Source organism: Macaca nemestrina, chromosome 13 (genome assembly GCF_043159975.1).
Source record: "Macaca nemestrina isolate mMacNem1 chromosome 13, mMacNem.hap1, whole genome shotgun sequence".
Lineage (NCBI taxonomy): Eukaryota > Metazoa > Chordata > Mammalia > Primates > Cercopithecidae > Macaca > Macaca nemestrina.
In genome coordinates, this window is record NC_092137.1 from 52,214,415 (window position 1) to 52,286,503 (window position 72,089).

At 35.9% G+C, this 72,089-nt stretch overlaps 1 long non-coding RNA gene across 3 annotated transcripts; it reads right to left on the reverse strand.

The window, feature by feature from the left end:
• Nucleotides 1–7,420: 7,420 nt before the first annotated feature.
• On the reverse strand, nucleotides 7,421–38,771 carry LOC139357844 (uncharacterized). Of its 3 annotated transcripts, XR_011611721.1 has the most exons (5): nucleotides 38,404–38,771; nucleotides 34,479–34,592; nucleotides 19,139–19,298; nucleotides 11,006–11,073; nucleotides 7,421–7,741 (listed from the first exon to the last, which is right to left on the reverse strand). It is a non-coding gene; the product is annotated as an uncharacterized lncRNA (long non-coding RNA). The 3 variants fall into 3 exon arrangements; XR_011611720.1 differs by lacking the exon at nucleotides 19,139–19,298 and having other exon boundaries at nucleotides 7,423–7,741; nucleotides 38,404–38,768; XR_011611719.1 differs by lacking the exons at nucleotides 19,139–19,298; nucleotides 34,479–34,592 and having other exon boundaries at nucleotides 7,426–7,741; nucleotides 38,583–38,763.
• Nucleotides 38,772–72,089: the final 33,318 nt, after the last annotated feature.

Consider the following 72,089-nt stretch of genomic DNA (forward strand, 5'->3'; position numbering starts at 1 on the left):
AACTATAAGAAGTAGGATGTAGGAAGGAGGGAGAGAGAGAAAAAAAAAAGAGAAAGGGAAAGGCTCTTGCCTTTACCATATCAGGGAGAAATACAGTTTTTTATGCTAGGTTTGTAGTACTGAACAAGACCCTATTTATTTAACATAAGGAGGAGGGAAAAGGAAGATTGCTTTTAAAATTAATTCAAAATGAATCATAGCTCTAAAGCTCTGTAAGAAGATGCAATAGAAAATCTACATGTCTTCTGGATAGGCAAATATTTCTTAGAGTATACGCCATAAAAGATAGATGACATACTATAAAAGTTTGATTAATTAAAATGTATTAAAATTAAGAAATATGCTGATTAAAAGATATGATAAGAAAAAAACAGGCAAGTCACAGACTGGATCTACATTGACATGGAAATCATATAACTTTTCAAATTGAAGATATGAAAAAATCCTTAATATTCTATCTAATGATTATAACAATGTGCTTATGTTTATGAAGAAAGAAACTTTAGAGTTTATAGAGTCTATAGTCTATTTTGCCCATTTAATCTCGTCTTATCCTTCTATTACCAAGCCTTTCTTACAAAACATTTTAAGAACAAATAAATTGACACGATGTATTTCTGACAGACAACTTATATTCAGATTACCTAAATAATAAAAGTTTTAAACAGATGTTTTCTAATAGAAGATAGACAGATGGCCAAGAAATACACAAAGATTCTCAACTAAATAAATAGCAAGAAATTTCAAGTTAAAATCACAATGAGCTACTACTTTACATTCACTACAATAGTTAAAATTAAAAAGATGGGCAATACCAAGTATTGGAAAACATTTTATCAGTTTGTCATAAGGTTATACCTACCCGTATCATGACTCAGCAATTCTTCTGCTATCCATTTACCCAAGAAATATGAAAATCTATGTCTACACAAAGACTTGCACACCAATTCATGGTACCTTTATTTAGAATAGCCGGAAACTGCAAGTAATCTGTGCCATTTGTCAGTTTATTACCTCTCAACTACGAATACACTGTTCATTCACTGCTCTGTGAAAATAGGGCTGTGTGCTTTAAATATTTCTCTTTCGAATAATAACACAATGTTAAGATTTCTCAGTAGAAGGTGCCAGAAGAAAGCACAAGGTGAAAGGACACGTGTTGATTTCAGCAGGCCCCTCTTACCAAGCTCCTTCTACTTGCAGTTTCACTAGTGATGGGCACATGGAGAGTCTAGCTTTTCCAATGTCCAGCCCCTGCTGCATACATTTCCCCCAGTGCCCAGCCCCCAGAATTAGGGGCTTCTCCAGGCACAACTTCTTATAATGACTGATAGCCATCAGGGACCCAAATCTCCCACCATACCTCTTACCTGGGTTGGTGAACTGATATCAATAGAGTCCCTCCCCAATGAACATCTTCACCTATAGCCCATCAGTTGATTTGTGATGAGTTCCAAACGTAGCATCTTTCTTGGCATGGCTTCTACCAGCACCAGAGAGGGTATATTTTCAGCAAGTTCCATGGGTGTCTCACTGTCCTCTCTGTCATCCAGTGAACCACATCTATTTCTTCTCCAGTGAAGTCTGGATCTCAACCTTTGATGAAAGAATTCCTCTTCCTTGGGTACTCTATTACATCTCTTGGGATAGTTTGACTTTTCCACTGTCTATGGTTCTTATATTCATTTGAGGTCTCTCTACTTCTTGCTAGCCAATCACATGTTAATTCTATTCTTTGTTATATTTAATATTTTTTCATACTAAAACTTTCTCTGTTTAAATTACTGTTTTTTCCTCCTAGTTGGACCCTGACTGAAACACAACTAAATTGTCTACCAATTTAACAAGTGAATAGACAAATACATAATGGTATGTGTCTAAAAGTGACTACTACTTAACCATAAAAAAGAAGAATGAAGTAATATGCAACAACCTGAAAAATATCTCAAAAACATATTGAATGAAAGAAACCAAATGCAAAATAATTCTTACCATAAAATCCCATTTCTATAACATTTTAGAATAGGCAAAGCCAATACATAGGGAGAGAAAGCAGGTCCATGGTTGCTTGAGGCCATATATAAGGGGAGGGGGAGTTAACTGTAAAAGAGCACAAGTTTACTGTGTAGGGCGATTAAAACATTGTATTTGTTATTTATTATGTTGGTAGTTGCATGAGCATATGCATTTGTCAAAAGTCATCAAATTGAAGCAGGTGCATTTTATTTTCTCTAAATTATACCTCAATAATTTGGTTAAAAATTAAAATAAAAATTATTATCACACTAGTAAATATTCACTTACAGTGTTATATTAAGTATGATTGAAAGTCATGGCAATTGACTCTTCTACATCCATTTTGCCCCAGATAATTAGTCTAATCTCTTTGCATTTTGCCATCAATTTGTTAGAGAATGGGCATGTGATTCAGGACTGGTCAATGAATCATGAGTTGAATTATTCCAGAAGGGTTTGTGGAGAGAGTTTTCTAACTCCTGAAAAAGTGACAGTAGAAACATAATCTTTCTTTTCTTTCTATGTTCTCATGTCTGGAAATGGATTCTGTGAATGCCTATAAACATCTGATGGGATAAACAACTACAAATCTAACTCACAGACAGCTAGAAGTATGTATTGCTCATGCAAATGGGGCAACTGGCAGGGCAGCTCTGTTAATGTTGGCTAGACTTAGTTATATATCTGAGGATTGACTGGGCTATTGGTTGATCCAGACGTGCCTTGCTTAAGATGTCTGGGGTGACTCCATGTGTCTCTCATCCCCCAGCAGGCTGGCCCAATCATATTCTCAAGGCACAAAAGCAAGTCCTTTTTTTAAAAAAAACCCATAGTTTATTTTATTAAGTTCTGGGATACATGTGCGGTACATGCAGGTCTGGAACATAGGTAAATGTGTGCCATGGTGGTTTACTGCACCTATCAACCCATCACTTAGGTATTAAGCTCTGCATGCATTAGCTATGTGACATATGCTAACAGTCTGCCAAAGCAAGTTGCACATCCAAATCAATATCAAGGTGCATATGCATAGAGTCCATCTCTTGATTAAGAAGCTGAAATGTAACTTGATAAATGATGTAAAGAAAGGATGAGACAAAAATGTAAGCTTTTAGTCCAGCTAATCTGCCAATTAAACTTATGCCTATCCTTTTCTAGATCTGTACTTGTCTCATGCAAAGCTGATATACATCTATTTCAGTCTCAAAATTCTCATCAAACCTTCCATGCCCTGCTCAAATGATATCCTCACCATGAATACATCTCTGATCTTCCCAGCAGGAGTTAATCTTTCCCTGTCCTTTGTGTCTCCATGTTACTTTCTCCATATCTATAATTCAGCACTCCTTCTTGTACATTATTTTACTTATTTGGGCCTCTTTTCTCCCACCGTCTCAACCACTATACATTGCAAAATCTGACAGGTTGCCAAGATATTGAAAAATACTAGTAGACTTCTAACAAGGGAATTCTCTAAATTATTATAGAAGAGAGAGAGAGAGAGGGATGACATGTTTATGATTTCTATCCTTCCTCTCTGATTTTAGAAGTCCTTATGAAAATTTTATTTTCACTAATTTACTTTGAAAGCAGCCTCTCAAATCAAGGGTTACCAACCCATGGTGCTTGCACAAACTCTGTGCAATTTCTAATTTTGGCTTACCTTGATTTCCCAAGGTGCTACTCTGTGACAGAGTTTGCATTTTCCCTCCTCCCCTTCTATCACTTTCCCTGGTTTCCCAAGCATACTTACCATTGGGATAAACTAAAAGTCATTTTCTTGTAATTAAATGCATTCAAAATGTAGTTCACCAAGCATAAAAACTCCCCTAATCTTCTATCAACAAAAGCCCAATAAGGCAATCTGTATGAATGAGTTCTTAAGTTTAAACCCCACAGGTCAGGTGAGTGGGTTTCACAATTAGTTTTAAAATCACTGAAGTAGGAGACAAACATTTTACATACTATTAAAACATAGTAAAGTATTTGTAAAAGTGAAATCATGTAAAAATGTCTGACTTAAGGACATAAGTCATCAATAATGGCAGTAGGTACTTATGAAGCGTCTACTGTGGCTTGGCACTGAGGTAGAGATGATAGGAAAGCTAAAAATGAACACGCAACCAATTAGCCAATATGCTACGTTCAGTGATGAGATGTGGACGAACACTTTACATTATCACTAAGGTGATTATAATCATTAATTTTCATATCTGTTAGCTTTATTCTTCTACTTCTGAAAGCCACTTGTGATTCTCTGAACATACATCTTCCTTTTTTACTGAGAAGATGCCAAAAAGGATCAATAACATCCTATTCCATAAAGATGCTGCTTCTTAAATGACATGATCAGAGTGATTTAGGGTATTTAAATGAATTGGTCCCAAGCAAGACAAAATATGGATTTTACCACTTTGAAAGAATTAAAAACAAGTTACTCTGGTTCTCGAATACACTTTTTCTATTACTGTATGTATTAGTCTGTTCTTGCAGTACTACAAAGAAGTAACTGAAACTGAGTAATTTGTAAAGAAAATACGTTTAATTGGCTCACCGTTCTACAGGTTGTACAGGAAAAATGGCTGGGGAGGTTTCAGGAAACTTTTGATCATGGCAGAAGGGGAAGCAGGCATATCTTACATGGCCAGAGCAGGAGGCGGAGAGCAAAGGGGAGGTGCTACACACTTTTAAACAACCAGATCTCATGCGAATCCACTCACTATTATGAGAACAGCAAGGAGCAAATTTGCCCCCCATGATGTAATCACCTCTCACCAGGACTCTCCTCGAACATTGGGGATTACAATTCAACATGAGATTTGAGCGGGGACACAAATCCAAACCTTAGCACTGTGCATTCTGAGGTTCAATTTAGACTTTAATTTATTATTATTTTTTTAAGAGACGACTGCTGCTTTTCAAAGGATCATTTTTTATGTTGTAATTTTGATACAAAAACACAGTGAGGTAGTATGAATAGATGCTACTATACTGGGTTATCCCCAAATTAGAGATGAACAGAGGGACAATGATTTATGTGATAAGCCCAAGTTCATACTGGTACGCCCGGGAATAAAAGTAAGAGTTTCTAGCTTTAGGCTCAATGCCCTTTTCAATACAAAAGAGCTCTGGTTACTTTTATCAAAGCAGAACGCCTGAGAATCTAATTATGCACTAAAAGTCTCAGACAGATGGGTTTGTGCTCTTTTCTTATATTTTGAAATTAAATCATCTCTGGATTTTATGGCAAAATATCCTTATCAAACACTAATATTGTGTATACAGTGTACACATTTTATTTGTTTTGTGGCTACCTTAGTCTCAACATCTTTAGCGAAGATCTATTTTCACTATATTGGCATTTTCACAAATAAATTAGTAACCTGAAGAAAATGACTGGATATAGAACCAAAAAACAATTCAGACAGAATAACAAAATGCTAATTGTTTGATTATGATGATAAATTTAAGATGATGATTTTCTATGATCAAGGGCAATGCCTCTGAAAACTGGCTGTCATAGTTCAGTCTAGGGTTGCTTTTTATTAGGTGTGGCTTGGGCTAAGTTATTAAACCTTCTTTATGTCTTAGTGTACTACTTTATAAAATGATGACAAAAGTTAACACCTAACTCATAAGCTTGTAGTAGATTAGATGAACTAATGTATGTAAAGCACTTAGACATGTCATGCATATAAATAAGTACTCAATAATAGTTGGATATTTTATTATGGCCCTAGTATGAAAGCCCACAGGAATTAATTATAGTTATTTTTTAAACTACGACTGAGATGTTCTTTTTCCATATATGTTTTACAATCTGTCCTATGTCTTTTTATCAATATTCTTTTACTCTCAGAATTTATGAAGATAAAACAGGCTTACAGAAAATTATGCAGCCCTTTATTTTGTATGAAAGATTGTGAAAAAAACTTCTAGAGGAATAACCATTATTTAATGTTAAATGTTAGAACTTTGAAAATCTAATAAACTCCAAGTTACGGAGAGTAGGGGTGAGTTGTTATTCTTATGCAGTCATCTCTCCTTCCCATTCTTTAATCCCCTCTTTTAATTACATTCCTCATTTTCATTTTATTCTTTTTAATATTTTTATCTCATCACCTTCCTTCTATATCATTTTGGTATACTCTAATGTCCTAGAGAATAATAAAAAATAGGCATTATTATTTTTAAATAAATGTATATTTCTTTTTCTTACTTTTTATAATGTGTATACTACTGAGTATATGTCTCTTACAAATGATTCCTTATTTCTATTTGACTCTTGGCTATCTCAAAAGAACCTATAAAACTTTGCCGTAAATAACCTCCCAAAAAGGTAAAGTCTAATTTGCACTTAAGATGAAGGTAATCTTGATTTTACTAGTTTTTTTTCAGCTTTTCCAATTCTTACTCCCACTTTTATATTAAAGAACTGCCATGATGTTCATTTGGCATTTGTTCTTCCCTTGAGAGCCTGGGAGGTAACACTTATAAAGTAAATGATAATTTCCTGTTTCTCTGTTACTGTCGAGACGATCCTGTTCCTTGGGGGTCAGTAAAACACATGGTCAAACTGATTTTCTGAGGCCCCCAAATCTAAAGTCTTTGTGGTATTTCAGATAATCCTTTGATGCCATTGTGGTTTGTGAATGCTAAATGGTATTTTTGATCTATGCCAGTACTCATCCCTAGTCAGAATGTCATTAACTTTCTCCTTTCCTGCAAACTTTCATAGAAAGCCACATGGAGGTGATACATCAATTTGGAAATAGTTAATTAGCAGCCTGCTTCTCTTTGCAGTTCTCTTCAACAAGGTCATACACATTAACAGACATATTTTGTGGCACTACATCGCCATAAAATTTAGTTTGACAATTTTATTTCAGTATGGGTATTGGTCTTTTCCTTAGTATGTTCAATTTTTTAAAAAAACTGTGTAAAGATGTCAAACATTCAGCACATTAATAGAAGAGTAAGGCACATGCCTTAGAAATGAGAAAAATATACCAAAATGCTCTTTCACTCCTTCTACATTAAAAATACTAACTTGAGGGAAAAAGTCATGTTTTTATAAAAGATGGTTAAAAATTAAAATATATGTGATATTGTTTCAAAAATGGCTATGGCATAATTTTAAACCCATAAATAATGAGATTTTAAACATAGATGTGTGTGCTTTATTGAAAAATCAAGAAAATTCTCTCATGCACTTGTCATTAAGGAGTGTATGAAACTGACACATTCAACACAGACAATAACCAGTAGTGATAACAATGGCTTCATACAGTGACATATACAACTATCATTACTGAGAATAATGACAAAATTTATGGTGATACATAGATTCTCAAGAGTCTGAAGAATTTAATATTTTGCCACATATCAGATATCTTACTCTAGTTCTCTTTAATTAACTTACAACAATCTAACATTTCTCAAATTTGCTTAGCTTTTTATTATGTTTGTTGACACAAGAGAGTTACATGAAATTAATTCATGAACACACCTATCAGAGGAAATTATGCTCACATGATGGGAAAAAAATAAGATGAATGAGCGATGAGCGATGAGCGATGAAATGAGCGATGAAATGGGGATTATTACCAACATTCTTGGTGCTGAGACTTTATCATTTTAACAATCAGTTGCTGGTGCCAGGTGGAACAGGTTAGATACAAAACGAAAATTAGGTAATTGCCCATGTCTTCAGTATTCTCAGCATCTATTTGGAGGAAAAATATAAAAGTGAGACTACTTCTAAATTGCATGATTTGTTAGAGGCAAAATTGGATTACAGAAAAGTGGAGGTGTGACTGGAGTAAGGTAGATGAAAAGATTAATATGAGTGGTGAAACTTTCTAAGAAATAGTAATGTATTGCTAGGTTTCACCTAGATAGGGAAGTAGAATGATTCCATATTAGGAGAAAAGAATGCTAGAGGCAATAAGAAAAAGTGAGAGTAACTGTGGTACATTCTGGGTATCTTACAAGAAGTTCCAGTTTTATCCAAGGGAGATTTTGATACCTAGAAGAGAAAGCAAGAAATTTGGAATTCAAAAGGCCTCGTTTGAATTTCTTTTTCTGCTTCTTACCATCTGTGTGACTGGAGCAAGTTAATTAATATAATTTAGTCTTAATTTTTCTCATATGCAAATTAGAAGAAGTAACAAATAATTTAAAAGTATTTATAGGGATTATATAAGGTAACAAATTTAAAAGTCCATAACAATATCTGAAAATATAATAGGAAATTCATAAATATTTTCTAACGATCCAAACTTGAATTTGTAGACAAAAATGTCAAAAACTGAGCTTATGTTTTGGTTATAGATTGAGAGATTCAACATAGTAAAAACGTCAGTTGTCCTCAAATAAATATAAAGGTTTAACATAATTTTCATCACATTCCCAGCAAGTAGATATATATCATTCTAAAATTTATATAGAAAGACAAAGAGGCTAAAATAGCTCAAATAACTGTAAAAGAGAAGAAGAAAGTGAGAGAAAAAAGTGTAACTAATTTCAAGCTTTTTCATGTACTACAGTAATCAAGGCTGTGGCAGTGCAAGAGGGACAGACACATAGATCTATTGGAATAAAACAGGTATTCTGGAAATAAGCCCAAAAAATTTATCACAGAAATATGCCCAACAAATTTTTGACAAAGGTTTAAAAGCAATACAAGAGAGGAAGAACAGCATTTTCAACAAAACAGTACTGGAACAATTCACCATCAATAAGTAGAAAACTTAAACTTTTTAATTTAAAACTTATATTAAGTGTTCTGTGTTATACAAAAAATAACTTTTAAAATGGATCAATGACTATTGAGGTTTAAATGTGTCCCCCAAAGTTCCTGTGTTGGAACTTACTCCCCAGTGCAACAGTGTTTAGAGGTAGATCCCAATGGGAGGAACTTTGAGCCAAATACACCTCTATTGTTTATAAATTGCCCAATTTCAGTTATTTTTTTACAGCAACACAAAATGGACTAAGACAATGATTTAAGTGTAAGATATAAATTTATGAAAAATTTAGAAATTATATAGGAGAAAATCTTCGGAATTTGGCATAAACAAAAAGTTAGAGTTTATACTAAAAGCATAAAAGGAAACATTGATAAATCGAGCTTCATCAAAATTTCAAACTTTCACTAACCAACTACCTGGTTAAAAGATAAAAAGACAAGCGATAGATTGAGTCAAATAGTTGCAAACCACATATCCAACAAAGGACTTTTACTTAGAACACCTAAAGGAGTCTAAAAACTCAACAGTAAAACAGAACAAAACAACAACAACAAAATTCAATAAGAAAACTTCCAAAAAACTTAACACAGATATTTCCCAGAAGTGGATACACAGGTTTGTATAGGGAGCAAATTAACACATGAAAAGATATTCAACACCATTAGTCAGAAGAGAAATTAAAATTAAAACAAGAAATTACTACATATCTATTGTGAAGTTTAAACTTTTTTAAAAGTCACAATGCCAAGTTCTTGCAAATATATGGAGAAACTATAATAGATCAGTCATAAATTGCTAGTGGGAATATAGTATTGCAGCTATTCTGAAAAATAGTTTTCCAACGTGTAAAAAAACAAAAAAAACAAAAAAAAGCTAAACATGCAGCTAACATACAACCAAGCAATTATACCACTGGGCTTTAACCTAGACAAAAAGTTACGATCACACAAGAACTTATACATGGAAATTTATGGAAGTTTGATTCATAATACTACCCAAATAGAAACAACTCAGATGTCCTTCAAAGGATAAATGGTCAAAAACAAGCAAGCAAATAAAGGAAAATAACTTAGGTACAACTATACAGTGAAACACTACACAACAAAGAAAAGAAGCAACAACTATTGTTATGTATACCAATGTAGGTGAGTTTCTAAACAATAATGCTGAGTAAAAAAATTCCAAAAAGACTACATAACGTATTATTGCATTTATATAACATTCTTCAAGTTACAAATCCTAGAAATAGAGAATGGATTAAGTGATCTCCTGGAGTTAAGTTCTGGGAATTAAGGGTACGTGGTGTAGTGAAAACAAGTTGAGTATGGCTATAAAAGGTCAACAGTCAGAATGCTCCTGGTGATAGAATGTTTTGTATATTGACTGTATCAGTATTAATATCGTGATTGTGATATTTTAAGCAGAATCTTACCATATACTTTTTTATAACTGTATGTGAATCTACAATTGTATTAATTTTTTTTTTCTTTTTTTTTTGAGACGGAGTCTCGCACTGTTGCCCAGGCTGGAGTGCAGTGGCGCGATCTCGGCTCACTGCAAGCTCCGCTTCCCAGGTTCACGCCATTCTCCTGCCTGAGCCTCCCGGGAAACTGGGACTACAGGCGCCCGCCACCGCGCCCGGCTAATTTTTTGTATTTTTAGTAGAGACAGGGTTTCATCCTGTTAGCCAGGATGGTCTCCATCTCCTGACCTCGTGATCCGCCCTCCTCGGCCTTCCAAAGTGCTGGGATTACAGGCGTGAGACACCGCACCCGGCTATGTTAAAAATTTAAAAGTTCAGTTTGATTACAAATATATTACAAGAGTTATTTAATTTGTTGTTTTCTATTTCATCTAAAAGTTGGGCCATTTCGGTTTGCAGAGTAGCTCTAATCCAAAAGTTTACTCCGTTATACAGTTCCTTTTCATTTTTTTGTTGTCTCATTCCTGATCCTTATTTCCTTTTCATATTCCTTCTCTGCATAGCAAAAGCTTGATTGCTGCAATATTCACATTCAAACACTGACAACAAGGAAGTAAGAAAGATACAGTGAAAAATTTCTGCTTAAGCAAGTGTGGTAGATTTTCTTATTTAATAATGATTATTTGTTGCCTCTTATATCTTTCCATGTTTTCCTATAGGTGTTGTGTATTCTTCAGCCACTTTTACTTTAGACTTAGCCCTGTGACTTTCTTTGGTCAATGTAACGTAGCCTCAGCTTGCATTCATTCCTTACCTCGTATTCCATCCATCCTCTTGAGAACTGCATGTCCTAGATAGTGTCAGCTCCTCTAGACTTGGTTCCTGTAAGGAGAAGACAAAAGGTGGTCATCTTTAGCTCATCCATAGCTCTTTTGAGATATGATCAGAAATAAATGAATCATGAGATATCCAGACAGTTTGTTACCATGAACAAATTGTGTTGTTTCTTGGCTGAGTGATACAAGTAAAATGGATGTTGCTTGCCTCTTTCCACTGAGGGTCATACTAAGCTGCAAGAGGGGCTGAGAAATAAGTTTTGGAAAAGAATTCACATACTCAGGAATAACTAAATCTGGTGAAAAATAAGGAGTCTTCTACTAACCAATAGTCATACTGTACTTTTGCTCCACTAATCCATCTCCAAACTATATAAGATACCTTATGTTTTTGAAGTGTGTTCTAGAAGTGCTATTATTCCTTAGCCAAATTCTTTTAAATGTTCATAGTAGCAGGCAGAATTCAAAATTAGGGCAGATAAAAGAAAAATGATGAAATTATGTGAATTATTCAATAATTATATGAATAATATTAGAACAAGCTCTTACAATAAAAAAAGAAGAACTACATGTATGAGAAATGCAGAAATTCTTTTAAAGCTTATATTTATAATAGTGATTTGAGAAATAATTTATTTATGTTTTTTCTAACTGCCAACAAGTAAAACGCTCTGCCATGTATCTACTTAACAGAAAAAGCTTTTCAGTTGTTGACAAAGAATGTAAATTAGCCAAGTTAACTCAGGCTTTTAGAAAGCTAAACTAAAATCTCAGAAGTCAAATTTTATATAAACTTTAAATTGGCAGAATATGTGAAATCTTTTCCCTTTCTCTGAGAGGTGATGCTGCTTTTATTAGATGAAAACGCAAAAGGAAGTAGATGTTGCCAAGTGTTATAGGCATAAGAGTGCAAGAACATAAATGCTGAAAACAATATCACAGCTCATTTTTTTGATAGAATATAAGTAGAAAATTATTAGCAGGTTATTCTTCAATTTTAGGCAACAAAATCAAATACATATAAGGCTTTTCAATCAGTCCTGAAATAAATGTCATCTTAAAGGTTGCAACATTTAATTTTTTAAGAAAAGAAACAAGTTTTTTAAAATGTTAGTGAGAGAAGAATCAAATCGACGCAATTAAAAATGATAAAGGGGATATCACCACCGACCCCACAGAAATACAAACTACCATCAGAGAATACTATAAACACCTCTACGCAAATAAACTGGAAAATCTAGAAGAAATGGATAATTTCCTGGACACTTACACTCTTCCAAGACTAAACCAGGAAGAAGTTGAATCCCTGAATAGACCAATAGCAGGCTCTGAAATTGAGGCAATAATTAATAGCCTACCAACCAAAAAAAGTCCAGGACCAGATGGATTCACAGCTGAATTCTACCAGACGTACAAGGAGGAGTTGGTACCATTCCTTCTGAAACTATTCCAATCAATAGAAAAAGAGGGAATCCTCCCTAATTCATTTTATGAGGCCAACATCATCCTGATACCAAAGCCTGGCAGAGACACAACAAAAAAAGAGAATTTTAGACCAATATCCCTGATGAACATCGATGCAAAAATCCTCAATAAAATACTGGCAAACCGGATTCAGCAACACATCAAAAAGCTTATCCACCATGATCAAGTGGGCTTCATCCCGGGGATGCAAGGCTGGTTCAACATTCGCAAATCAATAAACATAATCCAGCATATAAACAGAACCAAAGACAAGAACCACATGATTATCTCAATAGATGCAGAAAAGGCCTTTGACAAAATTCAACAGCCCTTCATGCTAAAAACACTCAATAAATTCGGTATTGATGGAACGTATCTCAAAATAATAAGAGCTATTTATGACAAACCCACAGCCAATATCCTACTGAATGGGCAAAAACTGGAAAAATTCCCTTTGAAAACTGGCACAAGACAGGGATGCCCTCTCTCACCACTCGTATTCAACATAGTGTTGGAAGTTCTGGCTAGGGCAATTAGGCAAGAGAAAGAAATCAAGGGTATTCAGTTAGGAAAAGAAGAAGTCAAATTGTCCCTCTTTGCAGATGACATGATTGTATATTTAGAAAACCCCATTGTCTCAGCCCAAAATCTCCTTAAGCTGATAAGCAACTTCAGCAAAGTCTCAGGATACAAAATTAATGTGCAAAAATCACAAGCATTCATATACACCAGTAACAGACAAACAGAGAGCCAAATCAGGAATGAACTTCCATTCACAATTGCTTCAAAGAGAATAAAATACCTAGGAATCCAACTTACAAGGGATGTAAAGGACCTCTTCAAGGAGAACTACAAACCACTGCTCAGTGAAATAAAAGAGGACAAAAACAAATGGAAGAACATACCATGCTCATGGATAGGAAAAATCAATATCGTGAAAATGGCCATACTGCCCAAGGTAATTTATAGATTCAATGCCATCCCCATCAAGCTACCAATGAGTTTCTTCACAGAATTGGAAAAAACTGCTTTAAAGTTCATATGGAACCAAAAAAGAGCCCGCATCTCCAAGACAATCCTAAGTCAAAAGAACAAAGCTGGAGGCATCACGCTACCTGACTTCAAACTATACTACAAGGCTACAGTAACCAAAACAGCATGGTACTGGTACCAAAACAGAGATATAGACCAATGGAACAGAACAGAGTCCTCAGAAATAATACCACACATCTGCAGCCATCTGATCTTTGACAAACCTGAGAGAAACAAGAAATGGGGAAAGGATTCCCTATTTAATAAATGGTGCTGGGAAAATTGGCTAGCCATAAGTAGAAAGCTGAAACTGGATCCTTTCCTTACTCCTTATACGAAAATTAATTCAAGATGGATTAGAGACTTAAATGTTAGACCTAATACCATAAAAATCCTAGAGGAAAACCTAGGTATTACCATTCAGGACATAGGCATGGGCAAAGACTTCATGTCTAAAACACCAAAAGCAACGGCAGCAAAAGCCAAAATTGACAAATGTGATCTAATTAAACTAAAGAGCTTCTGCACAGCAAAAGAAACTACCATCAGAGTGAACAGGCAACCTACAGAATGGGAGAAAATTTTTGCAATCTACTCATCTGACAAAGGGCTAATATCCAGAACCTACAAAGAACTCAAACAAATTTACAAGAAAAAAACAAACAACCCCATCAAAAAGTGAGCAAAGGATATGAACAGACATTTCTCAAAAGAAGACATTCATACAGCCAACAGACACATGAAAAAATGCTCATCATCACTGGCCATCAGAGAAATGCAAATCAAAACCACAATGAGATACCATCTCACACCAGTTAGAATGGCGATCATTAAAAAGTCAGGAAACAACAGGTGCTGGAGAGGATGTGGAGAAATAGGAACGCTTTTACACTGTTGGTGGGATTGTAAACTAGTTCAACCATTATGGAAAACAGTATGGCGATTCCTCAAGGATCTAGAACTAGAAATACCATATGACCCAGCCATCCCATTACTGGGTATATACCCAAAGGATTATGCTGCTATAAAGACACATGCACACGTATGTTTATTGCAGCACTATTCACAATAGCAAAGACTTGGAATCAACCCAAATGTCCATCAGTGACAGATTGGATTAAGAAAATGTGGCACATATACACCATGGAATACTATGCAGCCATAAAAAAAGGATGAGTTTGTGTCCTTTGTAGGGACATGGATGCAGCTGGAAACCATAATTCTTAGCAAACTATCACAAGAACAGAAAACCAAACACCGCCTGTTCTCACTCATAGGTGGGAACTGAACAATGAGATCACTTGGACTCAGGAAGGGGAACATCACACACCGGGGCCTATCATGGGGAGGGGGGAGGGAGGAGGGATTGCATTGGGAGTTATACCTGATGTAAATGACGAGTTGATGGGTGCAGCACACCAACATGGCACAAGTATACAAATGTAACAAACCTGCACGTTATGCACATGTACCCTACAACTTAAAGTATAATAATAATAAATAAATTTTTAAAAAAGAGAGAAAAAAAATAAAAATAAATAAAAAAATAAAAAAATAAAATGTTAGTGAAAGAGGTAATCTTAAAGGTGGATAAACAGTAGGTAAACAAAAATACTTTTGCTTTCTGTCTGCAGCTACCACTCCACACTGAAAACAGTCTTAAAAAAGAGGTATAATGAGAAACATTCTTAAATAATATGAAAAATACACACACGCACGGCTACACACACATACATACACATAACATATACACACACAAGTAAAATACTCTGCTATCATCTACTTATCAGAGATACAGTTTATACTAGTTTAAGATAAATACATTTGTATGTTCTTTCATTAATTTAGATTTTAAACTAAGTTGGTGCTACACCCATCCTAAAAGAGTGAGAAACAAATATTGTTATATTGAATTAAAACAATATAATTGCACTGAGAAATAAAAAATATAAATACAACAGGACGGTTTACTTACATAATTGGCAGAATATAGTAAATTTAAACACAGAAGTGTACTAATAGAAAAGCTTAGGAAATCTTTTCCTTTTAAAGACAAATTTTAGAGATTATTATATTATTTACACACCAATTTTAAGCATAAAGACAAAAATAGAAGATCAACCTTTAAAATGTCATAACAGCAACTCCAAAGAAGAGATCAACAATAGATTCAGTGAAATACTCCCTCAAATGTGTTACAGTTGTTAAAACTAATTGAAGATTAAAATTTAGCTCCAGCGTTCAGTGAAATGCAGAACATTTTAACTTAAGATAGTAGAATATTATATAACTAGTCTTGGATCTAACTCTGTCATTTCTGGGTAAACGATAAAAGTGTTGAACAAATGCCAGTGAAACATCATGTTTATGAAAAGTTTTTAAAGAGCAGTAAATCCATATTTACAATGTTATAGTCATTATAGAGTGCTGATATGTAATAAATTTTATATTTGAAAATCTTACTGGAAATGTTAAATAAGAATAGTTTTGTACTGCACTGCTTGGCAGAAATCCCATTCAAGATAGCATATGTTAGGACTCTGTCATGACTCAGCATTCATATGTTTCTTCTTAAATCATATAAAAATTAAGATGAGAGATGTGAGATGAATCATCCCATTTGCTGTTTATTCCTCATTTTTATGTGAAAAATAATCAAATACTTGTTGAGGTAACATGCACAGCTTTACACTAAAATTTTATATAGAATATAGAAATGACTGAAATTTATTCCTAGTATTTAGTTACTTGATGTATAATAGAAGGCATAAAGATAAACCACACATATGAAATAAAATTTATAAAAAAAAAAAAAGTTTCTCCCTGATGAAGTCAAGGACTCTACCTTTTTAATCTTTGTTTTCTTGGTATACAGTATAAGACATTTATTCAATATATGTTTGCTAAATAAACTAATGAAAATGATACTTGGATGTAAACTTTTGATTTCTCAATTATTGGTTGGGGGAGTATCTACACATAGTAGCTGAAATATTTCTGCAAATAATCTTTACCACTTCTCCAATTTTTTTTATTCAATTGTTTCTATCATTGTGAACTTACATTTTTTTCTTATATACATTGGGTTATAATCTATGACTGTCCTGTTAATTTTGTTGTTCACATTTTTCCAGACTAGCATTGTGAGTTCTTCCAAATTGATTCTTATATCCTTTTAACATACCCCTATCTTATCTTTTTATTTTTTAAAGCACATCTTTATTTGCTTCAAGCCCATCTTATGTTTTCCTTTTTCCAGCAGTGGAATCAGCCATTTATCCAAGAACCCCTTGGTTCTTTGTAGTAAATCAAAAATAAGACAAAACAAAAAATTTAAAAATGCTACACATAGGCAAAAATATGACCTGATACTTCTCAAAAGAATATTCACTAGTAAAAGAAATGCAAATCAATATCACTACACACATATAAGAAAAGCTAAAACAAAAAATGACAGACCACATACCAAGTTTTGGTTAGGATGTGGAGCAACTCTAACTTCAGACACATTGCTAGAGTAAACGAAAAATTAAACAGCCACTGTGGAAAACGGTATGGCGCTATCACATGAGGTTTTATACGCACTTATCGTACTCCTCAGAAATTTCATTTTTGAGTACTAACTCATGAAAAATAAACACAAAGGCATACACAAAGACTTGTACACTGAATGTTCATAGCAGCATGATTTATACTAGCTAAAACCACCCAATATACACCATCTGGTGAATAAACAAATTTGAGATACTCATACAATGCTATGGTTACCAGCAATAGAAAATAACAAAATATTGGGCCGGGCGCAGTGGCTCACGCCTGTAATCCCAGGACTTTGGGAGGCCAAGGCAGCTGGTTCACCTGAGGTCAGGAGTTCAAGACCAGCCTGACCAACATGGAGAAACCTCTTTTCTACTAAAACATACAAAAATTAGCCGGGCATGGTGGCGGGCGCCTGTAATTCCAGCTGCTTGGGAGGCTGAGGCAGGAGAATCACTTGAACCTGGGAGGCAGAGGTTGCAGTGAGCCAAGATCACGCCATTGCACTCCAGCCTGGGTGACAGAGCAAGTCTCCATCTCAAAAAAGAAGAAAAGGGAAGAGAAGAGAAGAGAAGATTAATACATGCAACAGCATGGAAGATACTCAAAAATATTATGCCAAGTGAAGGAAGTCAAACACAAGTGACACATGCTACATGGTTCCATTACTTGACTTTCAAGACAAACTACAGTGACAGAAACAGATTTGTGATTGTCTGAAGTTGAGTAGTAGAGAAGGGATTGATTGCAATGAGGCATAAGGCAACTTCTTAGGGTGATGAAACTATTTGATATTTTTATTATATTGGTGGCCAGATGATTTTATATAATTACAGATGATTTTATATAACTAAAAAAATTTACCTGATTCTAGAATGTTTTCTACATTATCTACATTTTAAATGTAGATGATGTTTATTGCATATAAATATGTCAATAAAAATAAAAGAAGTTAGCTGTAGCCTCTCAATAATAAAATTATGTTAATATCTTAAGAAAATGTACTCTGGATATCACTTTACTTATATTCCTAAAAATTTAATCTTTCAAATATCTTTTGGAAAGAGGAAGAGAGAACTTTTTTAAGCTGTCCCATTCTATTTATCTGCTATTCTTTATAGTCAGACTTCTCAAAAGACATGTATTCATACACTTTTCACTCCACTTTTTTCTCTTATTTACATTTTAATCTACTGCCATTTGGCTCCACTTCAATGAAATTCCACTTATCAGTGTTACCAAAACCCAAATGTTTAGGGACAATTCCAATGGGCTCAAACTCTCATCAGTATTCAACCATCAATTGCCCCTTATATTTTCAAACATTCTCTTTGTTTCCATGACACTGATTTCTCCCCACCTGATGGCTGGTCTTTACAATTGTCTTCCAAAGATCTATATTCACTGTCTAAGTGCTGAAGTGCTTAAGGACTCATTACAAGGCCCTCTTCTCATTATATATTTCACCTTTATTCATTTCAAATTAGAATCTCTGACATAGACCCCTCCTAGCTTTAAATCCAAATATCAAGTTATCTCCTTAATATTCTTGACATGGATATAACATTCTCAAAATTAACAGTTACACAACTTAATTCTTTATTCTCTTCCCACCCTTTTCCTCACCACCCCTCTTTTCTATCACCATATTAATTTATCCCATGCACTTCCATCTAACCAAAAGCAACACCATATACTTTAGTAATCAAGCCCCATACTTACTTTCGCCATTTCCTAGTGCCTCATAATCAGACTATCAATAAATTTATTTTTATATCATTATAAAATATATCCCATATCCCTTTGGTTTTCACCCTTTCACTGCTACAGGCAAAGTACAAACAAGGTATTGAAACAATAGATTCATAATCAGTTTTTCTGCTTCTACTCTTGCTCTGCTTCATTTCATTCTCCAGAAAGTGGCCAAATTAATATTTAAAACACATAAATGAAATTAATGTCATATACTATCCTACTTTAGCACTTACAATAAAGTTAAAACCTCTTCCAGACCTATGATGCACAGCATGAGCTGGCTTTTGCCTTTCTCTCCAATCTCATCTCATCTCACAGCCTACCTTGTTCGGCACACTTCAGTCACACTTCCTTTTTCTCAGTTCATGTGCTATTCCCAGGTTTTCCCTTCTTCCAGTGTGTTGCTTTGTTTGAAATATATACCCTGCTACTGTTTGCAGAGATTTCTCTGTCTCAGCCTTCCATTTTCAGCTTACATTCCATCTTTAGAGAAAAAAACTCAGAATTTGTCCTTTCTTTCACACCATTCTGCTTATTTCCTTCAGACCACATCATGCAATATATAAAACTTTATTTGTGTCTTTACTTATATATTGTCAACCAGTCTTGCTAGACTGTAGGCTGCGTGAGAGCATGTATATGTATATATGTATATGTATCTTGTTTCCCACCATGTAGTAATCATCTAACATTGGGCATGGTCATGTTAGCTACTCAGTAAAGACTTGTTTATTGGAAAGTTTTGTGTAAATGTAAAGAAAATAAAATGTTTCTAGACAGTACTATATATTTTTTCATTGTAACCGTTATGAGTATTTGAACCATTTTTTCCAAATATAATAGTGATATTGTATATTATGACTCACATTCATTTTTCTAAAATAACATGTAATTTTCTGTTTTACCTTTTATAAACTCAGTGAATGATTTTCGTATGATATTCAGTGGATTATTTAAAGTTTCCAAAATCCCATGAGAATGGAGATGGGAAAAATGTAAGAAAGAGTAGAGGGAGTGTACAAGAAAGAAAAGAAAGGCAAAATGAAGAAGGAAGTAGAGAAGAAGGCAAAAGGAAAGACAAATAAAAGATGCTACTTAATTATAGAGGGTTAAAATGTGAACATTTTTAAAATTAGAAAAATAAAACATGGTTATCTAATATACATGTTCTCTAATGCCAGTTGGATTTGCTCAACATTTTCCCAAAATAACCAAAGAAAAGTTTAAAAGTAGTATAAACTTTAAAAATAATAGCTCTATTTTTGGAAAGGGCAAAGGCAAGAGCTGTTAATGTTGCCACAGTATTGAGATTCTTTGGACATGTACCAATTTTTTTAGAGTACTTGACAAGAAAAGCTAATTCCATGCATATAGTTCTCCAAATTTCATGTGAAAGACCTGAAAATATGATCCCTTGTAAAAGTGTACATTTTTAGACCAATGGACCTGTGATCAAAACCATCATTATACAAGCTATAATCACATTTCGTTTGCAGCAGATGCAAATTATCCTTAAAGGTTCTTGGCAATGCATTTATTTGGAATAGGGACAAACTCAGACTTTCAAACACAGGGTTTTCTCTTGTGCATTCCCCTCAGTTCCCCATCATTTATCTTCTATTTTTGCTTATAAATAGATCAGGAAAGACTTCCAAATCTTACTCTTTTTTAAATATGGGTAAGACTCCTTGTCTACAATTGTCTGGAGATAACCATGATCCCCCCCCTTCCCTGCCCAAGAACAGTAGCTTTTGTTTTTTTAGAAGAAAAAATCATTTTTGAAATCTTTTTTTTAGGATAATAATCTGAAATAATGTTACAGGCCTCTTCACAAATGTTGGTCAGACTATATCATTATAAAATGATTATTCATCTCTTTAGCATAATGAAGTATAATAGTATACTTAGAGCATATTATTATAAAATGATTATACATCTGTTTACTAAATGTAGACCCCATATATAATAGTACTGTGTTGAAACACTACCATATTTTCCTCACTAATAATTTGAAAATTCATGAAAGATATTATTAAAGTAGCAACTAGTACTCAATGGGTGTTAACAGAGAAAGACCTGTTTTCCCTAGTTTCTGCTGAATTAGTAAGATATTTAATCTATCTCCAAAAAACAGAAAAAAAAATATATAAAATTTTGACTTGATGAAACCCCAAATATGTCTGTTTTGGCACTATCAATGTCCAATGAGACTTCTTAGCACTTAGGAGTCCCAGGAGACACTATTTGAGGCTATTTTGCCTGTCTTCAGATTTTAGTCTAGCACTCTCCTCCACTACAGGAAATCCTGAAGAAAAGGGAAGGTGTCTCCAATGATGATTAATATCACTTACATGAATTCCTGAAGCTACCTGCTGCTGAAAGAGTGGCCAGGAATAACCTCTCTAGTGTAAAAGCAATAGTGTATATATGAATATATTCCAATTTTTAAGTTAGTGTTCATTTGGAAGTAATGTTCCCCAAAAAGGATCAGTTAGTCATTCACTGTCCACTGTTGGTTTTAATAACAAATGCAGCATGATGAGAATAAATTACTACTATTTTGAAGCACTGTCACATTTTCCTCAGTAATAATCTGAGAATTCACTGAAAATGCTATTAAATAAGCTACAACTATTGCTTAAGTGACAATAATACTTCATTTATCCAATATTACTGAAAAATACTGTATTCCACTAAAGATTTGTCAAGTAACTGAGGCTTAGCCTTCTAATCAGCCAATGTCATGGATAATAGACATCTTTTTGAAGTGAAAAGAGGAGTTGTCTGATATCTTGAGCCACAGAAGCAACCAATTGTGTTTATTTGATGAAGGAACAGGTTTATCTTACCTATTATTACAGCAGCAGTTGTGCTTGGATGCTGCAGAGTGAGACATGGAGGCCCTGTGGAGTTGTGCAATCTTTCCTGCTTCTGCACTATGTCACTCTAGATGTTTCTGGCTATTGGCTTTCAATGACTGCTTTTGTACAAAAATTTAATTTTTCATCTATGTTCATGTCTTGTAGTTTTATGTTTGTTTCTATACATTTGTGTCAAGTTTCACCAAGGTTTGGTAAGGGAAACAAAAAACCACATGAGAAAAAATATGATGAGATACTGATAATACCTTTATATAACCTAAAGGATGTTGTATTAGTCTGTTTTCATACTGCTATAAAGAAATACCTGAGACGGGGTAATTTATAAGGAAAGGAGGTTTAATTGACTCAAGGTTTCACATGGCTGGGATGCCTCAGGAAACATACAATCATAGTGGAAGAGGAAGCAGTCAGCTTTTTCACAAGGTGACAGGAGAAGGAAGAGCGAAGGAGGAACTTCCAAACATTTATAAAACCATGAGATCTCCTGAGAACTCATTCACTATAATGAGAACAGTATGGGGAAAACCACACCCATGATCCAATCACCTCCCTCCCTCAACACATGGGGATTACTGGTCCTTCCCTTGACACATGGGAATTATAATTTGGATGAGATTTGGGTGGGGACACAGAGCCAAACTACATCAGATATATCATGACAAGAAGAGTAAAATTCCAATACTTTCTGGCTTTCTAGTTGTGAGAAAGTCTCTTATTTTGCAACATGACTGAGTTTGGGCGGGAAGATCTGGTATCCTTGCAGCTAAAAATGTGTGTATGTATGATAATAGAGGTACAAAAAAGACGGAGTATTATGACAGAAAGCTTTTTAGCATAGTTCAAAGCAGTAATAGGGAGCCAGGTGAGAGGGAGGATCAGACAGGCAATCATCAACAACATACTCTGAATTTAAGAATGACTACCACACAGTAAGAGAACTGGAATTTGGAGGAAAACTTCAGCTCTGTGAGTTCTGTCTCTCCCTAATAAACCTACCCTACTCCTCAGCAAACACACAAATGAATTAGAACATTAATAAATGTAGTGCCTTAGATTAGAACTCTGGAAGCCATGGATTATAGAATAAGAATTTTTTTCAGTAGTTCACGTGAATTCAGAATCCATTTCTAAGATAGATTCTTATTTAGGGGACTACATTTAAATATATTGTAGATTTTTTTTCTTTTTTTTCTTGAGATGGAGTCTCACTCTGTCGCTCAGGCTGGAGTGCAGTGGCACGATCTCAGCTCACTGCAAACTCCACCTCCCGGATTCAAGCAATTCTCTGCCTCAGCCTCCTGAGTAGCTGGGATTTCAGGTGCCCGCCACCAAGCCTGGCTAATTTTTTTGTGATTTTAGCAGAGAGGGGGTTTCACCGTCTTGGCCAGACTGGTCTTGAATTCCTGACCTCATTATCCACCCGCCTCAGCCTCCCAAAGTGCTGCGATTACAGGTGACAGCCACCGCGCCTGGCCTAGTGTAGATTTTTGAAGTCACAGAAGATCCTATTGTGTTTTAGTCCAAGACTGGATAAGGGAGGTGAGAATCCACTGCATTTTTTTGTGAATAGTGTTTTCTTGATCAGAAGTGTCAGAGAGTTTATTTTGGAAAACATGATTTTTGAAGGAGATGAGACTAAAGAGAAACATGGGTGATAAAATATAAAATATCAACTTTAATTTGCTTTTTAATTTTTTTAATGTTTTAAATACTGAATTACAAATAATTTATTAGAAATGTGTTCCTATTTTCGTATCCCAGCTAGTCTTAGCCAGTCAGTTTTTACCCTTGTAGTAACAGAGATATAAAGAATCAAAACTACCCTACTATGTGTATAAATGTGTTTTATAGATTATTGGTACTAGAAATAACTGATATGCTTCTTAAAAATGCTGTTATTTCTGCCTGTCTCCCATAGATTTGTATTCAGTAGCTGAGTTGTAACCCAAAAATGTATGTGTTTCATAAACAACCCAGTGTGATTTTTGCGATTGAAATTAGAGAGTCACTTAACTATATTTTGTAAGAGGTGACATTTAACCAAACCAGATGAAGAATTTATTCGTACCTTCTCAGAGAAGAGGTTTGATATATAATCATATGATGCAGATAGGTAAAGAGAAAGTATTTTAATTTCCTTAGGAAATTTTCGATGGGATATTTTAGCACCATTTAAATGGAAAATGGATGCTGTTAATTTCAAATGGGTCTCATCTAGTCATTTAAGGCGATCCAGCTGAATCTCCAATTATAAAATGTTTGATAGCAGTTAATTAAACTGAGTGTGTAAAAGAAATACAATGGTATATATTTGGAATTTATAAATCATGATTGTCATTATTTGATACTCAAATTTTTCCAAATAGGTTCTAATTAATAAGGTTATAAAATATGAGAAAACTCCCTCCAGTATGTTCCCTTTAGAGATTTCAAGGCAAAAAATTTTACACATAATATATAAAATTTATATCAATTTTAATGTAACTTAATTTCTATGTATATTTCAGTTTTACATGTCAGCATACATCCAAATGTCTTATTCTCCTTCTGTAGTATAAACTCAGGTTTTTAAAAAATATACATTTAATGCATTTAATATGTTATCCTTGTGGTGTTACTGAAGATAATTTAAAAAAACAATAGGGGAAATTATCCCTGAGTAATTGCTGTATATTTTCTTGTCTGCCATAAATAGAGACAAATGGGGTGGGAGATTCAAAACCTCAAAAAAACCAAAATTAGAATAGATGTATAGCAAGATATTTTGTGTAACTATTTTGTATATTTCATATAATTGATTATTACATTCACACTCACATGAAATAAAACATTCCTTACCGATGAATTCATGAATTTCTGTAGGAGCATGTAAAATAATCAGGAAAGAAAGAATAAACTCTACATTTAAAGACTTGCACATTTCTTGTGGTTTTATGTTTATTTCTGTACATTTGTGGCAAGTTTCACCAAGGTTTGATAAGGGAAACAAAAAAATACATTAAGCATTTCAACAGAAGATACTTTGTATAAGGTATCTAATATCTTTTTTGTAAAATATGGCTCAAACTTTTATTGATGGGGCTTTGTAAGGCTGTTGCTGGTACCTGGCTGGGAGTAGTGGGGGTGAGGGATAGGTTGTTGATGAGACTTTTTATAGGAATTCTTAAAAAGGCTAACATCTACAACCAACTGTCTCCGCTAGATGAAGTGTAGTTGGCTGAAACAAACTTCTGCTAGTGAGAGAAACTCTCCCTGCTGATACTGTGCTGAAGAGAAAGTACAGTTACTTCTTCCTGCCTGCCTTCCAGTCCTCTATACCCTCTGTTGGCAAAAACTAACTGGAAGCCAGATAGCAAAGGTTTCTGGGGAATGTAATTTGCAGAGTTCAGTCACAGCACCATAGATCACAAAAGAGTGAGTCTGAAACTAAATGAAAATAAGTAGTAGCTAATGGATGTTGTCTCCATGAATGTTCAAAAGGACACTATTGTATATTTGTGATTATCCTTATGTAAGTGTTCTGAGATTAAAAAAATAAATAAAAGGCCAGTTAGGACAGATGGACATGTAGAAGATTTTATACATCCTGCAAAAGGAGAAGAATAAATTCTTACTGTAACACTGGCCACATTTTTCCTTACGGTTACCTGACTGCACCCCTACCCCACATTAAAAAGTGAGTTTTCTATGTGATCTTAATATTCCTGGTGCAGAGCATGTTTGGGATACGTTAAGTGTCAGGAAATGTTGAATGAAATGAGGACACGGATTAACTCAGAATGTCATCTCAGATTTGAAGATAATAATAGCATATCTTTTCATAACACTAAAGGAATGAAATTTTCTGCTGTTCCTTCCTAGTTTCTACTTTTAACTAAAATGAAAAGAACACTCTTCCAATTAAATATTAAACAAATTCAAAAATATTGCAAGTAACATTTAGCCAAAATGAGAGGACTAAGGATAAAAATGTAGAAACTTTTTGTGCTCATTACTTTTGATTATATAACACTGAAAACAAATTGCTTATTTCAAATTTAGTAGCAGAATTCTTTATATCTGCATGTCCATCTATATGCAAAGCTTGGTGTTTATTGTGTGCAGGTTAATCAGCTCTTTGTTCCTTTTCTCCCAAGCAGTCACAGTCCCATTTTTTTCTTTTCCATTACATTTGACTCCTAAGTCACTCTGCAAAGAAAACGTTATGCCTCCTCCCACATTTTTCACATTGAAACAATCTTCATGACCACCATATTTTTCTTTATTTTTTTTTCTTACTGTGACTTGATTCTATGGTAAGCATGAACTCATCCAGTTTGAGTTTGAAACCAGTGACTTGTCTTGAACTTTAGAGCTCTATGCTCTATCTAGGTACCGTAGAATCTCAATTGGGAATTCTGTTTGCATCTTTTTGACTAAAATTGACAAGCATAAAGGAAACAATATTAAATAAGTTGATAAATCTATCCTGCCTCTGTTGTCCTAGTGATTTGTCTTTCTGATGTTATGATCAAACATTAGTAAGGCATATAAAGAACATAGATAAATGGGTTTTAAATATATTTTGTGTAAGATTGATCCTTACCTTTGCTCATATAGAATATTTGAGGTAGCACTGAAACTTTCAGTTACTATGGCTGCAAAGTTACTCTAGAACTTAGTAGCATACAACAAATTAAGTTCACAGATTCTGTGGGTCAAGTGTTTAGGTATCCACATCAGGGAAACATGTCCCTGGTTTACAATATCTGTAACCTCAGTTGGTATACACAAACCACTGGGGCTGGAAGAGCTAAAGTCTGAGGACATCTTTCTCTTTCTTTATATAGGCTTTCCAAGTGATCGCTCCAGTATGTCAACAACTAGAAGCCATATGTTTTATATAACCTAATTTCATATGCCCTGCATACAAGCATAGATGCTACCTCTTAATAGACAAGTATCAACATCATGTTTTAGTAAGTCCTATGGTTTCAGTATCCCCTCCAAAACTCATGTTGAGGCTTAATTGTCCATGAGGCATTATTGAGAGGTGTAACCTTTAAAAGATGTTTAAATCGTGTGGGCTTTACCCTTATGAATAGATCAATCCACTCATGGATTAATGATTAACAGGTCTGTGAATTAACAGGTTATCATGAGAGAGGAACTGGTGGCTTTATAAGAAAAGAAAGAGAGACCTGAGTTAGCATGTTAACACTCTCAGCCCCCTTGCCATGTGATGACATGTGCCGCCTTAGATGCTGCAGAGAATTTTTACCAAAAAAGGCTCTAACTAGAGGTGCTCCACTTTGGAATTCCCAGCCTCCTTAACTGTAAGAAATACATTCCTTTTCTTTACAAATTACTCAGTTTAAGGTGTTCTGTTATAAGCAATAGAAAACAGACTAAGACAGAAGGCATGAAGGATGAAATATAGATTGGAGTGGCCATTGTTGGAAAATACAATCTGCCACGGAAACTCATAATATTATCTGCTTACATGAGCCAGATACTATGCTAGTTCTCAAGAGGTTTATCACACTAAAAAAATTATGTATAGTAGTTGTTAATAGCACCTTTTATGATATGGAAAAGCTATGATTTAGAAATGTTAGGAATTTTTACAGTGATCAGTTCATTTGTAATGCATTTATTAAGCTATGTATTTGGCTTATTGACAGTATTTTAAAAGCCTCTCTATCTGTCCCATGCTGTACAAAGTATATAACAGAAACACAGTCTACAAGAAACTTAAAATGCAGTGAAAAATAAATTCCCAACGAGTATTCTTATGAAATGTATGTACTTTTCATTAAAGATGTAGACAAGGTATTCTGAATTTACTGGCTAAATATTGAAGGTTGAACTGAACTTAGCCAGTTAAAGTAAAAGAAAGAAGAATATAAGGAAGGAAGGATAAAAGGTAAGATTAAAAGGTAAGGTAGCTCATTCTAAACAGATAGGACTAAATCAGAAAGACTTGGTGGGAGGAAGTAGGAAGCATGTCAAGTTTCAGTAAACCTAAAGTAATTTGTACGGCAAGAATGGACAGAAGGGAGCAAGGGAGGAAGACAGTGTTAAGATCTTCAACACGCACATGAGGGAGACAGGCTTCATCCTGTAGGCTGTGGGGCAGGGAACACAGGATTTTGACAGAAGTGTGGTGAGATCAGACAGATCCCTGTAATTTCTATGTGGGTAATGAGTTTAAAAGAGAAGGAAATGGGCAGGAGATAGGGAAGAGGCTGGTAGAGTTTGTGAGACCAATGTTTGTGCATTTGGGGTATGCACGTGCACGCCTGTATGTGTGTGCATAGGCATTTGTGTGAGAGATGGGAGATATAAGTGACAGTTATGTAGAATATAGAGGAAACATTGCTGATTCATGGAGAGAGAGGTAATTTTAGAAATACTTGTCTACCTACTCTCTGATAAGGACTGTGTTGTTCGAGCCAGGGCACAGCAGTGATCTCACCAGGAGCACTGAGAGAAGCTTGGCATGAGTCCATCAAATCCTGTTCTACAAGGTGAAAAGGACAGATATCAGTAGATTGAGAGACTAGAAAATGAGAAGACAATGTAATGAGTACTGACACTTCTTTTGTATAAAAGGCAATGCCTTATGTCTGTGGGTCCGTGAAGAATGTGCCTCATTGGCACATTCTGAGAGGCTATAAATCTGCCACCAACACCCACCCTCCCTGAGTGAGAAGTGTCTTGAGTGTTAACTCTCTGGCATTTCTAGTGTGCCCTACAAGAGGGCAGATCACACTTCAATTGCAGATTTGCCTGTATGCAATATCTCCGGAACGTGCTGGCATTCCTGACAACTTCAGCAGGTGACCCTGTGGAAGGCTGCAAGGCTGGAGGCACAGAAGCAACCATGTCTGAGTTAGATGGAGAAAGCTAGGGCAACCACTACTCAGGTTTTCAATAGGATTTTTTTTTTTTTTTTAAATAACTTCTTTGTGTGGGCTTGTCTTTTAGGAGAAATAAAAGAAAAAAAAGTTGTCTAAAGTGACAACTTCAGACAACTTCAGAAAAGTGCCTGAACTGTTTCTGGGTAGACAGGGTCTCAGATATGAGTAGGCTTAGATTTAGGATGCTGGGGCTAGGGAAAGAAGTGATTGAGCCGGCCCAGAAAACTGGAGCAAAAATCAAGTGGAATTAAAATATAGGGTCTAGGGTCAAAGGCTTTATAAATTAAGCTTTAATACAAAGGTACAGAAGAAAAGAAAGGGGAAAATCTGATATAAGAGTGTAAGCAGAGAAAACACATGAAAGCAAACCACTTCTGCAGAGAAGAGGGAATGGAGACAGTGACCAGGGAGGCCCTACAAAGTCATGGACACAATCAGGAAGGCATTTACCGTTTTCTTTTAAAGACCCTGTACTAAGAAGCAAAAATTGTTCTTAGTGGTAGACTGTAGGGTGCTGAATATTTAAGAAGAAAACAACTCTCATTCGAATAATGCATTTAGAGAAAGGTAAGGAAAATTTTCACCGAAGGACATGGTGAGGGTGAGTACATTTTCCAGGAAGTGTTGAAAGAAGATCTGTAAGAAAACAAAATAAAACTTATTTTTTCTCCTTAGTTTTGAGCAGGAATAATCAGGTATACCAGTAAATCGAGACAAAGACCAGAAATAGAACAAGAATATGTGTGATTATGTCATTTCCACTGAAAATGGTATAAAATCAAGATAGAGAACTGAAATAGAATAAAGATACGTGTGATTATGTCATTTCCACAGGAAACAGTGTAATGTTCTCCATCCTCCTGCTCTCCACTGCAGCCCCAAGCCCTCCACAATATGACATTTCCTAAATATTGGCCACTGCATTGAAGACTCAGGTCAAGTTTTCTTTCACACAGACTGGCAACATTGTACTGCTCTGTTGAGTAGACAAATTTTAGATAGTTCTCTGCTTGATTACTTTATCCGACAAATGTTTACTTCCATTTGAGTTGATTTCTGAAAGGGAGGTTGGGATCCAGCTTTTTATGCCACCTTTCACAAAATAGAGGGCAGTCTTTTTATAGAGCTTGTAACCCTTGACCGTGAAGGCAGGAAGCTCTCAAGTAGGCTTAGGAAGTATTGAGCATAAAGGTGAGAGATGGGCAGGAACAAAGAAATCAGCTCTCATAAGACCAGATGGCATGGGGTGAAGGGCTAAGTGGAGAGACAGGATTAGAGTTTTAGATGGTAAATATTATGCTTCTCCATTTTTTTCTGCAAAAATTTTTAATTTTTTCCCATTTGGTTTTGGATATCCTCTTCTATGTGGTTGGGGCAACATAGATGATCACTGTTAATGTCCTCAATTTTCTACAAAGTTGTAAGAAAGCAGTCTATTTAAAGTGAATGGAGACAGATTGGAGGTGCAGTGCTAAGATTTTAGAAATTATTGAGAATATTGGGAAAAATATCAATGAGCAGAATAATTTAAAGAATTGTCAAGAAAAGCTAAAAGATCTCCTGAATTTGGAGACATTTAGTTCATAGCAGTTCCAATTTATCTATTTCTTTTTTATTTGTTTACTTGTTTTTGTTTCTTTGTGGTTTTCACTTTTGGTATTAGTTCAATGAGTTGATATTGGTACAGAGAGAAAAAAAGTGGTTTTGAAGAAATGAATTTACAAAGTTAGAAGGAACCCAAGGAAAAAGTTACTTTTTTGGTATCTGATATGGTTTGGCTCTGTTACCCCACCCAAATCTCAGCTTGTAGCTCCCATAATTCTCACATGTTGTGGGAGGGACCTAGTGGGAGATTAAATTATGGAGGTGGGTCTTTCTTGTGCTGTTCTTATAATAGTGAATGGGTCTCATAAGATCTTATGGTTTTAAAAAATGAGAGGTGTCCTGCACAAGCTCTCTCTTTGCCTGCCACCATCCATGTAATATGTGACTTGCTCCTCCTTGCCTTCCACAATGATTGTGAGGCTTCCCCAGCCACGTGGAATTGTGAGTCCCATTAAACCTCTTTCTTTTGTAAATTGCCTAGTCTCGGGTATATCTTTATCAGCTCAACATAGAGCTCAATCCGTGGCTTCAGAGGGTGTAAGCCTCAAACCTTGGCAGCTTTTACGTAATGTTGAATCTGTGCATGAACAGAAGTGAGGAATCGAGGTTTGAAAACCCCCATCTAGATTTCAGAAGATGAATGAAAGTGCCTGGATGCCCAGGCAGAGGTTTGCTGTAGGGGCAGGGTCCTCATGGAGAACCTCTGCTACAGCAATGCAGAAGAGAAATGTGGGATTGGAGTCCCCCTACAGAGTTCCTACTGGGGCACTGCCTCGTGGAGCCGTGAGAAGAGGGCCACTACCCTCCAGACCCCAGAATGGTAGACCAATTGACAACTTGCGCCATGCACCTGGAAAAGCTGCAGACACTCAACCCTAGCTCATGAGCTGCCCAAGACTATGGGAACCAACCTCTTGCATCAGCATGACCTGGGTGGGAGACATGGAATCAAAAAAGATCATTTTGGAACTTTAAGATTTGACAGCCTGCTGGTTTTCAGACTTGCATGTGGCCTGTAGCCCCTTTGTTTTGGCCAATTTCTCCCATGTGGAATGGGCGTATTTATCCAATGCCTGTATCCCCATTGTATCTATGAAGTACTGATTTGCTTTTGATTCTATAGGCTTATAGGTGGAAGGGACTTACCTTGTCTTGGATGATACCTTGGAGTGTAGACTTTTGAGTTAATGACTTTGGGGGGCAGTTGGGAAGGCATGATTGGTTTTGAAATGTGAAGATATGAGATTTGGGAGGGGCCAGGGTTGGAATGATATGGTTTGGTTCTGTGTCCCCACCCAAATCTCATCTCATAGCTCCCATGATTCCCACATTTGTGAGACAGACCCGGTGGGAGATGATTGAATCATGGAGGTGGGTCTTTGCCCTGCTGTTCTCATGATATGAATGGGCCTAGTGAGAACTGATAGTTTTAAAACATGGGAGTTGCCCTGCACAAGCACTGTCTTTGTCTGCCACACTCTGCATGAGATGTGACTTGCCTTCTGCGATGCCTTCTCCTTGCCTTCTGCCATGATTGTGAGGTGTCCTCAGCCACATGGAACTCTGAGTCCAATTAAACCTATTTCTTTTTAAATTGCCCAGTCTTGGGTATGTCTTTATCAGCAGTGTAAAACAGACTAATACAGTACCCTTACACATAAGAGATTTTAGGGAAGCTTTTGCTGCTGCTGTTGCTGCCACAACCTCCATCAGCATCATCACTATTGCTATTAATATATTATCTTAGTTGTTTTGTATTGCTTCTTATCAGTAAGAATTATATTAAACATACCCTACTATTTTACAATTACATGACTAAAAACTACAATTGAATTTGTCTCTTTTTTCTGTCATTATCTGGTTCCATAAGTCTAACTTACTGGATAAAGGCACATTGCTAGAAAGCCCCAAAGCCAGGATTAGAATTCCATAGCTTTTTTTTTTTTTTCTTCACTATACCAGAGTATCTAATCACTTATTTTTCAAGAGTCCTAAATCCTTACAAGTCTCTCAGAGACTTGCAGAACTATTTCTAACACAGAAAAAAAATTATAAATCAGGACTTTCCAATGTGTGTATGAGTTGCAATGAGAAACCTGTGTGACAGTTCCTCATTGTTACTCTTATTATTGATGAGTCTTGTTATTATAAATGTTATATATATGAAAATGCAAGTGTATTTTGTTCACACAGGAGATTAATACAAAGACATTTTCTCACTTATTAATGTGTTTTGAAGTTTTTTATATATTAGCATATATAGATTTGCTCCATTTATTTTAAGAACTGCATAGAAACCTACCATATGGTAATACAATGACTAATTTGTTGATTATTCTTTCCGTCTTGAAACACTCTACTCCAGACTTTCACGACACTTCTAATTCTTCGGAACCTACTGTCATGTCTGCAATTCTACTTAATATTGAATTAGCCTTGGATAATTATTCCCTGTCTTCCTCTATATATACCCTCTTCCTGAATAATACCCAATAAACCAATGGCTTTAGATATCACATCTTATCCAAATGACTTCCAAAACAGAAAGTACTTGAAATCTCAAAATTTTCACAGTGCAAACAGGCCTCTGCTGAAAACTCCCAATAACAGCCTTCTGTCTCATGACAGTATATGATAGCATTATGTACCTTGTTACTCAAATACAAACAGAAGGCTCCAACATTTTGTCATTGCCTCACCTCCCTTGGCCCCATATCCAATTAATCCGCAAGTGCCATTAGGTTTTCCTCAAAATGTATTCTAAATCTATCCACTCCTATTGATCGTCTCTATAATTAAAGCCACTGTCACCTCTCACCTATACCATAGTTGTAGACATAATTTCCTTCCTTTCACTCTATTCACAATCTAATTTATATACCGCACATAAATAGTTTAAAATGTAAAACAGAGTAAACATTCTCCCAGTTTTACAATTCCAGTGTCTTTCCATTGTGCCTAGAATAAAATTCTGACTCCTGGCCATGACCTAAGTGGCCCATTCTGAGTCAACCTTTACCTTTTCAGTCCAATCTCATAAAACTTTCTCCCTGTACCATAACTGGCCTGGCCAACCACAGTTGCCTTCTTCCTCTAAACAAAGGAAGGCTAAAAACTGCATTTCCTGGATTTCCTTCCAGCTGTGTTTCTGGATAAATATCAGGAATGTTAATCAGATATACTTGTGCAAACATTTGGAAGGTAGAAGAGTGACAGTAGGCATCTTCCTGCCAGCTTGGCCTCTTCCTTCTGTCAAGCAAATTTGAGAATGCAAAGCATTCTCACAGCCATGTTCAAGTGTCCATTCTCTAGTTTCCTGGATGTTGAGAGGCAGGTGTTGGGGAGGCAGTGGCTAAATTTCTTTTTCCAGTGTCTGTTTACCAGCCTTCTGAATGCGGAGCATTGGCACCTATGTAACTTACCCTGACTCGCTGTAAAATAGCTTTGGCAGCATGTGCTGAAACTCAGCAAATCCAGTGGTAATCTCAAAACTCATAGCTCCCCTTGTAGGCCGAGTCACTGGTAGCCATTTCTGGAAATCCAGATTAGAGCCTACTCCTCTAAAATTTTTAAAACCCTTAATTTTCCTTAAAATCTCAGTTCTGTTTGAAAGACCTGGCATGTTTGTTTTATACCAGGGCAGAAAACTTACTGAAACCAATATTAACTATTCTTTATTACTGTGTCTTTCAACTGGCTCTGATCTTGAACACCTTACCCTCAAACATTGCAGAGACTCCTTCATGGTATCCTTTAGCTTTCAGCTGAATTATCATCTTCTCAGAAGAGTTTTCCATGAATACCCAATCAAAACTATTCACTCATTATATAGTTGTCATATTGCCTTATTTATTGCATTAACAAAATTTACCATTATAAAATATGTTATTTCTCACAATACTAAAGGATGGGAAATCCAAAATCAGGACAGTGACAGTAATTGGTGAGGGCCTGCTACCTCATAGAGAGTGCTGTCTAGCTGTGTTCTCATATAGTGGAGGGGGCAAAGGAGCTCTCTGGAGCTTCCATTATAAAGGCACTAATCTCATTCATGAGGGCTGTGCCCTCATGACCTGCCCAAGGGCCCCACCTCCTCATACCATCACCTCGAGGGTTAGGATTTCAACGTATGAATTTTGGGACACAAACATTCAGACCTTACCAGCATCTTTACCAAGAGCATCTTTGCATAATAGGGACTGCAAGGTAGCAGTCTAGAAGTAAGATTTGAGGAGTAAAAGAGCACACATACTTTAAATTTTAGTATTTATTACCTAATTTCTTTCAACTATGTTACATTAGTTTCCATTGCAATGAATAATATGTGAGTGTCCATTTAACCAGCATGAGCCACAAAATAAATGTCAAAATTTTAAATCGTTGAGAACCTGAAAGATAAAAGGGGTTTTCATTATAATATATTTTCTTATCTTTTAAATTCTAAGTTAGGTTAAACATTTATGCTGATTAACATTTTGTAGTTATCTTTATAACTAGATGTGGATCACTTATTTTCTATATTTTTGTGTGAACTCTGTTCATTAAGACAATTAGTGTTTGTCACATATTTTGCAATTTTTTAAATCTTTTGATTTTGCTTTAGATAACATTTTTCCTTGTGGGTGCTCTTATATTTTTTAGGCATTAAATTTATTACTTCTCTTTTTGTGGGTTTTGGTTCAATTATTATTCTCACAACAGTATTTTTTGATAGATTTTCTGTGTTTATTTTTTATTGTGGGAATCTCAGCCATGTGACAAATTTGTATAAAGATACAGCTGTGTGCTTTTGAGGGTAAAATTTTTGCTTGATTATGTAAAGGCAGTCATTCTAGCATAAAGTTCAGATCAACTTTAAATGAGTTCCTATTTTCTCTGACTTTATTTCTCCCTTTGTTGTCCTTCCACTTTTATTATGTGCAAATGACTCTTTGTTTATATTATTTAAAGCTTAGCTGTGAGAAATAATCAAAATAACGGTAGCATAAACAATATGAAAATCTATAGGCAATCAAGAGCTAGTTTGTACTCTATTCTGTTCTATGAACTCATTGGGCACTCAGGCTCTTTTCAGTTCTTTTTTTTCTTTTAAAAATATCATTAGGGTGATCTTTGGATCACTCATGTGGACTAAGTTGTAGACAGATATCTATGTTATGGGAATAAGAATGGAGAAAAGCATGGTTAAGAAGGGCCTGGGGCTGAATATTAGCACCCTCTGTAAAGGAACACTTGGAAAGCTTCTGCAGGACATTTCTGCTTTAGATGGCATTAGACAGAATTTAGTAACATGTCCACATCGAGTAATTCTAGAAATTGTCTAATCTCATTGACCATTTTACTTGCAATAAATGAAAAAAATAAAAATAGTTAATTTTGTCTGACAAATTAATTGTCTTTCTTTAAAAATTTTTTTTTCTACCAAGCTATTCTAGGTTTTCTGATTTCCCCTCAAAGGCCCAGGAGATATTTACTGACAATAATGTATTTTTTAAAATTTATTTAAGCATATTTATCAAATTTAAGGGTAGTCAACACAAATGAAAGGGCCAGAATTAACTAGTATAATGAGAAACTCATTTTTAATTTGAGTATATGTATCAACCACCCGCTTTTTTTCCCAAGACAGCTCCAGAATATAACTAGTAAGACACATAATAATTAAAACAAATTAATAAACTGTTTGGAAAAAAGGATATCCTGTACTAGACTATGATCCAATTTAATGTTGTAACAAATTGAAATTATAGCTTTCATATGACTTGCTTAATTTTGTTGATAACATTTTGATATGGCTATAATTTATGGGCACTATCACATTTATTTCAAAAAGTAAGATAAAATATATACAGCTTGTTTTGTTCCCTAAAATTTACACATAAACTTTAAAACAATTTTGAAGCAGAACTACTAAACACGCTTTTCTATGTTGTTGGGAAATCAAATAAATTCTCTCAGCTTCAGTTGCTTCACTTACATCATGGGAACATTTCACTTTAAATCCTTGAATATTTGCTTTATAACTAGATTATCTTTTACATTCCTTCCAGTAATAAACCTTTTGTTCATGTGATTTATGAGTTACATTTAGGTATAATTTTCTGTAAGCACTTTTGCTAATGTTAATATAAAATGACTACGCAATTTATTGTAACTCAATTTTCAATTTTCCCAACTGAATGAGGCAAATCATTGAATGCTTACAAATATTTTCATTTTGCATTCTGTAACTGTGCTAAATATTCACCTGTAGTATCCTAATTAGAAGATATTATTTCAGGAACTAATGCTACAGGTTTAAAAATAATGACTGCTATTCTTGTGTCTCACTTATTCATTTTATAAAATATTCAAAGGCGTTTGATCACATAGAATTATATTCTGCCAAACTTGTGCTTCTCAGAAACTCACTTGGAGACTAATAAATATTATTTCTAAGATAGGTGTAGTTTGAGTTTTATCATTTGCTAACAATTTACTCAGCATTAAAATGGGGATCTACCTCAGGGCTACCGCACTGAAAGAAGGGGAAATCTATCTGTACAATCTTGATTGTCCTGGTCTGTGTTAAACAACTCTTGAGTGTGGAATGATAAGATTGTTACTTGCTCACGGAATTTACTAGAGAACAAACAGGTTATTCTCAGGGATCTACTAACATAATTCCTTTTTTAGAGTTTGGGCCTCTAATAATGAGGATATCTGGGGAAAACTACAGGAAGGTCCTGATGTCTGGATGTCACTTCCTTATTATTTTATTATCCTTTTGAGATTTTAGATCATTTCTCACTGTCTTTTCACACATAAGCTAATTTAGTGTGCTTTAGATATAAATAACTGTCAGTTACATGATAGCAATGAATAAACTATCTTAGAGACCCAGATTTCCATACCTCAGTGTCAAAGAATACACAATTCAAGATTATATACATTTATGTTTCCAAAATGCTTTGTAAAGTTTAAATGTAAGCATTAGGTAATAAAAAACTAATTAAAATATTATTGCATGACAGTGTCATATAAATCATTGAAATGTGATTTCTGATTTCATGCAACTTTGACATAAAATATTTCAAAAATAACCTTGTTCAGAATGCTGAACTCAAAAATAGTGAAAACATAAAATAATCTCTAAGAGGGTTATTTTTCTTCTTTCTTTGCCTTCTCCCCAGTATTCAGTTTATTAGCAAGTCATTCTGACCAGAAAATATAGATTTTCTGACTTCCTAAGTTTGTCAGACTCATTTTATTTGTGAAGCCTTCACAAGTGTAAAGTCAAATTTTTTAAATGTGTAAATGTTTGCTAAAACCAGAAACACCAGGATATGGTGAAGTAGAGTAATATATAACTTGCTGGAAATAAGAAGTGAGGCATAATACCAGGCAAGAACCAGGAAATACTTCCATGAATGCATAAGGAAATGCAGTACAAATAAGCTATGTTTTACTCAAAGGTAGCAGAGCACTGAAAGGTAATCAAGTGAACAACACAATACTTAAGCGAGATATGTATGGTATTCTCTAAACTGATTTTTCAAACACTTGTTTATATTGTAATTCCTGTCTGTTTGACACACAAAATTCCATTAGTCAAATGTGCATCTCAAGCACTTAAAGGTTGAGTACTGGTATTCTATAAACGTGAAATCTAATTGGAGAAACAGTAAATATTTTACCAACAATACAAGGCATTGGTTTTAAGTTGCAAAGTGAAAGACACCAATTGAAGCTGGAAATGTAGAAAAAGGCAGATCAATGTGGGTTGCTCTTATTTTGTTTGTTCTTCAAAATACTGTAGTGCAGTGATAATTGAATACATTTTTAAGGAATTAATTAATATAAAAACATTTTTATTGGTAACAGAATAAAAGACATTTCTGTGTTCTGTGTAGAATAATGTGGCAAAGGCTTGGTTTTAAGCCTCAGAGTCATACTGAATGGCAGTGAATATACATATGATTTAATAAAAACAAAAGTGAAAGCACAGAACCAGAAGCCATATTGAGAGACAGGACTAGCTGGATTTCCTAGGCCGACTAAGAATTCCTAAGCCTAGCTGGGGAAGGTGACCGCACCTACCTATAAACCCGGAGCTTGTAACTCAGATCGCACCCAACCAATCAGGTAGTAAAGAGGCCTCACTAAAATATAAATTAGGCTAAAAGCAGGAGGTAATGAAATAGTTAAATCATATATCACCTGAGAGCACAATGGGAGGGACAATGATCAGGATATAAACCCAGGCACTGGAGCAGGGAGCAGCAACCCCCTTTGGGTCCTCTCCCATTGTATGAGAGCTCTGTTTTCACTCTATTAAATTTTACAACTGCACCCTTCTGGTCCATGTTTGTTACGGTTGGAGTTGAGCTTTCACTCACTGTCCACCGTCCACCACTGCTGTTTGCCGCCATCACAGACCCGCTGCTGACTTCTACCCCTCCAGATCCAGCAGGGTGTCCACTGCGCTCCTGATCCAGATGAGGTGCCCATTGCTGCTCCTGACTGGGCTAAAGGCTTGCCATTGTTCCTGCACATCCAAGTGCCCAGGTTTGTCATAATAGAGCTGATCACTAGTCACTAGGTTCCATGGTTCTCTTCTGTGACCTACGACTTCTAATAGAGCTATAACACTCGCTGCATGGCCCTAGGTTCCATTCCTTGGAATCCGTGAGGCCAAGAACCCCAAGTCAGAGAACAAAAGGCTGGTTGCCATCTTGGCAGCAGCCGCCACCATCTTGGGAGCTCTGAGAACAAAGACCTGCCAGGAACAATATGGAGATAATAAAAAGACATAAATAGACATATATAGCGTGTGTGCGTGTATGTATTATCAGCCCTTACACATATGAAGAAATGCTCAAATTCAATCACAAATCCTGGAATTTTAAAAACTAAGACACTAAGAAACTTTTTCTCCATCAGATTGCTGAAAATCAGCAATTATTTGAAAAATATATTGATTTACATTTGCTCTACGACTTAGTATTTTTAGAATGCTTCAATTTTGTCAATTGATAAGTACAAAATACTAACTTCTTTTGGTGTTTATTAGCATTTTTCTGATTGCTTTTAAGATTGAATTTTTTTAAAATTTTTATTAGCCATACATATTTCCTCTTTAGTCTAATGACTGTTTATGACTTTTGGTCATTTTTATTCTTTTCCTTATGTGTTTATAAGCATTTACTAGGACACTAAAACTTTTGAGAGTTATATCCATTGAAAGTATCCCCTTCCACTTTCTAGCTCTATTTCTTCACTCTAGCTGAAGTTTTCACAGTCAATTCTTACCTTTAAAATATTCAGATTTATCAGTCTTTTAAGGTTAGTGCTTTTTGTGTGTGGTTTATGAAAACTTCCCAATGTCTAAATTAAAAACATATATATTTTCTTGTGTTTTAATATTTTTATTTTGACATTTAAGTAGAGTGGTTGGGTAAAATACCGGACATGAGTTATATTTGATTTCAGATAAATGACAAAGAACTTTTTAGTGTTACTATGACCCGACTATCACCTGGAAAACACCCATACAAAAAATTTATCTGAAATTCAAGTTTAACTACTATAGTCTATTTTTGCTTACTAAGACTGTCAGCTCTACATTTAAATCTTTACTTCTTCTCTCCCTCTGTGTCTTTCTCTCTCTCTCTCTCTCTGTTTCTGTGTGTGTGTGTAATATAAGGTAGAGTCTGATTTTCATTTTTTCACTTTTGTGTGCTATTTTTCCTGCTTTATTTGTCCTCAGTCCCTTTTTCTCTAGTTGTCTGACATGCTAAATTTGAAGTCAATACTAGTTCCTGTATTAGTCTACTTTTGCATTGTAATAATGAAATAGCTGAGGTTGAGCAGTTTACTTAAAAAATGTTTAGATGGCTCACTGTTCTGTAAGCTGTACAGGAAGCATGGTGCTGCCATTTGCATTTGGTGAGAGTCTCAGGGAGCTTACAATCATGCCAGAAGGCAAAAGAGGAGCCAGCACATCACATGGCGAGAGACAAGCAAGAGAAGAGAAGGGGCGGTTCAGACTTTTGTAAACAGCCAGAACTTGCATAATCTAACTGAGCAAGAAAACTTATTCATCACCAGGGGGATGGCACTATGCTATTCATGAGAAATCCACCCCCCATGATTCAGTACCTCCCACTAGACCTCATCTCCACATTGCAGATGACATTTCAACATGAGATTTGCAGGGGACAAATATCCAAACTATATCAGTTACATATATTTTAATTTAACAATACAGAGGTAGATTGTCTAGGCTGGTGGGGATGTTACCATCTTCAACTCTTGTCTTCACATTTTGTCCAAATGACTGGCCCAGCTCTTTGTGAAGTCTATACTTAGAGTGGCAGGAATGAAGAAAACAAGGGAAAGTATATCCACATTCATTTTAAGACCATGCATTAGAAGGGAAACACATCATTTATATGCATATACTGCTACCCAGCATGTAATCACATGGCCACATCTGGACAGAAAAGAGGTCATGGAACATTAGCTGCACAGTCAATCCTTATTCCACTCTATCATATAGAAGTAGGGGAAAATGGCTTTTGGAGAAGTGTAATAATCTCAATCGCAGTCTTCTTTTTACAGTATCTTTTGTGACAACAGGGAATACCTGTAAGCCCATATTTCACTTAAAAATCTATTATCTCAGATTCAGGAAACCCACCCTCATATCAGCATGGCGTTTATACCTTTTAACCTCTAGGTAAGTAATCATTTCAGAAACATTTCACATCTTAAAGTTAACTGAGGTAAGAAGCAGCATCCATACTCAGGCCCTTAAAACTATACAAGCATGATTTTCCCTAGAACTTCGTCTCTTACATTTTTTTAAGTGTACAATGTTTCCAGATCAGACACACTCCAATGACAGCTGATAATTAGATTTCTAAATACTTTAATTTTATCTCAGGCTGAGCTCTATCTTAATAATGTAAATTATTTGTAAAGCTGGTATACCTAATCTCGTTAAATAAAAAGTATCTTTATTATTGAAGCAACTACAAACTTAGATGTTTATAAAAGGTCTCTTACAGGGTTTCAAACAAAATACAACATGGGTTTCAAACAAGATGTATTTTGTTTGAAACCTACTTAACTGTATTCATTCTACTGTCAAAATTACTCCTTAGAATCAGGGATTTTTCCCTCTGTGATTGAATTTATCAACTGATAAGGGCTCAAAGAACATAATGAAATGACTTCCTCTGAACACTTAAATCTGAGGCTTACATGCTCAAATGAACATATTTTAAGTGTCATCATTTTCACTTTTTAATATTTACTACAAATATGATACTATACTAGACATCATGATAAATATGGAAATGACTCTTACGTCATACCAAATATCCAAGTAACTAATGTGAAATCAAAAGGTTTTAGATGGCCAACTATTATAAGAGAGGTAGTAATTGCAATGTGGGGAGAGTGAGAAAGAGATTATTTGTGGCTTTGAAGGTATCTTGGGGAAAATGCAATTTGATGAGGGTGTTGAATGATTGATGCATAGGATGTGATATGGAAAATGTTCATGACCTTCTAAATCAGAATTTCATAAAATCTCTTCCGTGCCCTAGTAATTCAAAAAGCAGATAATGCCTAGACAAGCTATCAAAATGAGGTAAAGACATCCTCACCTACCAACCATCACATCATGGGATTAATTTTATTTTGGTATTGGAAATGTTATTTTACACAGATTCTTGTTATTTATACAAAGTTGAATTAAATCACTATCAAAAATGTTTAAGAAAATTGAATACATATTGAAGGTTAACTTATTTGGATAATCTTGCATCATAACTGACAATGTAATAGTATTAAATGTATCCATTTTTAGAGGATTATTTTATTTTGAAAATATTTTTGTTTCACCTTTATATTTGAAAGACATTTCACTAGATTTAGAATTCTAGAATAACAGTTTTTTTTTTTTTTTTTTTTTTTTTAGACCTTTAAAGATGTCATTCCTTTGTCCTGTGGCCTCTATTACTTCTGACAGGTATTTGTCCATTTATTTATTTATTTAGTTAGTTAGTTAGTTACATGAGTAAGTTCTTTAGTGGTGATTTGTGAGACTTCGGCGCACCCATCACCTGAGTAGTATACACTACACTCTATTTTTAGTTGTTTATCCCTTGCCCCCCTCCCACTCTCCCCCCCAGTCCCAAAAGTCCGTTGTGTCATTCTTATGCCTTTCCGTCCTCATAGCTTAGCTCTCACATGTCAGTGAGAACATACGATGTTTGCTTTTCCATTCCTGAGTTACTTCACTTAGAATAATAGTACCCAGTCTCATCCATGTTGCTGCAAATGTCATTAATTCATTTCTTTTTATGGTTGCATAGTATTCCATCATACAACTATACCACAGTTTTTTTATCCACTCATTGATTGGTGGGCATTTGGGTTGGTTCCATGATTTTGCAATTACCAATTGTGCTGCTATGAGTGTGCAAGGATCTTTTTCATATAATGACTTATTTTCCTCTGGGTAGATACCTAGAAGTGGGATTGCTGGATCAAACGGTAATTCTACTTTTAGTTCTTTAAGGAATTTCCACACTGCTTTCCATAGAGGTTGTACTAGTTTATATTCCCACCAGCAGTGTAGAAGTGTGCCCTGATTACCACATCCACGCCAACATCTGCTGTTTCTTGACTTTTTGGTTATTGCCATTCTTATAGGAGTAAGGTGGTATCTCATTGTAGTTTTGATTTGCATTTCCCTAATCATTAGCGATGTGGAGCATTTTTGCATGGTTTTTAGACATTTGTATATCTTCTTTTGAGAATCATTTATTCATGTCCTTAGCAAACTTTTTGATAGGATTGTCTGTTTTTTTCTTACTGATTTGTTTGAGTTTGTTGCAGATTCTGGATATTAGTCCTTTGTCAAATGTATTTGTTGGGAAGATTTTCTCCCACTCTGTGGGTTGTCTGTTTACTCTGCTGACTGTTCCCTTTGCCAAGAAAAGCTCTTTAGTTTAATGAAGTCCCAACTACATATTTTTGCTTTTGTTTTGTTTGGTTTGCTTTTTCTGAGATGGTACGATCTCAGCTCACTGTAACCTCCACCTCCCGTGTTCAAGCAATTCTCCTGCCTCAGCCTCCCAAGTAGCTGGGATTACAGGCATGTGCCAGCATGCCCAGCTAATTTTTGTATTTTTAGTAGAGATGGGATTTCACCATGTTGGCTAGGCTGGTCTAGAACTCCTGACCTCAAGTGATCTGCCTGCCTCGACCTCCCAAAGTGCTGGGATTACAGGGTGAGCCACTGTGTCTGGCCTTTCTTTTTATTGCATTTTCTTTTGGGTTCTTGATCAGTAAATAAATCCTTGCCTAAGTCAAGGTCTAGAAAGGTTTTTCCAATGTTATCTTCTGGAATGTTTATAGTTTCAGGTCTTAGGTTTAAGTCTGTGATTCATCTTGAGTTGATTTTTGTATAATGTGAGAGATGAGGATCCAGTTTCATTCTCTTCCATATGGCTAGCCAATTATCCCAGGACCATTTGTTGAAAAGGGTGTCCTTTTCCCATTCTGTATTTTTGTTTGGTTTGTCAAAGATCAGTTGGCTGTAAGTATTTGGCTTTATTTCTGGGTTCTCTATTCTGTTCCATTGGTTTATGTGCCTGTTTTTATACCAGTACCATGCTGTTTTGGTGACTATGGCATTATAGTATAGTTTGAACTCAGGTAGTGTGATGCCTCCAGATTTGTTCTTTTTTCTTAGTCTTGCTTTGACTATGAGGGCTCTTTTTTGGTTTCATATAAATTGTAGAATTGTTTTTTCTAATTCTGTGAAGAATGATGATGGTATTTTGATGGGGATTGCATTGAATTTGTAGATTGCTTTTGGCAGTATGGTTATTTTCACAATATTGATTCTACCCATCCATGAGCATGGGTTGTGTTTCCATTTGTTTGTGTCATCTATGATTTCTTTCAGCAGTGTTTTGTAGTTTTCCTCGTAGAGGTCTCTCAACTCTTTGGTTAGGTATATTCCTAAGTACTTAATTTTTTTTTTTGCAGCTATTGTAAAAATGGTTGACCTGTTTATTTGTTTCTCCACTTGGTCACTGTTAGTGTATAGAAAAGATACTGATTGGTGTACATTAACCTTGTATCCAGAAACTTTGATGAATTCTTTTATCAGTTCTAGGAGCTTTCTGGAGGAGTCTTTAGGGTTTTCAAGGTAAACAATCATAGTGTCAGCAAACAGGGACAGTTTGACTTCTTCTTTACCGATTTGGATGTCCTTTATTTCTTTCTCTTGTCTGACTGCTCTGGCTAGGACTTCAGTACTATGTTGAAGAGGAATGGTGAGAATGGGCATTCTTGTCTTGTTCCAGCTCTCAGAGGGAATGCATTCAACTTTTCCCCAATCAGTATTATGTTGGCTGTGGGTTTGTTATAGATGGCTTTTATTACATTGAAGTATGTCCCTTGTATGCCGATTTTGCTGAGAGTTTTAATCATAAAGTGATGCTGGATTTTGTTGAATGCTTTTTCTGAATCTATTGAGATGATCATGTGATTTTTGTTTTTAATTCTGTGTATGTGGTCTATCATATTTATTGACTTGCCTATGTTAAACCATCCATGGATCCCTAGTATGAAACCTACTTGATCATGGTGGATTGTTTTTTGATATGTTGTTGGATTAAAAGTTAGCTACTATTTTGTTAAGGATTTTAGCATCTATGTTCATCAAGAATATGAGTCTGCAGTTTTCTTTTCTGGTTATGTCCTTTCCTGATTTCAGTATTAGGGTGATGCTGGATTCATAGAATGAACTAGGTAGGGTTCCTTCCTTCTTTATCCTGTGGAATAATTTCAAAAGTAGTGGTACCAGTTCTTCATTGAAAGCCTCATAGAATTCTGCTGTGAATCCATCTGGTCCTGGGCTTTTTATTTTTGGTAATTTTTTAACTACCATTTCAGTCTTGGTGCTTGTTACTGGTCTCTTCAGGGTATCTAATTCTTTCTGATTTCAGCTAGGAGGGTTCTATTTTTCCAGGAATTTATCCATCTCTTCTAGGTTTTCTAATTTATGTGCATAAAGATGTTCATAGGAGCCTTGAATGATCTTTTGTATTTCAGTGATGTCAGTTGTAATAGCTCCTGTTTCTTTTCTTAATGAGGTTATTTGGATTTTCTCTCTTATTTTTTTGGTTAGTCTTGCTAATGTCTATCAATTTTATTTATCTTTTCAAAGAACTAGCTTTTTGTTTCATTTATTCTTTGTGTTGATTTTGTTTTCAATGTCATTTAGTTCTGCTCTGATCTTGGTTATTTCCTTTCTTCTGCTGGGTTTGGGTTTGGTTTGTTCTTGTTTCTCCAGTTCCTTGAGGTGTGGCCTTCACACGTCAGTTTGTGCTCTTTCAGTCTTTTTGATGTAGGCATTTAGGGCTATGAACTTTCCTCTTACCACTGCCTTTGCTGTATCCCAGAGGTTTTGATAGGTTGTGTCATCATTATTGTTCAGTGTAAAAAGTTTTTAGTTTCCATCTTGACTTCGTTTTTGACCTAATGCAAATTCAGGAGCAGTTTAATTTCCATGTATTTTCATGGTTTTGAAAGTTCCTTTTGGACTTGATTTCCAGTTTTATCCCGCTATGGTCTGAGAGACTGTTTGATACAATTTCAATTTTCTTAAATTTATTGAGACTCATTTTATGGCCTATCATATGGTCTATCTTGAAGAAAGTTCCATGCACTGTTGAATAGAATGTGTATTTTGTGGTTGTTGGGTGAACTCTTCTGTTAAGCCCATTTGTTCCATTGTTTAAATCCATTGTTTATTTGTTGACTTTCTGTCTTGATCACCTGTCCAGTGCTGTCAGTGGAATAATTTCTTCACTCTTACTGTGTTGCTGTCTATCCCATTTATTAGGTTTATTAGTAATTGTTTTATAAATTGGGGAGCTCCAGAGTTAGGTGCATATATATTTAGGTTTGTGATAGTTTTCTGTTGGACAAGGCCTTTTACCATTATATAATGTTCCTCTTTGTCTCTTTTAAGTGCTATTTGTTTTGTCTGATATAAGAATAGCTACACTTGATCACTTTTGGTGTTCATTTGCATGAAGTACCTTTTTCCACCCCTTTACTTTAAGTTTATGTGAGTCCTTATGTGTGAGGTTAGTCTCCCGAAGGCAGAAGAAAGCTGGTTGGTGAGTTCTTATGTATTCTGCAGTTCTGTATCTTTAAATGGAGCATTTAGGTCATTTACATTCAATGTTAGTATTGAGATGTGAGGTACTATTGCATTCATTGTGCTATTTGTTGCCCGTGTACCTTGGTTTTTGGGGGTTTTGTTTTTGCTTTTGAATTTGTATTTTTGTTTTATAAGTCCTGTGTGATTTATGCTTTCAAGAGGTTCTGTTTTGTTGTGTTTCCAGAATTCATTTCAAGATTTAGAGCTCCTTTTAGCAGTTCTTGTAATGGTGGCTTGGTAGTGGCTAATTCTCTCAGCATTTGTTTGTACCGAAGAGACTGTATCTTTTCTTAATATATGATGTTTAGTTTCACCGGATGCAAAATTCTTGGCTGATAATTGTTTTGTTTGAGGAGGCTGAAGTTAGGACCCCAATCCCTTCTAGCTTGTAAGGTTTCTACTGAGAAATCTGCTGTTAAATCTGATAGGTTTTCATTTATAGGTTACCTGGTGCTTTTGTCTCGTAGCTCTTAAGATTCTTTCCTTCATCTTAACTTTAGATAACCTGACGACAATGTGCCTAGGCAATGACCTTTTTGTGATTAATTTCCAGGTGTTCTTTGTGCTTCTTGTATTAGGATGTTCTAGGTCTCTAGCAAGGCCTGGGACGTTTTCCTCAATTATTCCCCCAAACAGGTTTTTCAAACTTTTAGGTTTCTTTCCTTCCTCAGAAACACTGATTATTCTTAGGTTTGGTTATTTAACATAATCCCCGACTTCTTGGAGTCTTTGTTCATATTTTCTTACTCTTTTCTCTTTGTCTTCGTTGGATTGAGTTAATTTGAAGAACTTGTCTTTGAGCTCTGAATTTCTTTTTTCTATTTGTTCAATTCTATTGCTGAGATTTTCCAGAGCATTTTGCATTTCTGTAAGTGTGTCCAATGTTTCCTGAATTTTTTAATTTTTTTAAGCCACGTATTTCCTTGAATATTTATTCCTTCACTTCTTGTATCATTTTTTGAATTTCCTTGCATTGGACTTCACTTTTCTCTGGTGCCTCCATGATTAGCTTAATAAGTAACCTCCTGAATGCTTTTTCAGTTAAATCAGGGATTTCTTCTTGGTTTGAATCCATTTCTAGTGAACTAGTGTGGTTTTTGAGGGATGTTAAAGAGCCTCATTTTATCATATTACCAGAGTTAGTTTTCTGGTTCCTTCTCATCTGCATAGGTTCTGTCAGAGGGAAGGTCTAGGGTGAATGCTGTTGTTCAGATTCTTTTGTCCCATGGGGTGTTTCCTTGTTGTAGTATTCTTCCCCTTTTCCTATGGATGTAGCTTCCTGTGAGCCAAACTGCAGTAATTGTTGTCTCTCTTCTGGGTCTAGCCACCCAGCAAGTCTACCTGGCTCGCGGCTGGTACTGGGGGTTGTCTGCACAGAGTCCTGTGATGTGAACCATCTATAGGTCTCTCAGCTGTGGATACCAGCACCTGTTCCAAAGGAGGTGGCAGGGGCGTGAATGGACTCTTTGAGGATTCTTCGTGTTGGTGATTTAATGATCTATTTTTATGCTGGTTAGCCTCCTGCCAGGAGGTGGCACTTTCCAGAAAGCATCAGCTGTGGCAGTATGGAGGGGAACCAGTGGTGGGCTGGGCCCTAGAACTCCCAAGATTATATGACCTTTGTTTTCTGCTACCAGGGTGGGTAGGGAAGAACTATCAGGTGGGGGCAGGGATAGGTATGACTGAGCTCAGACTCTGCTTGGGCAGGTCCTCCTGGAGCTGCTGTGGGAGATGGGGGTGGGGTTCCCAGGTCAATGAACTTGTGTAGCTAGGAGGATTATGGCTGTCTCTGCTGAGTTATTCAGGCTTCAGGTAGGCGGGTGGGGGAAGATGGCAGTCACAGACTTCACCCAGTTCCCATGCAAACCTAAGGACCAGTCTCGTTCCCACTGCATCCCTCACTAACAGCCCTGAGTCTGTTTCCAGGCTGTGGGCAAGCGGGGCTTGAGAATTTGCCTCAGGCTACCTGCCTCCCAGCTGTGAAAGAAAAGGGCTGGGTTCTTCCCGTGCCTGTGGAGTCTGCTCACCAAATTTGCGCCCTCCCCTGAGTTCTGGCCAGGAGGTTTCTCGCCCCGTTCAAATTGTTACAGAGTTCAGCTGGAGATTTCCTTCTCCCTGTAGTGTTCCCCACCCCCCAGCTCCTCTGGCCACTCTTCTCGATGGATCGCTGTGGTGCCAGGCAGGAATGACCTGCCTGGGGATGCTGCGAGCTCCCAGGGCCTTACCCACTGCTTCCTCTACCCAGATATTTCACTCGACTCCCTAAATTCCTTCAGCTCCAGGTAAGGTCAGAAACTTCTCCCTCAAACAGATCTTCAGTTTCTCCAGTGGGCTTATGTATGTGTTTGCGTATGTGTTTGAGAGAGGAGGATCTCCCTGTCCCTCTTCTGCAGTTGGGGAACTCACAGTATTTGGCGGGGTGATCTCCCGGGTCCTGCAGGAGCAGTCTGCTTCCTTCAGAAGGTTTGTGGGTCCTCTCAGGATTGCTGTTTGTTCTTACAGTTGATCTAGAGCTAAAATTCACATGCAAGCCTCTGCAAGCTGCTCTATTCATCCAAGTCGGAGCTGCAATCTAGTCCTCCCTCCTGTCCACCATGATAATCTAGAGGAGAAATTTATCCAGGATCCAAATAAAAAGGAGCTGGATTCTCATTTGTAAATTTATAAATCATTTATAAATTCCCATGGCAGATTTTCTTCTAAGAAATGCTCAGGATTAGGCTTATTTCACCGATCTTTCAAAATTAGGGAATTTTTTCAGGCCATCTTATTCTCGTAACCATGTAACAGAGGCAAAGGCTAAAGACGGATTCTATGACAAAACGCAGTAAAATAAGAGCCTTTAAATTCAGAAAGAAAGCTTCAGTCAAAAAATTAAAACATAAAGCAACACAAAAAACTACAATTAATAAGACCACCAATTTGATCATAATCTTCTATAAAAAGTTGTATCCATATCCGCCTCTCGTGTACATATTGCATTTACATTTCTGTCAGCACCCTACCTTCAGTAAAACATTATCTATCATCAACTGCATTGTCAGTGGATTTTTTTGTCTGACTTTTTTGTTAGGTTCAGAGGGTACATGTGCAGGTTTGTTACATGAGAAAATTGAAAGTCACTGAGGTTGGGGGCATAGATGATCCTGTCACACAGGTAGTGAGCACAGTATCGGATGGGTAGTTTTCCAACCCATGCCCACCTCCCACCCTCCAGATCATTCTGTCAAAAAGACACATTCATTTGTATGCTCGTTGCAGCACTATTTGCAATACCTGAGACATGTAATCAACCTAGATGCCTATCAACAGTGGAATGGATAAAGAAAATGTGATACATATACTCCAGGGAATACTATGCAGCCCTGAAAAGAAGTGAAGTCATGTCCTTTGCAGCAACATGGATGCAGCTGAAGACCATTATCCAAAGTGAATTAACATAGGATCAGTGAATTTTAATGACGAGCAAAAACTACATTGATTTCGTTATGTGACTTTCAGTAGGAATAGCACTCCTCTTCAGTGAGGGTTGCTATGTTCTGCCCATTCCTTTTTATGCTAGACTTGGAGAAGCTAAGAATTTGTTTTACAAGGCTATAATTTTCATCTAAAACTGTGTCACCTGTCCCAAGCCTTAGAGGTGAGGGCCAGCAGGGGGAGAAAGAAAAAAGTAACTTCCCTAGTAGTTAGAGCCAGAATACAAATGGAAATGGAAGAATTAACTTTAGGAAAAACGAAGTCAAAATGAAAAGAGGTAAAATTGAATGCAGGTGCCAATATAATGTTCAGGTGAAGGTAAGCAGAAAGTTTTAGCAAATCTCACCTGACAGTCCCTATTTTCTCTGTGAAGTAGAAGCAAGGATATGTCTCAGCATGAAGGTAGAGAAGATGGAGGAAACAGAGCAGGACCTGCTTTTAAGAGTCATTGTGGGAACTAAGAGGGAAAATGAATAGCATAATTTGTATAACTGTATGATCTAGGATTGAGTGATTTGTCCAAGCAAAAGTATCATTGTGAGAGAAAAACATGAGAGACAGAATGTATTTTGGAGTCATACTGCTCTGGTCTCAGATATCTGCTTTTCTTTCTTTATAGCTAGGTTTTCTTTGGCAAGTTACTTAACATGTAAACTCCATGTTCTCTGTTGGTACTAGTGGAATAAGAGTGCCTAGGTTATAGGGTTATGTGAGGATTAAGTAAAGGAATGCAAAGTGCTTGTCATATTGTAGATGTTGAATAACAAAAGCCACTGTATTAGGAAAATAAATGGTCAATAATAAAAGTGTAAATTTGTGAGTATTCAATGGATTTAGAAGAAAAATACAAAATGAAAGTGAAAATACCAGATGAAAATGAATTAAAATAATCATTTGACATTAAGATAATTGGGTTTATAGGCAAGATAAGACTAGTAGTAGTTTGTTGCCATGATGTAACAGCTGATTTTATTCTATCAGTTAATTTCAAGTAAAGTCATAAGTTTAGCTTTAAAAAGTATACTTTCATTTTTAAAGAGCTTTTTGTTTGTAAAATATGAATGTAGAAGTAAAAATATCTTATTATTTAAATTTTATATAAAGTAAGTAATTAAAAATTCAATTTCCTCACTCCCCACTCTTTTTGCTGAGCTCATTTAATTCTTCATTGCAAAGGAAAACCAATTTTCTTTTCTCTATCTTTTATCAACAAGTATATCTAAAAAATTTGCTGTTTTTTGAATCATTCTCCTCTATACTGAGGGCTGGCGAATGACCACCTATAGGCTAAATGTAGTTTTTATAAATAAAGCTTTATTAGAACACCATGACCCTCATTCATTTACATATTGCCTATGGCTGCCTTCATAATAGGAAAAGGTTGAGTAGTTTTGACTAAACACAGGGCTGTGAAGCCTAAAAAATTTACTGTCTGGCCTTTTACAGAAAATCTTTGCTTACCCAGGTTTACTTTGGCCTAATCTGTTGCTTACTTTTCTTTACTTAATTTGGTGTTATGGTTGTCTCTCTAGGTCAATATATAGGTGTGTTTTATTTATTTAAATTATTTCAGATTATACTCTGAAATTATTCATGTTAATTTGTTTAATCACCATTGGAAGTTTAAATCGTTTTTAGTTTTGAAGATATACTAAAGTCACATTTACTAAGTACATATTAACAATTGCTAGAATGTGGTATATATATTTTAGAATGTTATAAAAAGTAACAGCTTTCTCTAACATATTTAGAGATACTATGTTCCATGAAGATTCCAGTTCATTATAAAATAAAAAGTAATGAAACCATGAGGAAAATTCAAATGAGTAAAAATAGTATTATGAAAATGACTATTAAACTAAAATAAAATTAAATAATGACTCTCAAATTTGAAGGGTATTGTATCATAGAGCATATCAAAATTAGTGATTACTAGTTATTTTCTCAATAGAAGCCCTGCTCCCCTTTTATTCTTATGGATAGAACTCCAATTTAGCCATGTTCCATTTAAACATACTTGGTATCCCAGTCTTCAGTGCAGTTAAGGGCGGCCTTGTAATGCTGCTTTCCAAGTAATTATGGAAAGAAATGCAGACAGGACACCTACAGTTCCAACAACCATCTGATAACCTTGATTTGAGAAGCACAGTTTTAAAGGCTTATATTTTGACATATGATGAAGTGGGAAGCCAGAAAATCATGTGTCCTAATCAGGCCCTTCAGCCATAGTATTAGCCTTAAATTTACTTGTCCCTGACATTTTGTGGTATGGGGCAATTTAGCCCCTACCTTTTAAAAGCACAGTAGGAGAACTTTCTGTTATTTGAAACAGATGCAGTCCTAACAAGCAACCAGCAATCCGTAATGTGCTACAGTAAGTTTCATTTAGTCCAGAATTAACTTTCTACGTAAGCATGTTATTTTCCCCCCAATTACTGTAAGAACATTGAACCCAGGAAGTTTTTATAAAGTCGGTGTGTAATACATATATCCACAGCTTTAAATCCTATTTATACTTCACCACTCCCAAAATTTCTGTTTCTCAACCAAAATTATCTTCTCAGATCAAGCTTTACATAACCAACAGATTTTTGTCATTTGGATGTCTGACACAAATTTCAAATTTAACACATGCAAAAACTCAGTGCTTAATCTTACCTGCCAAATCTCTCTCCTCCTTCAGTCTTCGAAGTCCCTATCCACTCTGTTACTTAGGCAGAAACTTAGGTCACTTCCTGTTCACACCCATCATTACCAAAATTCAATATGTCACCAGAGTCTCCGAAGTCGGCTTCCAAAATCTTTCTCATCCCTCCATTTCAGCATCATAGAATATGCCATCAACCCCCACCACTGCGTCTGCAATTCTCTCCCTAAATGACACACTCTGCTTTTCCTTTCTGCTCCCTTCATTATATTCTCTATACTGCCATGATCTTTTAAAAATATAAATCTATTGTTACCCTACTTTACTTTCAAAGGTTTTCTATTTTACTAAGAAAAATGGGATCTAAAAATGCCCTGCATGATCAGCTCCTGACAACCTCTCCAACCTTATCTTGTATCATTTTCATACTTGTTCTTTATGTTCACAGCATCCTGTGTTCCTTCAGTTCCTAAAACACTCTCCGTCCTTTTCTACTCATCAGACTCTATACATGCTGACCCCCTTCATTAAATGTCTCTCTAGATAATTTTTACTTTTTCTTTAGGTCCCTTTAGTTTTATAGAAAGATGTACTAAATTAACATTAATTAAGTACATATTAACAATTTCCAGAGTATGATATATATCTTTTAGAATGTTACAAGAAAGCAAACAGCTTTCTGTAACACATTCACAGATATTATGTTCCATGAATATTCGAGTTCATTATAAAATAAAAAGTAATGAAACCATAAGGAAAATTCAAATGCATAAAAATAATACTATGAAAATGACTATGACAAGAACTAAAATAAAGTTAATGGGCCGGGCGCGGTGGCTAACGCCTGTAATCCCAGCACTTTGGGAGGCCGAGACGGGCGGATCACAAGGTCAGGAGATCGAGACCATCCTGGCTAAACGGTGAAACCCCGTCTCTACTAAAAAATACGAAAAACTAGCCGGGCGAGGTGGCGGGAGCCTGTAGTCCCAGCTACTCGGGAGGCTGAGGCAGGAGAATGGCATAAACCCCGGAGGTGGAGCTTGCAGTGAGCTGAGATCCGGCCACTGCACTCCAGCCTGGGTGACAGAGCGAGACTCCGTCTCCAAAAAAAAAAAAAAAATTAAAAAAAAAATAAAATAAAATAAAATAAAGTTAATGACCCTCAAATTTGAAGGGTATTACACCATAGAGTATACGAAAGTTAATAATTACTAGTTATCTTCTAAACAGAAGCCTCCCACCTGTTGTATCCTTATTAATAGAACTCCCATTAAGTTATGTTCCGGTTAAACATACTCAGTATCCTAGGTGTCCATGCTGCTAGGGATGGCATTGTAACACTGCCCTAGACAACTATTACTTTTTCTTTAGTCCTGGTTTTAACATTATTTACTTCCTCAGATGGTCCCTTACTGTATTGGTCCATTCTCACATTGATATAAAGAACTGCCCAAGACTGGGTAATTTGTAAATGAAAGAGGTTGAATTGACTCACAGTTCCGCATGGCTGGGGAAGCCTCAGGAAACTTACACTCATGGTGGAAGGGGAAGCAGGCAAAATCTTACATGGTGGCAGGTGAGAGAGAGTGTGTGTGAAGGAGGAACTGTCAAACACATAAAACCAGCAAATCTTGTGAGGACTCACTATGATGAGAACAGCATGGGGGAAACTGCCCATATGATCCATTCACCTCCCACACATGAATATTATGGGGATTACAATTCAAGGTAAGATTTGAGCGGGGACACAGAGTGAAACCAAATCACTCACTTATACTCAATCTAAATTAATAGCTTCTTCCCATCTTTCCCTACTTACACAGTTAGTACCTTTGATAGCTCGTAGCACAATTACCTTTTCCTAAGCAACACTTTATTAAAATGGCTGGGGCCATCTCCATTTGCTTCTTTAGTTCTTAAAATACATAGTAATTGCTCAGTAAAAATATATAAATGATAGACAAATGAATGGCAGAGTGAGTTTCCTAAAATGTCTTGTGAATGGCTATATTAAAGAACTTCAGAACAAAGAAGTCACAATGAATGATATGAAGATATTATTCATTTATCTGGAATATTTTAATATTATAAAATCAGAATCCTTAAAATTTCGTGGAAATATGATATTCAGTGTTTGATTCTGGCTGCCTCTCTTTTTCTTTCTTACAGACAGTTATAAAATAGTTATCACTTAAGAGGTAAATTTATAGTTCAGGAAACCTCCCCTGATTACTGTGTACAGTGCAGCCTATGATTTGCCGTCAAGCTCCTGGATAATGGTAACCATGTGAAATGGGGTTAAGGACATGGTTGAATAATTGGAGACACTGACCTAAAATTTGCTCGCAAAATATGTTAAACATTTCAACAGACTTATATTAAATAAAATTAAAATCATGCAGTCAGCATGAAAATCATCCCATGTTCTCTGAATTCATGAATTTAGCAGTATTAATTCATCCATTCACACAAAAAGTATAAAAGGAGACTAAAGGAACACAGTTTAGGATTGTAGGTTATTTCAAATGTCAATTTTGACAGAGAATGAATGTATGATACATTTGTCCTACTTTCCGAGTGAAGCAACAGTTTCTTTTGTTTAGTTTTCCCAGACACACATAGAAAATATCTTTTTCAAGTTACGGTTTATCTTACGTGTATTGAATGTTATTGATGAATATGAACCTTAATGTGATCTAGGTAAAATGCTGGCTAAATTGATTCATTTATCCACTTCAGCATTTGGTGCTGTGTTATAAATCTTCATTGTTTCACATTTTGTTGGTTTTTACCTTAATGAAAAAAATAGGTTCAATTTTTTTCTTCATAGTAAATATTTTCCTCATTCATATGCTTTATTTCTTTGGAATAATAATTTCTAAGAATTATGTTTTTGTTAGGCATTACTAAAATGTATTCATATGCAATCTGATTTAGTCTGCCAAAAGGCCAAGTTTGAATTACTTCACTAAATAATCCAACAGATATTTCCCTTTATAGATAGAGAATATTGACTGTAATGACATTTTTGTAAAGAACATTCACAATAAAATGAACAACTCAAGAAATGTAAGCAAGCTATGTAGATGTAAGAGGCTAAAAAACATAAGCTACAGTATTTTTTTGAGACAGAGTCTCACACTGTCATTACTGTATTTCTAAACTGATTATTATACCTTTTATGCATGAATTCACTTAGATTAATGTCTTTATATTTTTAAAAGTAGTTTTCATTTGGGATGGCTACTGTGAAAGATTTTATCCATTTTTCTTTTAGATTTACAAAAATCAATACAGGATTAATATAAGGAACTTAAAATATAGAAGCATACAGCATGAAACTTAGGGCCCCTCATCATTTCACTCTCCTCAACCAGGCACAATTTAAGTAATTCAAATTATCCTATTAGAGATTGTGTTAAATGTTTGATTTTTTTATTTCTAGATAAATCAGAATAATTATGATAGAAAAAAACTGCAAAAACGTAACTGCCATGAGCAAATGTACATTAATTTATCAAAGCATGTGACATCTATGGTTCTGGCTTTCTGCTAAAAGTTGAAATCAATGATAGCAGATTTTCCTCCATGAGTCACTCTCTCCTAAATTTCTCTGTAAACTCTTCAGCATACTAACAGAAAGTTGTGTGGTCCTTCAGTAGTCTTTATCTCAGTCATATATGTGGGTGTAAGTATATATTTGTGTACAGTGACAAACATGTATGTATACAGAGAAAAAATGTACATGTGAGTCTCTTTCTAATATGTGTGTGTTGTGTATTTGTGTATATATGTAAACACATACTCACATATATATATGTTGCCATTAATGTACCTAAATCCAATTCAACTCTCCCCAAATTTTCATTCAGAAAAACACTTTTTCTTCAGAATAAATGAGCACACTTTTATAAAAATAGAAAGTCCTAGGCTTTCCTTTCTAGTTCCCTTATTTCATGATAAATAATACCTCAGTTTCTTACTTATTAATCTCTTCATTGTTTTGACATAAAATAGATTGTAAATGTTCTCGCTAATTTGTATTTTAAAACAAGTAATAGATTATCAAATATTCTCTATGGGAAAAAGAAATTTTTTAAGTGAGGCAGTATTCTACAGGATATAATTTTGAGTATCTTTTATAAAGTCTATTAAAGTAAACAAAATAAGCAAACATTTTTAGTTGGAATCTGTGTAATCATTGTTGATGACAATCAGCAGTTTCTTCCTTCCTTCTTTCCTTCATGCCTCCTTTCCTTTTCTCCCTTCCCTTCCCTTCCTTTTCCCTTCCCCTTTTCCCTCCCTCCCTCCCCTCCCCTCCCCTCTCTTCCCTCTTTCCTCCTTTCCTTCCTTCCTTCCTTCTCTCCCTCCCCACTCCCTCTCTTTCCTGCCTCTTCCCTTCCCCCCTTCTTTTCTTCTTTTTTTAAATTTTAAATTAAATTACTAAGTCCTACCCTTAGAGAAATCAGGTGATATCCATAATGCCAACTCTTGCAAATTTTACATAGTTGAAAGGCAATGTTTCAAAGAGTTTTATTAAACTTAAGCTATAATTGCCATGCCATTATATGGGGTTCCTTGCTATGGCATACAAACAGGCCAATAAAGAAGTTGTGACCCTAGCAGGATAATTGACACTGTTAGTCTTAACAGCTATAACTGCTGCTCTACAATGAACACACACAGGAGTATGTTTTGTTCTAAAGAGAGTCATTGAGAGATATTTTCATGTTTGTAGGAACTGTGGCCTCAAAGTAGACAGGAACATTTGGCTTAGACCTCAGTGATGAAGGTATGATTATCCTCAGAGGACTATAAACCTAATACATCAGTAATTGCAGCTTTTGTTTGGTTTATGCTCAATAAAACCACTTTGAGATATAAAAAATTTCTTTTTTAACCATGTTATTGAGGAACAATATACATAAATAGGCTGTACTTATTTCATATATACTACTTGATAAGTTTTGAGATAAGTACACACCAATGAGATCATCACCATAATCTGTGTCATAAATATATTCATCACCTCTGGAAGTTTCTTTCTTCCTAATTTTTTTTATTTTTATTTTTATTTTTTTCACGATGGAGTTTCCTCTTGTCGCCCATGCTGGAGTGCAATGGCGCCACCTCGGCTCGCTGCAACCTTCACCTCCCGGGTTCAACAGATTCTCCTGCCTCAGTCTCACAAATACTTGGAATTACAGTCACCCACCACCACGCCTGGCTAATTTTTGTATTTTCAGTAGAGACGGGGTCTCACAATGTTAGCCAGGATTGTCTCGAACTCCTGACCTCAGGTGACCCACCCACCTTGGCCTCTCAAAATGCTGGGATTACAGGTGTGACCCACTGTGCCTGACCTCTTTCTTTCTTTTTTGTTTATACTATCACTTTTTAATGATAAAAAACACTTAACATAAGATTTACCCTCTTAGCAATTTTTTAAGTATAATATTGTTAACTGAAACACTGTGTTGTAAAGTAGATCTCCAGAACATATTTATGTTGGATAATTGAAACTTTCTATTGTTTGATTAATACCTTCCATTCCCCCCTCTCCATAAGTACATTTTCATTAGTATTCTTATAAGATGCTCATTTTCTCTGTTGTATTGTATTCCATTTTATGGCCATAAAAAATAGCAATTTTTCTAGGGAAAGCAAGATAAATGTTTCTAAGATGTTCAGTTACACACAATGCTACCATGAAAATTCTTGTATGTGCTTCTTGTAGCTTATAAGCAAGACATTCTCTGAAGTTTTCAGAGTCATAAGATGTATATATTTTCATTTATATGATAACACTATATTTTTTTCCAAAGTGATTATTTCAATCATTTCTACCAGCAGTGAACAGTTTCCAATACACTCCATCTTGACAAACATCTGAGCTAATTCACTAATTTAATTTTCTTTTATATTTTTGACAAATTAATTTATTTTCTATTTTATCTCTTTGTGGTTGCAATTTGCATTTTCTTGATTACTAACGAGGGTTGATCTTATCTTTTTAGTGCATATTTGTGTTTATGATTCCTGAATTATCTGTTTATGTTTCATTTTTGCCTACTTTTGTCTTTTTTTATTTGCATAATTTCAATTTATCCAATATAAATTTGCTGGTTTATAGTTTCAAACATTTTTACCCGGTTTGTAACTTTTCTTTATACTGTTTTTTGTTGTCACGTCTTTTAATGAACAAAAAAAAAATGTATAATTTTACCTTCCTGCATTTGGCATTTATTTTGTAATTTATAGTTTGTTTTTTCTCTTAAGAACTTTTCTACATGGTAGTCATACAAATATTATCCCCTATACTCTTTTAAAAGTCTTAAAATTCTGTTTTACATTTGGATCTTTATTCATCCTGAAATTAATCTTTGATTAAGGTGTGAGTTAGAAATGCTCAAGCATTATTTTTTCTATTTGTATAATAAATTATGTTATTCCTCCTTTGGGTAATTTTTTTCTTGTTTTTTTTTATTTTTTGTTTTTTACTATTAATGCTTTGTGATATTTCCTTCCAGTTTTTTACCCATCTCTTTAAAAAAAAAAATACATGTTTACATAGATAACAGAATACTATGTCATAGATAGTATTACAGATTATTTTTGCATAATCATATAACAAGCATTTCTTTATAGTTTTACAAAGTCTTAAAAATTCAGTTTTAATTGCTTTAAAAAAGCACATCATAAAGATATTTCAAAATTGTATTACCTTTCATTTTCTTGCTATTAGATATTGAAACTATCTCACATTTGCTTTTTTTATTACACATATTTAAGGTGTACAATATGATGTTTATATATATGTAGTAAAGTGATTACTAAAGTCAAATAAATTATATTCATCTCTTTACATTTTTTTTTACTTCTTTTTGGTAGTGAGAGCACCTGAAATCTATTTTCTTAGAAAAATTTTAGTTTATAATACAGCATTATTAACTCTCAACATCATACTATACAGAAGCCTTGTACAATGTTAGTGAAAAAGTAGATTAGTACAGCAACTATGAAAAACATTATAGAGATCCTATACAAAGTTTAAAATAGAAATACCATGTGTCTAGCAATTTCTTTTCTGGTATATGCCTAAAGGAGTTGAAATCAGTACCTCAAAGAGATGTCTGTGCTATGTTCTTTGTAACATTTTTCACAATATCCAAGATATGGAAACAACCTAAGGGTACCTTAAAAGATGGTGAATAGTCTCTCCACCTTGAAGAGTGACAAGAAGCTCCATTTTGAATTATCAGAGCAAAGATCCTTTTCCCTTTGCTCTTTAGCTCTGCCATATTTCATAATAATTTTTTTTATATTTCAAGAAAAGAGATACACATATTTAGTATAAGATAGCAGTTGAGCCAGGAGAACGGACTGTTCACTCAAAAAAGTGTTATAATTTAAATATAATATTGGAGTAATAAATTTCTTTAATTTTGTTGAATATGGAATATGGAATATGGAAAGCTTCCCCAGAAAGAAAGAGTCTGGATCATTTGCTAACCCATCAGTGTCGTAAGTTAGAAAAAGAGTATGTGGAGGTAGATAGGCTATTATTGAAATGTGGCCTTTCTGAACTTCAATTGGGAACTAGAAGAAAATAACAAAAGATTACTGTGTTCATCGAAAAAAAAAGTTATAGTTAGTGTGGCATATAATGCATATAACGTGGCATATAATGCATATAATGCAACAGATAAGCTTTGGTAGACATCTATTGTTTTAACTTCCATCTAAGACCCTCAAACAATTTTAAATGCTGATTCCAGATCTTGTAGTAAATACTCAATTACTTTTCAATACCTATTAAATTAAAAACAGGTAGACATTCAGATTCCCTCACAATATTGAAAGGAACATGTTTTTCAATTTCTTAGATATTTGCTTGTGCCAGGCCTTTCTTAAACCTAAAATATATCTTCCAAATTTTGCCTGAAAAAAAAATCCCACCTAATCCTTAGCAGTAGCATTCCTGAACTCCATTACTGTGGGATATAGCATCACCTTCTAGATATCTATATCTCAATGTCACTTTAACTGTTTTCTCCCTGATTGTCTGTTAGCTTTGTCACCAAATAGACTAAGCTAATTGAGAGCAGGAAATACTTTTTAATTGATACTTTATTGTATTAGTCAGGGTTCTCTTAGAGGAACAGAACTAATAGGTGATATATATATATAGATGTATATCAAACATGGTCCCACAATAGAGTGTCTGCAAGCTGAGGAGCAAGGAGAGCCAGTCTGAGTCCCAAAACTGAAGAACCTGGTGTCTGATGTTCAAGGTTAGGGAGCATTTTGCATGGGAGAAAGATGTAGGCTGGGAGGCTAGGCCCATCTCTCCTTCACATGTTTTTCTGTCTGCTTTATATTTGCCAGAAGCTGATTAGATTGTGCCCACCAGATTAGGGGGGGATCTGCCTTCCCCAGCCCACTGACTCAAAGGTTCATCTCTTTTGGCAACACCCACACAGACACAGCCAGGATTAATACTTTGTATCCCTCAGTCCAATCAAATTGACACTCAGTATTAACTATCACATCTATACTTATATGTATTTATAAACAGTCTATAGATAAATATTTATCTATCAATAGGAAGAGTGTGTGAGAAAGAAGAAGAGTGAGAATGAGAAGTGAAAGAGCAACTCTGTACCAGCGTTCAGCTAAGTGCTACGCACACACACATGCACACACATACACACACACAATATTTAAAGGTAAATCTTTGCTGTTCAGTTAGTGTCATTAGGCTGTACTACCCTGTTCATTAAAATTCATAAAATCTTAGAAACATCAGAGCAATAAAAGGGCATCAGGAATCATCATGTCTAGGGGATTCAGGAATAGCAGTTGTGGAATTTAAACATGTACATTTACGGCCCCAGTCACAGAAGTTCTAATTCAATAGTTTAGTGGTGAAGGCCTAACACTTGCATTTTGTTTAATTCTAAAAGCTGACGCTGATGCACACTCTTACTTGAGAAATTCTGATCTCTTTGACCATCCCCTTCCCACCCTTCTTATAAATTAAACTACTATCATGAGCAGTAAATCATACCAGGTCACTGGAAATTTTGAGGATGGAAGTAGAAGTCAGATGTCTTGTGACATCTTGAAATGATCTTTCTTTCTTTTCCGCTGATATTAGCTTCCTAGTACAGGAAACTAACAGCAATCTGATATTTCTTGATTTCTTCCTATTTTGCTACTACCTTTGTAATTTTCCACAGGCAATGTCATTTTTTTAACTGCAGCCTTGAAGTTTTGAGGCTGTCAAAATCACCAGGCAAGAACAGTGGCTCTGTGGCAAAAGTTGATTCTGGAGATGATGCTTCTGATTACACCTGAGGGAAAATCCGTGTTTTTTTCCATTGAGATATGGGGTTGTGCTAGCATTTTCTTCTGTCTCAACTCAGATAAAAATATGAAGACAAGCAAGATAAACTCACTGTTTCACAGACAGAATATTCATATGTATGTCTTCTAAATAGGTACTCTACCCATGGGAAAAAGGAAACACTAAATTCCATAGTATAGCTGGAATGACTCCAATCTCATTAGATGTTGTCACCTTTGATTAATTTTCCCCATTTTCTAAAATTATTAAATATGTAAATTATTCCATAAACTCATCTTTAGCAGAATCAGGGTAAGATCTGCTTAATAATGGTTATAATGCATTTCAGATATAGACTCTGTAATTAAATATATATATATATATATATTTGTGAATTGTTTCTTTTATTTTGAAACAGCAAATCACAAGAAATAGCTAATTCTACCCATATCTTATTAAACTCCCTGAAAGTGAATATTGTGATTGTAATTATTGAAGAATTTGATATCTACAAACCTGATCCTGGCACCTATGAAGGTATCTTGAAAGGAGAGATAGGACACAGATTAATGCACAGAGCCAAGATAATTACCTCAAAATTTCCAAGGGGAACAGATTCTTCCTATAAAGTTAATAATCCTAGAAGGAGAGCTCAATCCGTAAAGGAAAAGTTAAAAGAAGATATTTGTAAGCTTTCATGTTTAAAGTTAAAATTCATCATGGATTCCTTTTAATAATCTCATCCAAAAATAGAAGGAAGTATTAATTCCATTATTACTAAATTATTATTGAACTTGGGGCAATCAATGATTTAAATCAAGCTGGGCTAATTGAGAGTGAATTATCATCATCCTCTGTGAGAATATTGCTCATAAATTACTTCTGAAGTCCAAAGAATTATTATGCGTTTATTCTTATAAATTATGGCTTCATGGTAAACTGGATGAGATTTTAATATTTTAGCATTCATTAGATTGTAAAGGCTTAGAGCCAGCATAGTGATCAGCAAGCTTGTTTTGTCCTCTAATGAGAATAATTCTGTTACAGTTAATTGCTATAATTATCACAAATGTATATAAATTCAGATTAACCTATAGAATTAAAGTTAATATTTAAACTGCATATTTTATCTTAGAATTAAAGGGTACAGGTTTGGTTTCTGTACTTAAACACTTAATATAAAGAACTTTAACATGTGCAATGTGGATAATCATTTTATTTTAGACTTAGCATGCAAAGTACATAATTAAAAGCTAACTTACATAAGCTTATGGAAGCTTATCTGAACTGTTACTTAGTCTGTGTCATTATGTGCTCATTTGTTTTCACTCTTGTAACCAGTAAATAATTCTGCTGAATGACTGCAGCAGCTGGAGGAAAGGGTAGCTTCTCTAGAGGCACAAACACTTCATGAGAACGAAGTGAAACCTCATGTAGATGAAGCGCACATCTAAGCAAACATAGAATATAGAATTGTCTCTCATCTGTTCTACAAGTCACTCATTTATTTATTTAACAAGTATTTATTACTAACCTACTCTTTGGTTGGTATTTCAAAACCAACAGATGAAGGAAACTAACGTTTACTTTCTGTCCTCACAGACATCCTAGTCTAGGAAGAAGTACTCATAATCAGTCACTTGTTATAACTGTCTGTTAGAAATTATAGATAGTGCTATGGTTTGAATGTGTCCCCCAAAGTTCATGTGTTAGAAACTTAATTACCAGTGCAATTATATTCAGAGTAAAACCTTTAAAAGGTAATTAGATCATGAGGGCTGTGCCCTCATGAATAGATTAAAGTTATTATCACAAGAGTGGGTTAGTTATCACAGGAGTGGGTTCATGATAAAAGGATAAGTTCTCCCCCTTCCTCTCTCATGCCTGTGCACACTCTCTTGCCCCTTTACCTTCCATTATGGGATGACACAGTCAAAAAGGTCCTTCTTGACCTTGGACTTCCCAGTCTTCAGCACCGGGAGCCAAATAAATTTCTGTAAATATAAATTATCCAGTATGTGATATTCTGCTATAACAACACAGAACAGATATGGAAGTAAATACTAAGTTGAGATCCCAATAGTGAATAGGCATTATCTTTATGAAGAGAACAGAGGAGAATTTGTATGCTATGTAGAGTGACAGACATTAGACTGGAGAGACTTTGCCACTTTTAAAGTTCTTTTTGGTGGACAATGTATTAGGGCACAGAAAGAATGAAGAAGGATAACCTAGGCTGAAAAGCCAGCAATGGCTGGAAGGGGTAGAGCTCTGTGAACCAAGTTAACGATTAGGTCACGTGAGAAATGAAAGCAGCTTAGGGCTGTGGTGTAGACATTCAAACTAAGGAGCATGTAAAAAGATGTGAAATCAAAGGGTACCAGAATGTGCACTCCAAAATATGCCACTTTATATTCTGTAAGGGATAAACATTTATTTTTCCTTCTACCCTTCTAAGATATGCCATCTAAGGATGATTTTGAGCTAAAGGCAATTGAGAATCGGAAGATACACAAAAAGCTCTTTAGCTCCCCCTAACCAACTAAAAGTAAAGTTTAAATTTCTCCTTCAGTAAAGGAAATTGACATTTCTAAAGGAAATTTTTATTTGTACAGCTGTCTCCCCTACACTAATGGGGCCACTCCAGAAGGCAGGCTTATCTCCTGAGAGACTCTTACTAGCATAACAAGAGAACTCTTATTTACTATCAGTCTCTTCCCCTCAGCTTCCCACAATTTACCTCCCTGACCTAGAAGTTCAAAATCCATTTTCTTCTGGTTAGCCTAAAACGTATATAAGCCTCAATCACCTGGCCACTTCTTTAAGCAACAGTTTTTTTTCTGAAGTCCCGTGCTTATATTTATAATAAAGTTGTTTTCTTTCTTGTTAATCTGTCTTTCATCAGTTTGAGTTATGGGCCCCAGTCACTGAATCTAGATGGGTAGAAGAAAAAAAGACTTTTTCACCCCTAGAGAATATAATTAGTAAATACAGTAGTAGAGTTTAGTCGTCTTTTACTCAATGCTCAGAAAAGTCCAGTTTGGCAAATGTAAGAGCTGGTGGAGTTTGTTCAAATTCACTCAAAATGTCCTAGAATAAAATTAAAATCCAGGTATTTGAGTAACAGTGCCTGAGAGTGTCTGTTCATGTGTGTGCACTCGAAGTTACATATCATGATAAATAAAAAGCACATATTGAATTTAGCACCTTGAAAGTTACCTTTGGGAATGTCATTGCTTTGTTTGTTTTGGTTCTGTGTGTTGAAGTATGTATGTACCCGAGTCAGACATTTTTGGTTTGAATCCTGGCTTTGACATCTAGCAACTATGTGACCTAAGGACTGTAACTGAACTCTTTGTTTCTTCACCTATAAAAACTGCATAACCTTATTTCCTAGGTTATCAGGAAGTTAGGAGCATTAAATGAGTTAGTAATTGTAAATCACTGTCTGGCCTACACTATATGTTCAGTATATGTTATTGTGCCAGTGATGATAATGGTGATGACTATGATGGTGGTGGAGATGAAGGCTGATAAGCTAGCTTTTATAGGTTTTAAGGGTAAAAGAAAGATAAACAAATACAAATTAAAAGTATAGGTAACTCTTTTTTTTTTTTTTTTTTTTTTTTTGAGAGCGAATCTCGCTCCGTTGCCCAGGCTGGAGTGCAGTGGCTGGATCTCAGCTCACTGCAAGCTCCGCCTCCGGGGTTTACGCCATTCTCCCGCCTCAGCCTCCCGAGTAGCTGAGACTATAGATGCCCGCCACCACGCCTGGCTAGTTTTTTGTATTTTTTTTTTTTTTTTTTTTTAGTAGAGACGGGGTTTCACCATGTTAGTCAGGATGGTCTCGATCTCCTGACTTCGTGATCCGCCTAACTCCGCCTCTCAAAGTGCTGGGATTACAGGCTTGAGCCACCGCGCCCGGCTGGTAACTCTTTTTATAACTAAATTTTTGAAGTGGTGCATGAGATCGGGCTCTAGTTGGTAAAAATAATCTGACCTTCCCCAAAGAAAGATATCTGCTGTTTGCCCTCAGTTTCTTGGAGTTAATTCTTTTTTGCCTAGAGGACTTGGGGTAGCCAGACAGAAACAATGTGATTTAGGGTGAGGATTGGCCATGCCTGACAATCAATATATGTAACAACGGCATTGGTTCAGTCCAGAAAGGCAGGGATAACTCAAAGCAGGGAGGGGGCATCCAGGTCACAGGTAGGTGAGAACAAATGGTTATAGGTGTCCGACATGCTTCCTTATATCTTCCTCCTGTTGGAATTCAGGCAAACTGACCAGCATTAAGACTAGAATAGAGAACTTAAAACTAATAGACTCTTTAAGTCTGATAAGAGACACTCCCTTCTATGGATTCTGTCTTCACGATGGGATCCTTGGCCACCACAATTCTTCATCTTAACTCATTTATGCCAAAAGTTGCAAATGTTTTCTGTGAAAATCAGAACTTGGCAATGACCTTGAACAGCAGGATACAAATAACTCCCACAAGCTAAGCGTTCCAATAATCGAACACTAGGCATAAATGAGTTAAACCAGATATTCCCTTCTATTGATTCTAGATCTTTAGACAATAACTTAACTCTTTAAACCAGTTGCCAATTAGCAAATTCCTGAATCAACCTATGACCTGGAAACCCCTTCACTTCAAGTTATTCCACCTTTCTGGACTAAAACAATGTACATCTCACATGTATCAAATGATGTCTTTGTCTCCCTAAAATGTATATAACCAAGCTGTAGCCCCACCACCTTGACCACACGGTTCTCAGAATCTCTTGGGGCTATGTCGCCGGCCATTGGTTACTCAAATTTGCGTCAGAATAAATCTCTTCAAATATGTTACAGAGTTTGACTATTTTCATTGACACAAATCATCATCTTTTCTCAAGAATAAGCTCACTAAATTTTGAAAGAATTATGAGAACTATTGAAAATTTAAGTACTTTAAAAATTGTTGTTTTAATATACTTGGCTTTGATATACTCCTTTAAATTACAAAGACATTATGAAAAAAATTACAAAGAAATTTGTGTATTTAGAAATATTACCAAACACTCTGCTCTTACATCCTGATTACGTGCTTAAATTACTTTTATTTTAAAGGTAACCACCATTCTCCAGATTTCTAAACTCAGCCTTAAGTCTAAGTGGTTTCCTCTCAAAATTATTCATTTTCAATGGCTTCCTTATTTCTGAATTTTTTATTTTGTACATGTCTCGGTTGACTGAATTTATCATTGATTTTCTTCAATAATATCTGTGAAAGGAAAACCTCCAGTCCCCAAAATTACTAAGCTAAGGAAAAAAGTCAAGCTGGGAACTGATCAGAGCAAAGCTGTCTCCCATTCTATTCCAACTTCTCCCTCTGCTCATTGAGATAGATGCATATCTGATTGCCTCTTTTGGAAACGTTAATCAGAAACTCAAAAGAATGCAACCATTTGTTCTCACCTACCTGTGACCTGGATGCCCCCTCCCTGCTTCGAATTGTCCCCGCCTTTCTGGACTGAACCAATGTAGTTGTTACATATATTGATTGATGTCTCATGTCTCCCTAAATGTATACAACCAAGCTCTGTTCTGACCACCTTGGGCACGTGTAAGGACTTCCAGAGGCTGATTCACGTCCTCAACCTTGGCGAAATAAACTTTCTAAATTATCTGAGACCTGTTTCAGATGTTTGGGGTTCACACATCTAATAAATGCAACCGTCCAATAAAATGTCTTCCGATTTACTTCATTCACAATTTGCTGATATAATATCTAAGATGACAATTTATTTTCTCATAGTTTTGGTAATAACATTTTCATCTAGGCTTAAAAGTTGTGCTTAATATGATGCCAGTCTTATCCTCTAAAGTAAAAATTATTTGATAAACATATTTTTAACAGATAATTTATTCATTTCAAATAGAAAAATGTTAGGTAGTTTTCAGACTTTAAAGGGATGAAGTTGAATGTAATACTCATTGATCTCTAGCTAGCAAATTTCAGAATTTCAACTATCAGAAGTAAAGAATAAACTACTAGGAGGTATTTGAAATTTATTTTCAATAAGAATTAGAAACAGTAGCAGCAAAAAGTACAGGAGTAGTCTGTTTTCACTCAGCTGTGTCAGCATTGGGTTTATACTTGACAATTTCTGAAATAGGTTGTGTGTCAGCCAGAGTGATGTCAATCAGTTAAAGGTCTCAAAGCTGAGAGACAACTTGCATGGGAAAAGATCAACAGAAAAATCTGAAACATCAAATACCTTTACTCTAGTTTCCTTTCAAACAGCATTATAACTTCAATTGTCCCCACAACTTCATAGTCATTACCACTCAGAAAATAAATTTTAAATGTATGACAGTTATGGTTAACAAAACTAAATCAAAATCAAATCAAAACAAAAACATGAAGGTACTTCCTAGCATTACTTAATAATCTATAGTCAGAATTGTCATGCGCGTCTGTGTGAAGAGACCACCAAAGAGGCTTTGTGTGAGCTATAAACCTTTTTAATTACCTGGGTGCAGGCGGGCTGAGTCCGAAAAGAGAGTCAGTGAAGGGAGATAGGGGTGGGGCCGTTTTATAGAATTTGGGTAGGTAAAGGAAAATTACAATCAAAGGGGGTTGTTCTCTGGAGGGCAGGGGTGGGGGAGTCACAAGGTGCTCAGTAGGGGAGCTTTTGAGCCAGGATGAGTCAGGAAAAGGAATTTCACAAGGTAATATCATCAGTTAAGGCAGCAACAGGCCATTTTCACTTCTTTTGTCGTGGAATGTCATCAGTTAAGGCAGGAACTGACCATCTGGATGTGTACATGCAGGTCACAGGGGATATGATGGCTTAGCTTTGGCTCAGAGGCCTGACATTCCTGTCTTCTTATATTAATAAGAAAAATAAAACAAAATAGCATTGAAGTGTTGGGGTGGTGAAATTTTTTGGGGGGTGGTATGCAGAGATAATGGGCAATGTTTCTCAGGGCTGCTTCAAGCGGGATTAGGGGTGGCATGGGAACCTAGAGTGGGAGAGATTAATCTGAAGGAAGATTTTGTGGTAAGAGGCAATATTGTGGGGTCGTTAGAAGGAGCATTTGTCGTATAGAATGATTGGTGATGGCCTGGATGCGGTTTTGTATGAATTGAAAAACTAACCAGAAGACACAAGGCCCGAATAACAGAAAGAGAAAAAAACAGGTATTAAAGGACTAAGAATTGGGAGTACCTAGGACATCCAATTAGAGAGAGCCTAAGGGGGTTCAGCATAATTACTTGCTTGTGAGTTTTTATGCTTTATCCAAGTTTTTGCGGTGTAGTTCAAGTTGGGCTGGTGTCTAGAATGAGACTGGGACCTAATAAAAAGGAGTGTCCACATAGGAGCTCAAATGGGCTGTAACCTGTAGCATTCCGAGGACAGGCCTGAATTCTGAGAAGGGGAAAGTGGTAAAAGTACTGTCTAGTCCTTTTTAAGTTGGTGACTGAGCTTGGTGAGGTGTGTTTTCAAAAGACCATTAGTCTGTTCTACCTTTCCTGAAGACTGAGGACGGTAAAGGATATAAAGGTTTCACTGAATACCAAGAGCCTGAAAAACTGCTTGGGTGATTTGACTAAAAAGGCCGCTCTGCTATTAGACTGTATAGAGATGGGAAGGCCAAACTGAGGAATTATGTCTGACAGGAGGGAAGAAATGACTGTGGTGGCCTTCTCAGACCCTGTGGGAAAGGCCTCTATCCAGTGAAAGTGTCTACCTAGACCAAGAGGTATTTTAGTTTCCTGACTGGAGGCATGTGAGTCAAGTCAATTTGCCAGTCCTGGGTGGGGGTAAAACCTTGAGCTTGATGTGTAGGGAAGGGAGGGTGCTTGAGAAGTTCTTGAGGAGTAGTAGAATAGCAGATGGAACACTGAGAAGTGATTTCCATGAGGATAGATATCTACAATGGAAAGGAAATGAGAGGTTCTAAGAGACGGACTAGCAGCTTGTAACCTACATGCAAGAGGTTATGAAACAACGACAAAATAGAATGGGCCTGTGAGGCTGGAAGGAGATATTTTCCTTGATCTAAGCACCATTTGCCTTGTGTAGGAAGAGATTGATAGGTGGAAGTTTCAGCGGGGTAGTAGGTGGGAGTGACCAATGTGAAGGAGAAAAACTGACCGTGAGGGACAGAAGTTGGAACTCTAGCTGCCTCTTTAGCTAACTTATCAGCATAAGCATTGTCCTGAGCAATGGGATCTGATGCCATTTGATGGCCCTTGCAGTGAATGACTCTAGCTTCCTTTGGAAGTAAAGCGGCTTTGAGAAGCATTTTTATTAAAGAGGCATTAATGATGGAGGACCTTTGCATAGTGAGGGAAATCTCGTTCAGCCTACATAACAGCATGGTGGTGCAGAATATGGAAGGCATATTTAGAGTCAGTATAAATATTGACACGTAGTCCTTTTGCAAGAGTGAGGGCCTGAGTTAAGGCAACTAGTTCAGCTTGCTGAGAGGTAGTGGAGGGTGGCAGAGCGGTAGCCTCAGTGATAGATGTGGAAGATACTATAACATAGCCTGCCTTTGCTGGTGAGTGGCGATTAGGCCTGGTGGAACTGCCATCAATAAACTAAATGTGATCAGGGTGAGGAACAGGGAAGAAGGAAATATGGGAAAATGGAGTGAATGTCAGGTGGATCAGAGAGATGCAGTCATGAGGGCCAGGTGTGGTATCTTGAATAATGTGGGGGGCTGGATTGAAGTCCGGTCCAGGAACAATGGTAATTGTGGGAGACTCAACAAAGAGTGAGCATAGCTGAAGGAGCCAGGGAGCAGAGAGTATATGTGTCAGGTGGGAGGAATAAAATAGATTTTGGAAGTTATGAGAACTGTAGAGAGTGAGTTGAGCATAGTTTGTGATTTTGAGGGCCTCTAAAAGTATTAGGGTGGCAGTGGCTGCCACACGCAGACATGAGGGCTAGTAGGCTAAAACAGTAAGGTCAAGTTGTTTGGATAAAAAGGCTACAGGGCACAGTCCTGGCTCTTGTGTAAGAATTCTGACCCCACTAACCATACCTAGGAAGGAAAGGAGTTGTTTTGTAGAAGGGATTGGTGTTTGGGAGATGAGCCTGACACAATCAGCAGGGAGAGCACGTGTGTTTTTATGAGAATTACACCGAGATAGGTAACAGATGAGGAAGAAATTTGGGCTTGACTGAAGTAATGGGGGCTGTCTGTGAAGCCTTGCGGCAGTACAGCCTAGGTAATTTGCTGAGCCTGATGGTTGTCAGGGTCAGTCCAAGTGAAAGTGAAGAGAGGCTGGGATGAAGGGTGCAAAGGAATAGTAAAGAAAGCATGTTTGAGATCTAGAACAGAATAATGGGTCGTTGGGGGAGGTATGGAGGATAGGAGAGTATATGGGTTTGGCACCATGGGGTGGATAGGCAAAACAATTTGGTCAATGAGGTGCAGATCCTGAACTAACCTGTAAGCCTTGTCTGGTTTTAGGACAGGTAAAATGTGGGAATTGTAAGGGGGGGGTTACAGGCTTTAAAAGGCCATGCTGTAGCAGGTGAGTGGTAACAGTCTTTAATCCTTTTAAAGTGTGATGTGGGATGGGATACTGGCATTGAGCCGGCTAAGGGTGATTAAGTTTTAATGAGATGGTAAGGGGTGCATGATCGGTCACCAAGGAAGGAGTAGAGGTATCCTATACTTGTGGATTAAAGTGGGGAGATACAATGGGAGGATGCAAAGGAGGTTTTGAACTGGGGGAAGAGGCAGCAATGAGGTGTGGCTGTAGCCTAGGTATAGTCAGGGAAACAGATAATTTAGTTAAAATGTCTTGGCCTAATAAGGGAACTGAGCAGGTGGGAATAACTAAAAAGGAGTGCATTAAAGAATGTTGTCCAAGTTGGAACAAGAATTGGGGAGTTTTAAGAGATTTAGAAACTTGGCCGTCAATACCTACAACAGTTATGGAGGCAAGGGAAACAGGCCTTTGAAAAGAAGGTAATGTGGTGTGGGTAGCCTCCATATTGATTAAGAAGGGGATGGACTTACCTTCTACTGTGAGAGTTAGCTAGAGCATCTGTGTGATGGTCCTGTAGGCTTCCGAGGCAATTGGGCAGTGTCAGTCTTCAGCTGCTAAGCTGAGAAGATTTGGGAAGGAGTCAGAGAGCCTTGGGTTAGAGTTCGAGGGTCTC